The sequence below is a fragment of the Acartia tonsa genome, chromosome 10 (assembly GCF_053477335.1).
Source record: "Acartia tonsa isolate MP-2025a chromosome 10, ASM5347733v1, whole genome shotgun sequence".
NCBI lineage: Eukaryota > Metazoa > Arthropoda > Copepoda > Calanoida > Acartiidae > Acartia > Acartia tonsa.
The window spans coordinates 39,062,029-39,122,976 of NC_137269.1; the positions used below are offsets into that span (position 1 = coordinate 39,062,029).

The following is a 60,948-nucleotide window of genomic DNA, read 5'->3' on the forward strand; positions in this document are numbered from 1 at the left end:
AGCAGCAGACACAGTATGGCTGCGCCATCTCCCCACTCGTGAATAGCCTGTCTGAACCCAGCCCAGACATCCAGGGTTTCCTCCCCTTCCTCCGCCAGTCGGTCAATATTGTAGGACACGATCCCATGGTCTCCGGTGGCTGAACAGCTGCCTTGCTGGGCGCATGAGCCATACGACAGGCCGGTCAGCATGGCGGCCTTATACGCCGGGAACGCTAGTAGCTGCTGCCAGTCATTCAGCTCGGCCTGAGAATACAATCCTCCCGAGCTAAAGTCATCCAAGGGCTCGGTCAGCAGCTGCTTGGGTGTATCCAGCGGGGGCGGCCTCTTCTTAGGTGCAGGAGTTAGCTCTATCCACCCTTCCTCGGCGTGTACAGTTAGGGGGTAGGTGGAGGAGCAGGGAATCTTGGTGGCGTGGCCGCTATACACCTTTGTCACGGCATCTACAAATCCTGTGGGCTTCACCGGCACCTTGTCCCAACATTCATTGCTCTCCCTTACCACGTACTTATTACGTTGGCAGGTAAGCTGGAGCAATACATCTCCCCTCAAAATAGAGAACATGCTCCCCTGGACACGCACCGGATGGGCCGGGTCTAGCTGCTGGAGCTTCCAGCATTTGGCCGCTACTTCTTCTGCTGCTGCGCTTCTCATTCGAGTTTCCAGGGTAAATCCGATGTAACCCGCGTGTATCTGGGCCTGGAGGGGGACATCCACGTCCCTGGCCATCGAGGTGGGGGTAGTCATGTTGATGAAGAATTGGGCCTGATGGTCAACCAGGAACGCATCCATCACCAGGCTGGGCTGGAGGCTGCGGATCAGCCTCAAGGGGCAATCTCTCCCCAGGTGGTCCCACACATATGTGGCCTCTCCAGTGACACAGGACAGCTCGGACTGGGGACACTCTAGGGTCAGGTGGTCAGACTGGGACTCTACCCGTCCGTTCTCAACTACGTAGGTCTCTTCCTTGACCAGCAGCCGTCGCTCCTGGAGCACTAACTCATTTCGGTACAGCTGGCCTTCAAAATGGACGTCCTCCCCTTCACAACCCACCCCCTCGGGGCTGTTGACCAATGCGCCTACCATATCGAGGGTAAAGAACAGGGGGTGGTTCAGCTGGAACGTCAATGGCTTGGTCTTGCCTGGCAGGGTGTAGACTCGGCTCCGGGCCAGGTCCCGGCACGTTTCTGGGTCAATCTTGGTTGGCCGCATGAGGGTGGGGACCGAGGTCACCTTCAGGTGGCCCCAGACTCCACACCTAAATGTCCACTGGGACACTGTGAGTTGACAGCTATATCCCGTGGTCTCCCGAATCTTGACTTGCTGCAGGACATGTACCTCATGGCCCAAGGGCACCTCCTGGTGTAGCGGCTCCTTGCTACAAATCTGCTCTTTGTTGAAGGCGGTGACATGGGTGGGGTTGGCACAGTCCCACCCTACTAAGACATAGCTAGTTGTAGGCCACACAGCTGCTAGCAATAGGCCCCACAGAACCATCCACCAATGGGAGAATCTGCCAGACAGCCACCGTCCTCGCGCACGCATCTGGGGATCCTCGGCTCTGGTCACAACTGCTTCCTGGGGCTGGACACTGCTGGACTGCTCCTGGCTAGATATAAATTTCCATTGAGTGTTATCTTTGGACGCCCGGGGCGTCCCGATGCCCTCCCCAATGACGGACTGACAGGCGACTGGCGCCTGTCTGGGCGTCGGCTCCCCTAGCCCCAAGGTGGCCCTTCCCTCGTCCATGGCATGCCCAGTGGCATGGGGCTGGAGTGCGTGTGGCACAGGCTCGCCCTGTATTACATCCCTCCCCTGCCCTAGGAACTCAGGTGCATGTGGCACAGGCAAGTCCTGATAACCCCAAATCTCAATCTCCCCAGCCTCTGGTGCGGGAGGCACAGGCAAGGCTGGAGGGTTACAATATTTTGGATACAATGCATTTGTCAATTTTAACTTATCCTGGCTCAGTTGAGGGTGGTAGACAGCTGGACACTCTCTGCTGGCAGGGGGCTCTAGATGAGGGACAGCTGGACTCTCCCTGCTGGCTGGGGGCTCTGGATGATGGATAGCTGGACTCTCCCTGCTGGCTGGTGGCGCTGGCTGACTGGGGGTGACGGATGTCACCCCTCCCTCTGGGGCTGCAGGCTCGTTCCAGGGTCCAGGTATCTCGGTGGCGGCGACGGTTGTCGCCCAAGGCACCAGTGTGGGGGCGCTGGATAGCACCCCCCAGTCTTCACAGGTGGCAGCGGCGGTTGCCGCCCCAGACATCAGCATGGGGGTGCGGGATCGCACCTCTCGTCCTTCCCAGGTGCGTCAGATGCGCTGGCTAGCGCCTCTCGCCGTCCTTCCCCAGATGGGGAGGGGGGTGCTGCAGGTTTGAGGTGACTGGGTGGTGAGGTAATTGTGCTTCTTCCTTAATCCTTGGCTTATTCTTATGTCACCTCAATTGTATTTGCTTCAATTTATGGTGGGCCCCTCCCCTTCCGTTGGGATAAGGGGGTGTATTTGTCGTGCTGTAGGTTTGGGATCAGATTGTTTACCAATGCATTGTTATCTTACATCTAGGTTCTATTTTTGGCTTTATCACAATACACAACAAATTTGTTTACCAAGCCCTGCCCATAAATCTATTGTTCAGCTTTCACACCATAAAATCTGATATAATATCTGTTTTTCTCAATGGGTGGCTGCGCTGTAGCCTCTCAGGATACTTGGAGTTGACGTAGTTTTTCTTCTGCTTGGTACACTACACTCGTATTTTCGCTCACAGCTCGCAGCTATTTTGCTTGTTTCAGCCAGTCGGCGGCAGGGAATGTCCCGTCCTGCAGCGCCGTGGGTCCGAATCCGGTTGGTGGCGGCAGGGAATGTCCCGTCCTGCAGCGCCGTGGGTTCGGATCCTGCTATCTTTTGCAGTAAATGTTGGCCTATTTTCAGCCGTTTGCAATTATTTGGCCTGTTTCAGCCCGTCCGCAGGCCTGTTTCAGCCCTTGAGCGCTCAATCCTCCGTTAGATTTCGGCGCTCTTCGCGGTTCTCCGTCAAGTTTTGCTGCTCTCCGCAGTCATCTCGTCCGATTTCGCTACTCTCCGCAGCTCAGGTTCCGCCACACTCAGTGGTCTTTTGCTAGGTTTCGCTTCCACAACTGCCGGATACAGAGTTAGACCTTGCTATCCAGGGTGGGTAATTCAGGTTGCTTGTGTCAGTTTAGCCAGTTTCACTGCTGGGAGTACCTTAGCCTCAGCTGCGCGTCTGCTCTACACTTGTGGTTTGCCGTAATCTCACACAGCTGTCACCAAAAGTTGTGGTATCCGCCTAGGTTAAATGGCAGACACCCGAGTTCAAATGACTACGGCAGTGCGAACAGACGTGGACACATATATTATAGAGAAGCTACGCTTCTCTAGCAATCACTAAATAATAAACAGAGTCTATTCAGATGTTCCTTTATTCAGGGTCTAAGGTTTACTAAAGTTATATACAACAAACAATAAATACACAGATTGGAATAAGTAATCATAAAGCAGAATCAATATAAATACATATACAATAATCAGATTGGGCAATAATGATCCCCCATCCCTGGAAAGGGTGGGGGAACCAAACAATACAGCTTAACCATAATAAGGCTGTCAAAATCTATCATTAATTTTAAAGCATAGGGAGGGGTCGGCTGACCCCTTCCCCAGTACTCGGGGGAGGGCCCTCGGCCCTTCTCCGAACCAAGGTCAGGGTTGCCATAGAACATGGCTCACGGCTGCCGAATACCACATATGCAGTTAGATACAAGTTGGGAAATGTAGCAACTCTATAATATATAATCGTTACTAGAAAGTCCATGCGTTCATTTAAAACATTCTTAAAACACTTTTTATATGATGAAATATATAATCCTATTCATAAAATTTTTAGAACATTGTTTCCTAGGACAACAAGGTACAATATTGTAAGCGAGACATTTCTACAATCAATCCTATAAATGAAAGTATGTCCTTTTACAGTATTTGTATTTACACAATTTTGAAAAAAAATTACCAATTAATGTTCTGCTTATTAAGTTGTGGCGCTCTACAAGCGTTATTGTTTATTTGTCCCTCTTTCTTATATTAAAGCTTCGTTTTTATGGATGTTGGCATCCTTGTTTGTAAGTACAAGATTAGTTAATTAAACTTTTAGACAATTAATAGCATAAAACTTTCCTAAATAAGTAATTACTTTTAAAGGGACAATATCATACAAGATAATCCACACACCTTTTTTCTCCGCAATTAAAACTATTCTTTTAATATTTTACTTATCAAGTAAAACAATTTTATATAATGTTTACTCGTTTCAGATATCTTAACTAATAAACAACAAAAAAAAAGAGATAAACAAACATTCTTTTATTACATGATGATTTTGATAAAAATAAAGTTACATAAAAGTACTCTTGGTTTCATCCAAGAAAATCTGTAGGATGGGTCATGCCATATTTGTAGGTGCGTAGCTACTCTAGAAATTAACTAATTGATGGGTAGTTTGTTAACAACGCAACGTTGGTTAAAGTCAAGAGCAAATACAGGGATCTTTAGTGATAAGCCAATGGACGATAAACTAATACACATTTATGATTACGGTACACAATAGATTAAAACTATTGGTTGAAAAGTTGAAAGTTGAAAACAACCAATTAAGATTTATGCACCCATAGTTTCAAAAACAACCAGTAAGAGATCGTGTTGATAAAAAATTATTATACAGTTTGATATTCCCTCTCTACCTGTGTATATATTTGACAATTGTCAATTGTGTTGTGATCTGTTTAGCTTCTTGTTCATGGATGTTGTTATTCGGGTTTTAATTTTAGCATTAATTCAGGAATTACAGAAATAAAACCTCCTTAAACAAACTATTAAACAACAAAAATTCAACAATTCTTTAAAATCTTCAATAAATAAAATGTTAGTGTTTTTATGTGTTTACAATCTTGTGTCGTTCAAAAATGGATGTATCATTACTTAGATCTTACAACAGATTTTCATTTACTCTAATAAAGTGAAACTTTTAGCTAGCTAAAAACGATACTACCCATCCAAACCCTTACCCCATCCACTCCTTCTTATGTGAAATAATGTCAATGTTAGCAACTGAATTTGCTTCCCTATCATAATATTAAATCCATTCTCAAAATATACCTACAAAAAGGAGCTTAGTATAAAATAGCTGTTTTGATATCAAAAAAGGAAATGAAATTTAGTAGCAAATCAATTTTGAATCAATAAAAAAAACAGTGCATTTAACTCCTGTTAACATCATTCCTCAAAAATTCCATTTATGGGCCGATACCAAAATAAACACAGAATCATACACATACAAGAAAAATCTTATACATAAGTGGCGTGGATATAACATCAGTAATTGAAAGAAAAAAACGTAACAAAATTTGCTCATATAAAAAATTCTTCTACATATAAGAAGTGCGTCAGTAAGAAGCTCTACCATGAAAGAACACTTTTTTAACTAACTACATAAACCATAATAAAACATGAATTAAAGAATTATTCCAAAGATAGCGCAGCAATAACAATCTTAAAGAAACACTGAATCATATAATCGCAAGCACAATTATCTCCATAAAAGCTCACCAATAGAAGCTAACAGAAACAAACTAACTAACAAGGAAAATACCAATTTTTATATATTAACCCAAAAATTTACCACCTTTCAGAAAAGTTTGGTTTTACAACAGAATTTGATGATATATTATTTTACTTACCACGTTCTGCTATTCTCTTACTCTATTTATCTTAATTTTTTTTAGTCCTGCTGTGAAAATAATATTACGTTTAACATCAGCAAATCAAGCTGAAGATACAAAAAAGTTATTAAAAGAAAGACAAAAAAGATATAGAATGAGAATAATTTAATCCTAATTTTAGAACATAATTCATATAAACATATTTATGCATTAAAAGAGAAGAAATAAAACAGAGACTGCATAGGAATATTATGCTTGTCATATACTGATTAACATGTTTGTTTAATTTATCGACCGAGGAAATTTGATGTAATTATTTCCTATTATTACAATCATTTCAAGATTAGGACAACTATAGCATTATTGGCAGGCAGAAAAACAGACAGATACCAACATCTAAAGAGTAGCTTTGCTACTAAAAAACCCTATTCACACACACACACACACACACACACACACACACACACACACACACACACACACACATGTTCACAAACCCATAAACACGCCCAAGAAGCCCAGAGAAGCTCAGTAATTTGTTATTTTTATGACAGCGGCTGTAATTTTTAAATTTCTCACATTTTCCTGAACCATCCCACGCAATATAGATTAGAGTTGACGCAAGGGGGCAGCACCCTCACCTTTTATCCTATTATAAAAAGTAATTTTTTTTGTTTAAAACTTAAGATTTCAATAACTACAGAACTGGTTGAGTTCTTCCATTTAGAAAAGCTTCGCATAGGTCCCGGGATGGTTATAAACTATTTAATTTTATATGTAAGCCATAGGATGGTTTTAGGCTAATTTTCTACCCTCATCTTAACCCCTTAGATGCCAGGGGTGCTAGTCGTTTTTATTTTTGTAGCGTAGTATCTAAAATTAGAATATCAGATTGCCCGTATGTACTTCATTTTACAATAAACAATTAATTATTATAAATTTCTTGTTTGTTAATAGAATTTTAAATTGGTTAGAATAATTTTATTAGAATCATAGTTGACAAAGTTGCCATTTTTTCTGTTTCAATAAAAGATCACCAATATTAATACAGTAAGAGGGATAAACTTTCCTTTAAGTAAAAGGCCTCTGCAGTTGTAGGTAGATGAAGGTGGCGAAAAAAATGCCTAAAACCAAACCAAGACTTAAATATAAAACTCAATCGGTTTTTTGGTTTAAAAGACCTAAACGCAAAACAAAAACGCAATTTTCTTTTTATAGGTTCAATAAGGAACCATTAAAACAATAACCCTCCATTCAAAAAGTTCATGACACACCCTTACAAATAACCAGTGGTTCCTCCGGTCTGCCCTAATAGTGTTCATACCTAACTGTTAATGAAATTTAATTACAGAAAAATTTGTGACCCCGTGTAAAACCATGTTTGAATATGTCATTTACTAATATCGTACTCAAAATACAGCCATGGTACTTTATAGATTTCTAACTGCTATGCACCTAGAGGCATTTAGGAGGGTGAAGCAAATTGGTTGGGGGTGGGGAGGTATTTTTTTGCGATTTCTCTTATGAATGTGGTGGTACCCTTTCCAAAAATATTTATGAACCTTTCCATGATCTATTAGAAGCTTCACTGTAAAGTAGAATATGTTCATCGGTTTGCAAGATAGTACACCCACACTGACATCCTGCTACTTTCATATAAAGGTGCAAAAATGTGTGTAAAAAGATTTTTTTGTAGCTAAAAAACGTTATTACATTTTAAAATGTAATTAAGAAAAGTGAATAATCTGTTCATAATAATGATATAAAAATGATGCTGTTTATTTCTTTTGTGGGAACACTTCCCTAACCATTCTTCTTTTTTTTTAGTTGCATCTGGACACAATATTTTTTAGGTGTCCTTTCAATTCTGCACAGATAATAAAAAACGTGGATAGGATATCCGTCCGTTGTTATATTGACAGGGGAAAATTTGTCTTTAATTTAGCATACTAACATGAACCTCATATATTGGTTAGTTCGTTCTTGTAGGAAGAAAGGGATTGGGGTAGAGGGGTGGATAGGGAGTATCGTCATTTTAGCCAGCTGCGAGCATCTCTTTATCGGAGTACATAAAAATCTGGTGCAACATTAAAGAAGTAATAAATTGATTAAAACAGAATACCATTCCCTCACACAATTTTGCTATTTTTGAGGAAAAAAGCAGATATGTTAAATTTTTCTGATTTTTGATAAATTGCGGAAAAGAAGGCACATCTTATTTTTTATCTGTCTGTTGAAAAGGCCCCAACAAATATTTTTACATGGTTACAAAATTAGGGGCTTTACTTGAAATTGGGGGGAGAGGTAAATGTGAATGGTACCCAAAGTTTTATGAACACAATCATATGTTTTCTCGTATTCATTCGAATCCGGTGGATAGGAACCGGTTCTCATCCATACGAAAAAACTATGTCTAGCATCGTATTATATCCAGCTTTCTACGAATATGAAAATGTACAATCATAAGATTAAAACCAGTTTTTTAGCCGATGCCTTCGGCACCTCGGGGCTAAAAAAAACTAGTTTTAATCTTATAATTGTACATTCTATATCCGCGGAAAGCCGTTTATAATACGATGCGAGAAATAACTATTATTAAATCTTGATTGGGTTGTACAAGCCTTCGTACGTTTCCAACAATAATCTTAATCTACAGATGGTGCATTATATTTTTTGTATTTATTGGTATTCTTATCTCTTAAGATCGCCTTGGAAAAACAGTTTTGCCCTTTCCTTTAATATGTGTTTTATTTCTAAACCTTTATTATATAAATCCTTGGAAAAAGGGGCCCAAAAATTAGGCTCTAAAACTATTGCGTGGGAGAACATGGTCCGTAGTTCTCTCTCTTTTTTTTGTAGCGCACCTTCTCTATGATATATATATGATGTTTGTATGTCCTAATATGGTCCGTACTCAAGGTTCCACGCCAAACGTAGGAGTCCCAAACGTAGAAGTGGAAAAACTCAGGAGAGGGACAAACGTCGGAGTAGACAAACGTCGGAGTGGACAAACGCAAGATTTTTGGGACAAACGTCGGAGTGGACAAACACAGGAGTCCCAAACGTTTTCAATAGTTTTTTATTTCTCATGTCGCGGAGCTTTTCTGTAATTTATATAATGTTGTGCGTCAGAATATGTTTCATAGTTCCCCCTTTTTTCCCCCTTCATTCTACTTTCATATACTCTAGGGGGACCCTGTCTTTAAAGGAGTAAGGAGGGATCAAAAAAAATCCTAATACTATCCTATAGCTTCAATCTAAAAATAAAATAGCCTGATGCCATCCCAGGAGCGATGTGAAATTTCTCTATAAAGAGAACTCAATCAGTTCTCTAGTTTTTAGTTTCTTAAGCTTCAGACAAAAATAACCTTACTACTTTGCATAATAGGAAATAAATGATTGGAAGTAGCCATCCTTGTCTATCTCTCTCTCTCTCTCTCTCTCTCTCTCTCTCTCTCTCTCTCTCTCTCTCTCTCTCTCTCTCTTCTACCTTTAAAAGTTATGTTCCAAAGATATTACGATAATTATTGATTGAAGATGGAGTTTTGTAAAAAAAATTAAAACATGCTTGTTGATGTTTTTTAAAGTTGCAACTACTCTACCTGTGTGTGATTCAGAGATTTATTGACAAAGAAATTTCTGAGAAAGGTCTAACATCTAATGTCATTTTTAAACAGTATAAAAAAAATAATTGTAATATTATTTTGAGGATGAACAAAATTATTGGTTGAAAAGTTTGAAAATTACTTGTTTGAAGCAACCAATAAAGATTACATAAAAGTACCTAAAGTTTCTTAGCCAACGAATAAGAAAGTTGTTTATATACATAGACGTCCAAGGGGGAAGGGGGGAAAAGGGTGTTAACCCCCCCCCCCTCAAACTATCATACCCTCATTTAACCTCACTCAAAATTTTAGAAATACATTTCATTATCCCCTGATACCTTTGAAACCCCCGCATTTACCCCTCTAAAAAAAGCTTGGACATCCTTGTTTATGTAACTTTTAGTATCAGTATAATTTACAGCTTTTTGTCCCTTTTCTTCCTGGTAGAGGAGGTGAAAAGGAAGGGCAGCCGAGAATGGGGAATTTAACATTTCCACCAGAACAGAAAAAGTTAAAATAAAAAGGAATAAATCATATTGCTTACAAATACCTTTCAGATTATTTAATTGTCTTTTGATTTTACTTATATGTGCATAACTTTTAATAGAAATCTCTATGTATTTAACTAAAGGAAAACATGCAAATAAAATTTTTTTTATTTTAAAGCCTAAAACTTGGGCAGATTAATGATCACATAAAGTGTTAGCTATAGTCTACGTTGGCGTAACTTAAGCTTCAAAAAAGATAATTTAATTAACAAAATTACTATAAAATATTCAGACATATTTTTCTCAGTAGCAAAGCAACTTTTATTTATTAAAAAGTTGGTGTGTCTTGTATTAAATGTTAAAAAAATCATAAACATACTTACCAAAGAACAAAACTCATTTTGTCCGTTAATTAGAGTAAAACACTAAAGTGAAAAAGGGTTAAAAACTGTATCTCCCCATAGCATTAACATTGTGCAAACTTAGTATTGGGTCATTGAAAATCAACCAATAGTGTTTCTTTTATTAACCCTTAATGGTCGGGGGGGGGGGGGGGGGGACGGGTGCGTTGAACGCTCCCCTTCCGGTTTTTTCTATCTCATTTTCTGTGTGTGAAAGATAAAGAGCCCAAATTGCTTGACTTTTTAAGTATAGGTATAACACAAACTGAGAGTTGGAATTATTTGAATATCTCTATCCTGGCGGCCACAGGATGCCAGCAAACCTGGCAGGGTGATCCAGGTAAAGAGCAAAATTTTTTTGACTTAAACAAAGCATTTATCTTACTAAAATACTAAATTATCCTCTAGTAGTACATCCTTATATAAAATACAGGTGTTCAAGTCAATTTCAGGTTCCAGGTATGATCCTGCAGGTCCTGATCCTCCTTTAAATCTTTAAAAGGCTCCTGTGACCGCAATTTTTCACTTAGAGACTTCAAATTTTAAACTTAAGCTTTTCTCACATGTCTACATAACGTATTAAAATTTCATAAAGATCCGCCGCCGTTTTCCCGTCGACCGCCGACTGCGGCGGCTGGCAGCTGCCAAGTACAGCTGCGGCCGCTGAAATTTATGTTTTGATATTTATAATATAAAATTTACATAAAGATAAACATTTTCTGTGAAAAAAATTGTTCTTCTAGCTTAAAAAATAAGAAAATTACAGCCGTTTGAAATTTTTAAGTGAAAAAGTACCTAAAAACAAAGGTTGTTAAATAAAAGGGTGAAGGAAGCGAAAATTGACTTTGACTCACTTAAGGTCGGAAATTCATTACCAAACGGGGGACTTGCACAAATTTTTAGCCCTCTAGCTCTAATAGGACCGTAAGGGGTTAACATAGCTAAGTAGCATAAAATAATTTAGAAGCAGACGAAAAAGGTCATTGAAAAATAAAGGTAGGTAGTTGTCTGTATAAACATCTATAGTATAGATCTATCATTTACCCTATTCTATTAATCCTAAAAAAGCATTAAGGATAAAAACGTTGTCCGTTGTCTATTTTGCTGAGGGAGACTTTTTATTGATTCACTTTTTTACAATGGGCCTATGCTTTCAATTAGATAAGCAGTGTAAAGCAGTGGCGTGCACATAGATTCACCAATTGGTGGGGAAAGGGAAAGGCAGGCATTACCAATTTTAATTTACACTCCCCTACCACAAGCAACTTACTACATAGAGTATCTACGCAACTAAAAATGTCAACCATAAGGTCAAAATGAACTACAATTATATCTAGTCCTTTTGACGGCACAACTTATAGATATAACATATAGAAATGTGACTTTTTATCTCATCAAATTTTTTTGAAGGGAGGGTAATTTTTTCAAGGGGTAATTTCTCTTATTTGGTGGTCCCTTCCCTTAAATAGCAATAAACCATCCCAATACCTATATTTCATATGAAGCTATATTCCAAAGGAGAACCATATCGGTTCAGTAGTAGCGAGATCTCTTGGTACAGACACACAAAACACAACAAATCCTTTTACTTTTATAGAAGGATAATTCATCAACATTGTGTATTTAAAAATATAATATTTAAATTGTTAATCTATTATATCAACTCTATTGTGTGTTAGTCTATTATGAATTTGGTTGTCAACTATCTAAAGAGATGTTTATACAGGCCCGTAATTGTTTTATTCTTGGTAATTTTTTAATATTCTCAAGTCTTTTAAAACAAATAAAATAGAAGAGGGGAGAGATGTACGGGTGAGTTTTAAGTTAATTGCAAGGGAGGTTATAGTCCTTTTCACGACATCCCTCCATAAGGAGCGATTCTTCGTATTTTCCAGAGTAGCTTTTCTCCTATTTCTAGCCCCTGCGGGGGGCTCTAACCCTGCGGGGCCAATTACCTAACCCTGTGGGGCAATCACCTAACACAATATAACCTAACCCAACCTAAAATAACCTATAAAAAGCCATTTTAAAAATACGACTAATAGCTCCTTATGGAGGGATGTCGTGGAAAGGACTATACCCAAGAAATGGAATAAGAAAACGTTATTACAAAACTGTGGGGACTATGTAATAAACAGCCTAATGTCTCCTTCCTTCCTATAAGCTCAAGGGGCAATTGATGGTTAGGGTAAGAGGGAAAAGTCAACCTTCTCTTCAATTTAACTTTTAAATAAAAAAAGTTGAAATTTTTTTATAATGTAGTTACGCTTCTAATCATAAAGAGAGTTTATTTATTTGAATGGCGAACGTGGAAGGCTATCTTTTTAATCTTAGCATTCTTTTTATAATTTTTCTTAAAATTTTCTTTGTGTACAAATTGTATCATTATTATCATAAGAAAAATCTTTGTAAAATCCCTCTAACTGAATATTGCACCTTACTTAACCCCCCCCCCCCCCTCCCCATCTTACGTATTTATTCTGTTAATTAAAACATCATATCGGTACAATCGTTTAACCGAAATTCCCCCTTATAACTTTTATTTAACCTAACCTATCCTTGAATAAACATCAAATAGTTTGTTTTATGGTCCTTTTGGCTACTAGTAATATTTTTAAAAGCGAAGCTTTTCTATAATTAGGGTCGGTCGGTCCGTCCGTCCGAGATAGTTAGCTTTTATTCGTTAATTTAGGCATGTTAGAATTGTCCTATCGATTTCAAACTTTGCATGGTGATTCCTGTAGTAGTTAGGCACGATTTAGAAAGCGTAGCAACTCTATAATCATTACCAGAATGTCCGTACGTCCATTTTAAACATGTTGATTTTTTTACTTTTTTAATAACAGTTTTTTGTGATAACAAGGATGACAACATCCATAAAAGCGAAGCACTGAAATGGTAGGACAAACGGACATTAACACTTGTATAGTATCTGAACTGAAAAATCGGAACATAAATGTATAAATGTCGAATCAAAATTGTAGGTAAATTTGTTGAAAAACTGCTTAAAAACAGGATAATGTTTATGGACATACTTACATTTTTGGACTTGATTATAGAGTTGCTTCGCTTATAATATTGTTCTTTGTTGTCCCAGGAATCAATATACCAAAAATCAGATCAAACGGATAATTAAAACACTTGAAAATTTGTTGTTAAAAAAGTAGAAAAATCAACATGTTTAAAATGGACGTACGGACATTCTGGTAATGATTATAGAGTTGCTACGCTTTCTAAATCGTACCCAACTACTACAGGAATCATCATGCAAAGTTTGAAATCGATAGGACAATTCTAACATGCCTAAATTAACGAATAAAAGCTATCTATCTCGGACGGACGGACGGACGGACGTACGGACGGACGGACGGACGGACGGACCGACCCTAATTATAGAAAAGCTTCGCTTTTAAAAACATCCGATTGATCTGATTTTTTGATTACTGTTTCCTATTTCAATAAGGTACAATATTATGAGCGAAGCAACTCTATAATCAAGTATTAAAAATGTCAGTATGTCCTTAAACAGAATTCTGTATTTAAGAAGTTTTGCAACAAATTTACGTTGGTATAATTTTGTCAAATCATATATTTTCATATTTTGTATATTCAGTTCTGACACTCAACAAAAGTTAATGTTCGTCTGTCATATCGTTTCAGAGCTTCGCTTTTATGGATGTTGTCATCCTTGTTTAAAAACAATTAGTTTTCCAAAAATTGAAACATCAGGGGTGGGGGTTATTTGGTGACAACGGATGATAGTGGGATAATTTACATCCTAATAAAATAAGGAAAATCTTTTGAAAAGACAAAATCATAAATCAAACGAAAACCCAAACATTAATAATTCCTCACTTTAGGTTTATAATTTTTTTTATCATTTTAGCATTTCTATTAAATATTACTAAGTCAACAAAAACCATGATTTGCTTGCTAGGGTACTTTATAAAAAGAGATGGATATGGTACAGCTCAGGTTCTAGCAGCAAAGCTATTCTATAACTCTTTATGTCAGTTAACCTGTCTGCACTTAGGTGTAACTGCAATTACTCTTCTGTTTTGTTAGTAATAGACATCGAGTTTATGTGATAAAATAAGATTTTCTCGACTTCTATAAAAGATAGATGTCTGAGGCTTCTTAAAGAATGTTAATAATTGGGATGTACTTTAATTTGTTGCTCTTAAAGATAGATGTCAGATATTTTGTGTGAAGATTCCCATGATAAATTAAATTTTACTCTATAACTAATATTTTTTGTTTAACTGCTTTGCTTCACTAACTATTTAGCATATTATTATTTATGAGCTTCGCTAATTATGCATATTTCAACTTGTCATTCTTGTTTTTTTTTGTCTTCTTTGTTAAGTTTTTTGGTTATCTTTTTACTTTATCTGCCACCTATAACTGTTTGGGTTCTTTCACCATCACTCATACAATTATTATAGATAGCGCAGCTACAACTACAATATAAGGAGGGTACTAGCAACTTAAATCCTAGTGTCCTCTAGAAGCATTTGGAACCCAGTAATAGTGTCGGACTGATTATGACGTAAAAAATATTAGCCAATGAAAGGCCATTATTGACCAATGGTAAAATTTATAGTGGCCTCTCATTGGCTAATTATTCATTTTATGTCATAATCATTCCGACACTTTTACTAGGTTCAGCTTTTGCTTGGAATTTTCACTTTAACAATTAAGAAAAAAGAAAAAAAATATGTTTCTTAATGTTTCATATGTTTCAAAGGGTACATGGCAGATTTACCACTAGCAAAAATACAGTGATATTACTGTCATAAACACAGTGATTTGCTGTCATAAACACAGTTTTACTGTCAAATTCACACCTGCGTTTTTAGGGGGTATGACAAAAATACAGTTATTGCACTAGCATATTCACAGTTTTGCTGACATTTATACACCTACATATTGACAAATATACATCTAATAAATTTATACCTACTTTTTTATCCATAATATTTAACTTATTATCCCAAAATAAAAAAAATTTGTTTACTTACACCATAAGTGATATCGACAGCTAACTGCCTAAACATGTTGGTGTTAAATCTGATACAAAGCCAAAATATGTGAAAAAGAATTAAATAGAATCTAAATTTAAAGATCATTCTCTGATATAAAAACTAATATATGTTTAAACTAACGTCACCACTCTACACTTTATCTCTATTGTATGTTAATAATCTTTTACTATATGCTAAACAAGTTTACTATTTTTGAGTTAAAAAGTATAACTTATAAAATTAATTTTCCAAATTGGCACTTTTTAACAGTAAAATTTAAACTTATCTAATATTATAGGGCTTTGATGATGATATAGAATTAATTTCAAGAGAGTGCGTTTGAAAACTTTTCTAATGTTATCAATAAAAACTTTGAAAAATTTTGAAAAAAAAGAAATTTAAGGATAAAACCGTTGATAGTAATAGAAAATTTGTCATTGCAAATAATATTTATAAATCTGCAGTTAGGAAAGCCAAAAAGAGTACTATTTTTCTAAATTTAATGAATTTTCGTCTATCATGAAAAAAACTTGGTCTACAATTAATCAACTTATTAACAAGAATCAAAAAAACGCATTCTATCCCAAATCTTTTTACTGGTGATAACAGATCTTATGAAAACTTTCAAGATATTTTTTTCTACTTTCAATAAACTAAAACCTAAACTAAGTTGTGGACCTGACAATATTTCTACTAAACTTTTAAAAGAAAGTATGCCTAGTATTATAGATCCTGTTGTTCACTTATTTAATCTTTCATTTAAACATGGCTTTGTTCTAAAAAAATAGTAGATTGATTTAACTATTATTAATAGTTATAAGTTTTAACAACTTGGTAAAAATATTTATAATTAATATTGATTTAAAGTAGGTGTATTTTTGTCATCAAAACTGTGAATTTGACAGCATACTTGAATTTCAACTTTTTTTCGAATCTCTCTCCCCCCCCCCCCCCCTACCGTACCCTGAGGGGGGAAACCTCCCTCGGACCCAATCCTGACAATCCAATCCAATTGAAACAGGAAGCTTCACCTAAAATATGACAATTTGAATGATGATATGTTGGTGATAAAATCTATCAAATCTATTTGTCATTCTAAAAATTTTTTTTCTTCACAATTATAGGAATATCATGCATATCAAAAAACTTTGGTTAAAATAAATCTATGTCACTATAGTACCATCATGCAAAGTTTGAAATTGATAGGACAATTTTTACTGTCTTAATAAGCTAATAAAACAAACTGTTAAGGACAGACATACATATAGACAGACAAACAGGAGTACAAACAGACAGAAGTACGGACCCACAGACGGACCCTAATTATAGAAAATCTTCTATAAAAAAAACTAACCAAAACCATGCCAACACTTACAGCATAAATTATATATTAAAAAAAAAACTTTAGTAATCGGCCTGAAATATAACAAAACATTTTATTTCTTATTCAAATTGAGGATCATTATCTAAATTACTGTTTGAAAATATTAAAAAACAAGGATGACTACATCCTATAAGTAACGAGATTAAAAAGTATGAATTAAAGTGGATAAAAAAAACACGAAACCCTTTAAAAATCTATAATTGTCTTTGGAAGTGAAACATAAGAATAACTAATTAATTTAATATCTAAAATTAAAAAACAGCTTTCCATCAAAAGAATTAATTGGAAAAAAATATATGTATTGTGATTTTAATGGGCATCACATCGTATAAAAGACCTTATTATATGCCAATCGAATAATATTTTAGATTTACTTCGCTTTTTGTCTAATATGAAATATTGGGTTTATTAATTATTCAGGCATTTTGATAAACTTAAGAAAAATATGATAATTCATAGTATATTTACATTTAAAAATGTACTATATACAATATTACATTTAAAAAGTTGTAGAAAAACCAACGGCGAATGAGAAGGAATATTTTTTTTTTCTCAATATTTTTAAAACCACCAAACCTTTCATGTATAGACACACAATTCTTTTTGAACGACGAAAAACGAAAATTAAATTTTAATGCTGCTATTCGTAAATTTTTTTTAAGATTGCACCAAAAACACCAAAGATCAAGGGAAATATATGAAATTATTAAAGCTGCCGAAAACTGCTTATACGCTGTCCGCCCGCTATTCTCCCAAAACTGACGGACATCTTGAATTATAGAGTAACATTGCTACCAAAAAAACAGGGGTTACTGTGCATATAACACTTTTCATTGATATCTATATACTTTTGAGTACAATTGGAAAATCATGTTTTTCTTTGCGTACTATACTGACTAGGAGTTGGGGGTGTTCCACCCCCCAAGAAAATAGTTATAAACCTTCCCGGGACCTATGAGTAGCTATCCTGTAAAGGAGAACCCGATCGGTTCAGCGGTTAGCGAGATCATTCGGTACAGACAAACAAACTAACAAAGAGACAGCTTTCTACTTTGTATTTTGGATTGCATTGTACCTATTAAAAACGATTTGAACTGCATGTCGGCCTGTTAGAATAGTTGAAGGTTGTTATGATTCACTATGTTAGTGCATCATTGTTAACAGCTTTCACCGAAGATTAAAATGAAGAAATACAAGATTAAAACCAGTTTTGTAATTTTTATATTAATATTTGTGGAAAATTGTCTGTAATCATTTCTGTAATTCTGTAATCATTACCAGAATGTCCGTACGTCCATTTTAAACATGTCGATTTTTTTTACTTTTTTAACAACAAATTTTCATGTGATCTAATCATCCGATTGATCTGATTTTTGGTATATTAATTCCTGGGATAACAAAGTATAATGTTATAAGCGAAGCAACTCTATAATCAAGTCCTAAAAATGTAAGTATGTTCATAAACATTATCCTGTATCCAGCAGTTTTTCAACAAATTTACTTACAATTTTGGTTCGACTCTTATACATTTATATTTTGATTATTCAGTTCTGACACTATGCAAATATTAATGTCCGTTTGTCCTACCGTTTCAGTGCTTCGCTTTTATGGATGTTGTCATCGTTGTTTGTAGATAATTGACTATCGTACAATGCGATACATGTTTTTTTCTGTATGGCTTAGATATTACATATTAACAGAAATTATTCAGATTCTGAGATCTTGGTGGGATTTTTTTGTAAAGTTTACTTTTGTTTATGTTAAAATTACCATCATTGTTCATTTTTAATCAAATTACCCTCAACAGAGAATAGTTATTTATCGCATCGTATTATAAACAGCTTTTCGCAGAAAAAATGTACAATTAAACTGGAATAATACTGGCAGATAATGGAATAATCTTTTTAGGTTAAGTTAAATTATGGTCATAAATTAATTGATACATATTTCCCTAAGCTCTTATAGGTCGGGGGGGGGGGGGGGTAATTTCTCCCCCTCCGTTTTTTTCTACCTCATTTATTGTGTGTGATGAAGATAGAGGTTAATATTATGTAATTTACACATAACTGAGAGTTGAAATTTATTGAATATCTCAATTCTGTCTGGAACAGGATGCTACCCTGGTAGTTTAGAAAATTAAAATATAACCTTTTCCAGATTAAAAAAAAGGTTGTTAGCAAACAAGGACATCCAGGTAAAGAGAAAAACATTTTTTTTTACTTGAACAAAGGATTTTAGGTGGCCAAAAAAGTAAAATATTCTATACATTATAATATGAAATACAGGTGTTCAAGTTTTCTGCCGACTACCGACTTTGGTGGGCTGCAGCTGCCATGGACCGCCGCCACACATGAAATTTATATTTTGCAACTATATGTAAAACAATATTCTTTAACATATAGTTCTTCTAGCAAAAAATTCTAGAAAATTACAGCCATTTTAATTTTTTAAACTTAAAGGTATAAAAGACTTGTTACAGGTTAGGTTTAGAAAGTACACTGTATATGTAAAAAAACAAGGATGACAACATCCATAAAAGCGAAGCTCTGAAACGGTAGGACAAACGGACATTAACACTTGTGTAATGTCAGAACTGAATAATCAGAATGCGAATGTATAAGAGTTAAAGCAAAATTGTAAGTAAATTTGTTGAAAAACTGCTTGATACAGGATAATGATTATGGACATACTTACATTTTTAGGACTTGATTATAGAGTTGCTTCGCTTATAATATTGTACTTTGTTGTCCCAGGAATCAGTATACCAAAAATCAGACCAATCGGATAATTAGGTCACATACAAATTTGTTGTTAAAAATGTAAAAAAAATCAACATGTTTAAAATGGACGTACGGACATTCTGGTAATGATTATAGAGTTGCTACGCTTTCTAACTCGTACCTAACTGTTACAGGAATCACCATGCAAAATTTGAAATCGATAGGACAATTCTAACATGCATAAATTAACGAAAAAAAACTATTTAAAAAAGTAAAAAAATCAACATGTTTAAAATGGACGTACGGACATTTTGGTAATGATTATAGAGTTGCTACGCTTTCTAAATCGTACCTAACTACTAAAGGAATCACAATGCAAAATTTGAAATCGATAGGACAATTCTAACATGTCTAAATTAACGAAAAAAGCTATCCGTTACGGACGGACGGACGGACGGACGTACGGACGGACGGACGTACGGACGGACCGACCCTAATTATAGAAAAGCTTCGCTTTTAAAAATTCTTAGAAACAGTTTCTAAAAATTTATAAACATTCAAGATTGGAAAACAAACAGAATACTGTACATTGAAGTGATCTACAGGGAAAAGACTATAACCGATAAATTGATGTAGAACATTAATGTTGATTCACAAGATTACACCTTTTGTAGATTACAATCAGCTTAATGAAGCAAATTATCAAACTAAATAAAAGTCCTCAAAGTTGTTAAACAACGAATAAGAAAACGTTACTTTAAACTTTAGGCATTAGCGCAGTAGACAGCCCAATGTCCCCTCCCTTATAGACGTCCAAGGGGGGGGGGGGGGTAAAGGGGTGATTACCACCCCCCCCCCCTCCAAATGAATTAAATTTTTGGATTTTCAATTTCCCCCCCCCCCCCAAATAAAAAAAATGCCTCTAAGAAATAAAGATTACCCCCCCCCCCCCCCCAAATAAAAAAGCTTGGACGCCCCTGCCCTCCCTCCTTGTCTATATTGCCTTGAGTCTAATAAGCTTGAGAGATAAGGAGGGTACTCTAAATGAATACTAGAGGCTGCGTTCCTACCATCTAGGGGCTTTATATAATGAAGTGCAGAAAAAATAGCCTAAAACAATACCTAGACTTATTTGTAAAAACAAGATAGCCTAAAACCATCCAAGGACCTATAAGAAGCCTCATTGTAAATTAGAACTATATCGGTTAAACGGTTAGCGAGATCTTTCGATACAGACAAAAAAGCTTACTACTTTATACAATAGGACTATTAAATAGCGGTAACGCCCCATAGAGGCCTCTAGAGGCACATGAGGAAAAGGGGGTGTTGATTTCGACTACCCCATTTTTTTATTTAATTAAGATTTCAAAAGAAAAAGTAAAAAAAAAATTATAGGAAATTTTTTTTTGGGTGGGGGGGGGGAGTTGAACACATATCCCCCCCCCCCCAAATTTTTATTCCAGTTTTAAAAGTAAAATTTCAGTTTGGGGATGGTGGTAACCTCCCCAGAAATAGTTGTAAACCCTCTATGAGAAGCTACCCATATCGGTTCAGCAGTTAGCTAGATCATTCGATACAAACAGAAAGACATCCTGTTACTTTATTATCAGGATTAATTGGTAGCAATTTAATTTTAATCTACACAAGGTCGATAATTTCGTTTACAATATTTGGGGATTTAAATAAATTTATCTTTTATTGTTTTATCCCTTAAGTTTCACGCATAAAGAATTTAAGCGTAAGAGAAAAACTCCATTATACGCAGTAACCTTTGCGTACAAAATGCCCAGGGATGAACGAGGATAGGACAATTGACATCAAAATAATTATATATATTTTTATTTTACTTTGACACCTTTTTGCATTGGGTTTAAAGAAGGAGTAAGTATTTTAATTGATCACCATTGTTACCATGTCCCTGAAATTTACCAGTCAGTGTACTTCATTAACCTGTGCGTTCGTTGGGTTCTAGAGATATAATATCATGGGTTTAACATCAGAGTTTCTAGCCTGAGTTAGGCTTATATAACTGTTACCACCAAGTGGCCTTTCTATTAGTCAAACATTCTAAAACATAGAATTTAAAACAGTGCGCCTAGGGTATTCAACTTCGAAAGTTGGGAACTCAACCGAAATATTGTGAAAAAATTAAAATTTCTCAAGAGTGAAAGCTGATATTTTCAATTGTTTATTATATATTATAAAATTTTTATGATATCATAAAGCTTTTAATATTAACTAATAAATCAAACATTTGTTTTATTAGATATTTCCTTTATCATTCTAAATAATATTTTATTATCTTTACTTTTTGATATACATTATTTTACTTTATATATTGTAAAATAGGTTTAAAGTGAACATTCTAAATAATATTTTATTATCTTTACTTTTTGATATACATTATTTTACTTTACATAATGTAAAATAGTTTTAAAGTGAACGCTCTTTTAGGAATCAATTCAAGAATTCAACAAAATAAAGTATCAAGTTGAAGTTTTAAAAATATAAAACTTTTTCAAAACTAGTGGCGTTGCCCCTATCCTTTATAAGCTTTGTCTTTTAGGGACTGGAGGGTAATTCAGCCTATCGACCTCCACTTTAGCTGAACGATTTATACAGCTGTTTTCTAGTTCTTACTTAGATCATATACAGACATACACCTTACTAGCTCTCATAAGAACATGTTGATAATAATGGATTTATTGTTACTTGGATCTTACATCAGATTATCATGTACTCTAATAAAGTGAAAATGGTAGCTTGCTGAAATAACGATCTCCTTCATGCACCCCTTTACCCCATCCCCTCCCTCCTACTGGATGAACGAATTGACCATTAAATGATGACAATGTTAGCAACATAATTTAATACAATAAACATTCTCCAAGTTTGATAAGAATTTGATTTTGATTTTTAACAAGGATGACAACAATCATAAGTAGCGAACACAAAGAAACCTTTGGTAGTCAACATACCAAGAGAAATTTATAGTAAATATTTTCGTGTCATAAAAAAGAGAGAAGAGGATATAAGAATTAGAAATTCACAAACCTTCATATAAACAAATACATATGTCTTTTCAATGGATTCTTAATTTAACATTAAAAAAACTATTTTTTTTTAACTAAAATATCTTTCAAAATTATATTATACTTTTGTTGATTAATTTGTTATAATTAAGTTCAGCACATCATATCTTATCTTGCTTTAGAATAAAATCAGTATTTAATTTGTATTCAATCAATAAACATTATTTTTAGAATAAGGTAAAAGAATAGAGGAGACCCTGTCCCGATTTTGTATTGGGTCTTCAAAGTTAGTTTATTTTTGTTGGGAATAGAAACACAGGCGAGTCCCTAAAAAAACAGAAACCATTTTTCTAGCACACGAAATGGGTCTCTACCACTTGAGCCAGATAGTTGTACAGATTATACATCTATATACTTATACATTTTTTATTTTTTAGAAAGAAAGGATGTTGATGGAAATATCATTATTATGCCTGGCCTTATTTCTGTGGTTCTATCGGTACGTGACTAAAGGATTTGGTAAATGGGAAGCACTTGGTATACCCTGTATCAGTGGCACCTTCCCTCATGGATCACATTTAGGTAAACAAACACGAAAAACGATCATAAAAGGTGTAATAAAAGCAATTAACTTGTAAGTTATCACTGGTGAAAGTGAAGGTCAGGAAAATAGGCTGAAACCACTCCAAGACATGTATAATGCTTCACTAATTATTGTCTTACAGCATGATCTGTGTCTGTCTGTACCAAAGGGTCTCGCTAACTGCTTAACCGATATGGTTCTCCTTTACACTGTAGCTTTCATATGTCTTGGGAATATTTTTAGTTATTTTGGGGGAGGATACCAATGTCCTATAAAGAAAAATCGACCCAGAAAAATGTTATTTTACCTTTTCATTTTAAAATTGAGAGTTAAAGGAGAGGTTTCACTTCCCCCCTCTAATAGTGACCATTCCGAGACCTGTGCAAAGCTTTCCTAAAAAGTAAACTCAGCCAGTTCAATAGTGAAATCGAAAGCTTCAGACAAAAAACATAATGCTTTATAAAATGGAATATAAAAATGATTTGTAAATTGTATACTTATTTAGAACTATTAACACAAAAGAAACATATGAATCAAATGTTCTTGGAAGATTATCAAAAATTTAAGGTAGATATAAAACTGAAGAGTTTGTCAGTCCGTGCGTTCAGGTGAGTTATGGATCTATAGACGTACATACAAATATTTTAAATTTATTTTCAAGTATGGCCTCGAAACCGATTATTATCAACCGGATTAGTTCTGAGCCATTCTGAAAAATCGTATTTGTATTATATGCAAAATAAATTTTTAAAGCGAAGCTTTTTTATAGTTAGGGTCATTCCGTACGTCTGTAACAGATAGCTTTTTTCGTTAATTTAGGCATATTATAATTGTCCTATCGATTTCAAAATTTTATGATGACTCCTGTAATAGTTGAGAACGATTTAGAAAGCAGAGCAACTATATAATCGTTTCCAGAATTGCATGTAAACATGTTGATATTTATCTTTTTAACAACAATTTCTTATGTCATATAATCATCCCATTGATCTGATTTTTTTGTACTGATTCTTATTACAATAAGGTATCTCTATAATCAGGTCCTAAAATAGTCAGTATGTCCTTAAACAGTATCATGTATTTAATCAATTTTGCAACAAATTTACTTACAATTTTGTTAGGTCGCGTCGTAAGCATTTGTATTCTGCTTATTTAGTTCTGACACTCTACAAGAGTTAATGTTCGTCTGTCATATCGTTTCAGAACTTCGCTTGCTTTTATGGGTGTTGTCATCCTTGTATTTTTTGTAGAACGAGGATTACTATGGAACTTATGTGTTTGGAAAAGCTGTTCTGAATATAAACAACTTGGACATGGCAAGAGATATTCTTGTCAAGAATTTCAACAGCTTTGTCAATAGGTAAGTTGTGGATATTTTTAAAGACATTTGACATGTGAAGTTATAAGTAACAGCTTAGAAGTATAGTTGTTTTATTTGTTTGGAATTCATATCTATTTTCAAAATACTCCTCTTTTGCATAACAATGAAATTCAGCACAGCTATAGTAAAGGGGCCTTAAGGCACACTGGCATTATCAGCTCTCTAGTTTCTTTGATTCCTTCTACTTTATATTTTTTTCTCTATGCTTCTTGAGTTAATGTCAATGTAGATATAAAGTTTAACTTATTATTTTGAATTTTTCAGGGAAGATAGTAATATGTTGGGAGTATTGGATGGTGGAGATATGGACCAGCTATGGACCAAACAACTCACAAGTCTGGTGGATGATGAATGGAAGGATGTCAGGTAAAATTCTTTGGACATTACAACACACGTCCGTGATCAACACCTAGTACATCCCGTCGTCGTTGGGGAGATGATAGGTTCGAATATGATGATGGTTTCTACTTCTGCTATGTCAGGTGCGCAACATAAATAGTTAGAGGTAGGTGAATGATTTTGCCCAAAAAAAAAGGCGCAACTCATTACCAGACTCCCAGCTAAATATAGTTGAATTTAAAAAGTTGGTTACTTAACCTAATACCCCGTGCGTTTGGACAGAAAAGTTGAGAATTGGCTTGCTTTAGTTATCCTGGGTTGTTGGACCTGACGTTTGAGTGTGATGGACAGCAGCCTCAACAAGTATTAAATATATTATTTTGTCCACTTCCAGCAATTTAAGTTACGAAATGAAGAAATTAAACTTCATGTGATAATGTGATAAGTAATGAGTATGTTATTTTGTCTACTTCCAGCAATTTAAGTTACGAAATGCAGAAATTAAACTTCATGTTCAAGGATAAGACCAAAGATGTCCAAAGGGGGAAGTACTGGGGGTAATACTCCATTTAAAAATATTTGAGTGTGTCGTAGGCTACTCCAAAATTAGACACAAGGTTTTAAAAGTTCCCAATTTTTTAAGCCAAACAATAAAATTATGTTGAGTACCATTATAATTTACAATGTCCCCCCCCCCCTTTCCTGCTTTTTATTAATTAATTGTAAAAAATGAAACATAATTATTACTTGATTTGGCGCTTTTACAAAAAGTTTCTTGTTGAGTATTGATACCCCCTCCCTCCATCTTTTGGAAACAAATTTAAAATGAGGGTTTGTGGAGTAGTTTTTTAATTACTTTAGGTCGGGTACCCATTAGTTATAATGGGTACTAGGTATTAGAGCTCTATAGGTACTTTGAGTGAAAGCACCCTTGATTTATAGTTAATATTCTAAATGTTCAGGTCTACTTTTTCCCCCATCTTTACAAGTGGTAAGATGAAGGGTATGTACAGGTTTATGCAGGAGATTGGATCCAGGCTCACTGATGACCTCCAGATAAAGGCGGAGGCTGCCACAGACTTTGAACTAAAGGTAACTAAAATGGATTTATTACTACTTGGATCTTACACATAAGGAAAAAGGATAAGAGGATGAATACTCACCCCTTTTCATGGTAAAATACTACTTCCCCATCCCTAAATTTAGAAGCAGACGAAAATCAAAAGCCGCCCAGGGCTTTTTGTAAGTCAATCATAAATAATAATGTGAATAAAAAGAAAAGCGATATTTAGCAAACAGCCGTGGGCGGTCAGAATCAGCTGAATGTTCATTATGAAAAAAATTTCCCCCTTTTTAGAAATAGAAGGATTCAACTTTCATGAACAACTTTTTTTAAATAAAAATAAAATTCTATGTAATTTTTAATTAAAACATTAAAACGAAAATATCTAATCTAATATTCTTGCCCTAAATATGGAAATAGTAAACAGTAAAAAATATTTTTTTTAAATAATTTTTAATCCTCCCATTTGAAAAGTAGTAGAATAGCAATAAATTTTAGCGCGGCAACAGCGCTGAGTAGGCCTCTAGGCCCACTGCCTATTTTCGTCTTCTAGTTGCTTCGATTCCTCTCTTTTATTTTTTTCTCTATGATCTTACATCAGATTACCAGATACTTTTAAAAAGTGAAACTTGTAGCTGGCTAAAATAACGATTCCCCAATCCATCCCTTTACCCCCCCCCCTTTCTACTGGACGATCGAACGAACCAATAAATGATGTCCATGTTAGCAATTTTTTCCCTGTCAATATATCCACGTATTCTATATCCATTGTAATTAAGTAATCAAACTGTCTCATATTTGACTTTGTTTGCTTAAATTTCAGGAAAATTGACTTGATATACAAAGCATGTAAATATATTATCAGATGTATGAATAACTCAAACTGCTTTAGGATGTATTTGGAAAGTTCAGTTTGGACACTCTGGCAACCTGTGCCTTTGGCATTGATCCTGACAGCTTCAAGGAAGGGTTTACATCTTATTATCGCCAAAATTACAAATTTTATTGAATCTAGAAATGAAGCAGCGATTAATCGATTTATTGCTGAGGACTGTAAATAAATGTAACTTTTCTGTTATATAACTTTAAACTTTCTAATTTTCTTAATATTAAATAAGGTAATGTACAGAAGAATCTGTCAATAATTTGCTGCAATCTTCTTTTATTTAAGCATTTAACTATAAACTTTCAGTTAAAAATTGCAAAATTTTGCTTCAAAATTGCTCAAATTAAACATGTATTGATTTGTGAAAATAAGTAACCCCCCATAAACCCAAATCAAGTGGGCTGCAGGGAGGTTGTAAAACCAACAACACGCATGCTTATTAAAGTCATATATTTTAGTTAGATAATTGGAGAATTACACTTTCTCGTATTCATTCGAATCCGGTGGATAAGAACCGGTTCTCATCCATACAAAAAAAATATGTCTAGCATCGTATTATAGCCAGCTTTCTACGAATATAAAAATGTACACTCATAAGATTAATCCAGTTTTTTTAGCCCCTGCCTTCGGCACCCTGGGACCAAAAAAACTTGTTTTTATCTTATAATTGTACATTCTATATCCGCGGAAAGCTGTTTATAATACGATGCGAAAAATAACTATTAATAAGACGTTTTTCTATAATAAGTGGGATAGTCCGTCCGGAACGATTAGCTTTTTACGGTTATTTAGGCATGTTTATCGATTTCTTGTAGAAGTTAGGTACGATTTTGAAATCGTAGCAACTCTATAATCGTTACCAGAATGTCCGTGCGTTCATTTTAAACATGTTAATTTTTAACTGTTTTAACAACAAATTTTATATGATATAATTATCTGATTTATCTGATTTATGGAATACTGATTTCTATAACAACAACGTACAATATTATAAGTGAATCATCTTTATGACCAAGTCCTAAAAATGTAAGTGTGTCCTTAAACATTATCCTGTATTTAAGCAGTTTTTCAAAAAATTTATTTCCAATTTTGTTCCGACTTTAACACATTTATGTTCTGATTATTCAGTTAAGACACTCTACAAGTGTTAATGTTAGATTGTCCTATCGTTTCAGGGCTTCGCTTTTGTGGATGTTGTCATCCTTGTTTTAAAATAATTATTTCTGTGCTAGTTTTGTCATTTTTTAAATTGTTAAAATCAATGATGTGTCTACTAGATATTTAAAATATTAACTATTCTAAACCCTAAACGTATCGTATTTCGAGAAAATTTGGAAGGGAATTTAGAGATATGAAAATATTGAAATTGGGGAATATTTATATACGTGTGCAAGAATTCTATTTCAAAAATAGGATATTTATTCCCCTCTCCCTTCGTTCAAAAATACATCCCTATTTCTATTTTTCTAAATATTCAAATTTCTTAATATTTATATACGAAGTACTTGGTAAATAAATAGAAGATTTTGAAAAATAATAAATTTTTACGTTTTATATTTCTATTTCGAAATAAATCACGCAATCTTAAATTAAGTATGTTCGTTAAACAATTCCGAAATAAAATTTACTAGATATATTAGACTTTTAGGTTCTTTCTATGAAATTAATGTGATGACATAATTTCCTTACTCCAAAAAGTCTACCTGTTAAGAATACGACATTTTAGACGTCTTACTTTTTTCATTGCTTTTTTTACAGGGTAAAATAAAAATTCTTCCTAATATTAAAAAAGGATAATTTTGCATTACGTAAAAAAAGTATATAACGATAATGAAATATATTAAAGTTAACTTATAATAGTTTGTAATTGTATTTGTAACAATATATTTATAGATTCCCTGTTATTTGATATCATCCGTTTCTGGTGTATGCTGTTATATCAGGGATAAATATATACACAAAAATTCCTCCAACAAATTTTTATTATTTACCGTGGTCAAAACATATTAAAAAATCTTATTTTAAAAAATGTAAATATAACGAAATAAATTATATTGAAGTTTCTAATTACCCATGTACATTTCTACCTCGTGCACCTCGTGCACACACACATAGTTCTTCAGTCCTTATTTGAATTTCAGAGTGTATTGACACGTCATACTATGCATTAGTTAGATACAAAGAAAAGTGAAAAATAATAAAAAATTTAATATTCAATGTGAAAACTTCAAATGGAATTATATTAATACAATAAAATAAAGTGATAAATATTATTTGCATAGTTATAAAAAAAAGAAGAAAGAAACAAAGTCAAGTGTCAACACAAGAAGATCTAATTCTGTACTGTCGTCCGAAAAAAATTATTGTAGTCTATTGTTTTGTGTGAATGTCATAAGAGTACATACACGTCAAAATAATAGGCTATGTTTTCTATTTCGGAAGGCAGTACACATAATCATTTACTGTATATTAAGGTAAGGATTTTGTAATAATTTGTAAATATAAAGTGATAAGTCTGTTCGTTATAACTTAATTATTCTTATTTTGCCTTTTGGTAATTTCAATTTTAAACGCACAGATTTTATACTGTGAATAATTCGGCAAGCTCCATACTTTGTTTTTAATTATGTTTATTTTTTATTTTTTTATATCGTTCCAAAATTACAAAGTATCGGGTGTGTTTTATCGATAAGTCTTACCTAAAAATATTGAATCCCTGTGTTCGAAAAGAATTTCCGTGCATTTTTTTACGTCGTTCAGAACGGCTCGGCTCCACATTAGTTAAAAGTGAGTTTTTACAGTAATAATATGATTTAACGGTCTATTTCCTTAAATTAAACTTAAAAACCATATGTTACCAAATATACACACATCCGCAGCCGTATTTCTAGATTCGGCTCCGCGTTTTTTTGCGTTGAAACTCGGTTTTAAATGTACGCTCATATTAAACCTGATTATCAAGCTGTTTTTAAACAAATTTACTTACAATTTTGCTTAGACTCTTATATATTCGCATTCTGATAATTCAGTTCTGACATTAATGTCCGTATTTTTTTTACATTTTAACAACAAATTTTTATGTGACCTAATTATCCGATTGGTCTGATTTTTGGTTTACTGATGTTTGAATGTACAATAATATAAGCGAAGCGGCAAGTACGCATTTTTATTTTTTTCCATCACCCTTTAATTGAAATTCAAATTTATTTTTGGATATTTAGTATTTACTTTCATTTGATGTCCAACTTATTTACTCTAGAACCTCGAGCAAGAGACCATCCACGCATAAAGACACAAGACAAGTATGATTTGAGTAATGTTTTTGGCTTCGCTACTTATTGATTATTCATCCTTGTTAAATTGAATAACAATACTGCAAAAAAAATAAATATATCAATAAACAGTTTTTTGGGTTTTATTACAACATTTATTTTATAATGGTAATGATACAGATATTTAAAAAACACAAAATTATTTCATTAAATTATTTGTTTTACTTTTACTTCTACTTTATTTCTTTCCAACATAATTAATATGATAAACATATTTACAAAAATTATTTCACTTTTCCAGTTCCTTGGTTGCTGTCTTCTTGGTAACTTTTACCTGCCTATCCCAAAATGCTTGGGACTTCTTGGGGACTAGCTTGTTCATCTTCAAGAACATGATGGCGTGGATGGTTTCTTTCTCTAGGTTATAGCGCCTCGATGAGTAAACTAATTTGAGGTGTGAGAAAATTCTCTCACACCTCGCATTAGAAACAGGTAAGTTGTTGAAGTTGGTCATCAAACTGACAAGTCCAGGTGGATAACATATCTTCTCTGCAACATGTTCATACCTGGCAGTAAGCATCCTGTGGCTTGCGGTCATTGCTCCTTGTTTGTACAGTTTCTGGCGTTCTTCAACATCGAAATCCTTGGACTTAGATTTTTTGACTTTCGCAATTTCCTCCTTTATCTTAGCGACTTCACGTTGGTAACCGTATGTCAAGGCATGCAACTTGGATTCTTCTATGTTATTCCAATCCTTCAGCCCAGCTTTCAGGTGTTTCTTCATGACGTCCAGGGGATCCTTCTGTTTGTCACGTTGTTCTTTCTTTTTCTTCTTGGCTGCTGCTTGAGCCTGAATTTCTTTGAACTCTTGTTGTTTGTTCCATAACATCTTTTGGATGGGTGTCATCATGCCTGTAATACATAAATATAATTAATAAAAATGATAATTGAATTATTTAACTAATGTTATTATTATTATCTATTTTAATTAATATTGTATATCTTTACCTGTGGGAGGTGCAGTTTCTGGAGATTCGTACTCGTCAGCTTCGGAATCCTCATTGTCGGCATCCGCATTAGCTCTACGCAGGTCGGCCTCTTCATCTGCCTTTTCTTCAGGACTTAGGTTGGCTCTCAGTGAGATTCGGTGTAGCCGTTCACCCAACAACCTACAATTTTTGGGTGCTTGTTGTAAAATTGTTTTTGCTTCATCCTGTGTCACCGTAAAGCTTTGTGTGCCACTCGCAATCATTTCCAAATGACTGCGTGACAGGGGGTGTAGGTAGAGACAGACTTGCCAGCCTGCATTAGTACGGACAATCTTGTTAACTCTCAGGTGAAGGAACTTGAATACACGTCTAGCGAATAAGTTGCCAGGCATACTTGTCCGTAGGGTAAAGAACACCGTATCCAGCATGGTGAACATCTGGACGATTGTGGCCTCATGGGCTTGTGCGGGAATTGTCAGCATGGTATCCACACACTCCAACACTTGCAGGACTTCTCTGAGGGCAAGAACCTGGTCAGGTGTTGGCCACAGATTGTCAAACTTCTTGTTGACTAAAATAAAAATTAAAAATTAAAAATTAATTCTATTGATATATACAGTTCTAATTTTTAATTAAGGGAACGAGAGAAGAAATAATTTATTTAGTTTAAATTTTAATAAACTTCTATTTGTTACCTTTCTCTTTTGTTTAATTAAGGGACAGAGAGAAATTTAAGTTGGTAATTTTGTTAGTTTTAAATTGTTGTTTAAATTATAATTAACTTTTTTGGGTTTACCTTTCTGATCCTGCACGGATTTTTTCACCTTCTGAAGTAGTTGTTTGTTGTCAAACAACTCTAAGAACCGCTTTATCATGTTCATTCTGGAGCTCCATCTCGTCTCCACGTATCTGGTAAGCATACGTTGTCCACTCTCTACCAAAATGCGACGCAGCTTCTTGTTATTCATAATTTTACTGACCAGCTTTGCCAGGTTAATTATGGTTCTGTTGTACCCCTTCCCTTTCTAAAAAAATATAATATTTGTTAATTTTCACGTTTTTGTATAATTTATTATTTAACTTTTTAAGTTACTGTATAAGTTATTTAGTTGGTTCTATTAATCATTTAATTAATTTACTTACAACTTTGGCAGCCTGCTTCAACGCCAACTCCACTTGGTGGTTGAGGCAAACACCTCCCACTATAAGTCCACATTTCTGCTCATCACATATCATTGTTTTCTGGATGTTCTCTTCTATTAGTTTCCCGAAATTTGTGATTGCTGAAAAGAAATAATTTAATAAATTAATATAATTTAGTTAAATGCATTTCGTGAAACTACCCCTGTAAATCATTAAATGTAATTCATTGAATTTTTTGGGAATGAATTTAATTTAACTTTACTTACCCTCTCTTTGTTGTGGATCTTTGATGGCGATGGACCTGTAGAAAATCGCACTTGATATGCCGCCATCGCCTTGTCTTGTTCCTGCCAGGGTTTCTTCACCTCCATCCTGACCCTCACCTTCGGCTTCTACAACACCATCCTCAACCTTATCTAAATCTTCTATAACCATATCCAACGGGATTTCATCTTCACTATCAGCCTCAGGTGTGTCTTCCTTATCACTATCATCATCATCATCACTGACTCCCTCATCTTCATCCTCATGGTTCATGAAACTTGTATACTCTGTGGGGGTTTTCCCGTGCTCTTCATTGAGTATCTTGACGGACTAAAGAATGAAAAATAAATTAATGATTTACTTTCTAATGGTATTGTTTTAGAATATTAATTCTCGTATTCATTCAAATATTCATCTAAAAAAACTGGTTTTATCTTACAATTGTACATTTTACATCCGCGGAAAGCCATTTAAAATACGATGCGAGAAAAAACTATTAAATAGTTATGATTTTATAATTATAATTTATAATTTTTCATTACCTTTACACAGTTGGCAGCCGAGTCGGATGTGGAGCTGAGAAGTTGATAATGCTCAAGCCCAAACCTTTTCAACAGTTCTTCGAAATATTCGTAGATGCTGCGGCCGGAAGCATCGGGTTTAGGCATCTAAACATAAGTAATTAATCAAATTATCATTTAGGTATTTGTGGTCATTCTAAATTTCTAAGAATTAATTTTAAACTTATACCTGTTCACAGGCGAGCAACAATTCTTTGGGACCGTCTGCATCGGTATAGTTTGCAGTTACTGAAAAATTAGTAATTCTTTTATATTATTCATTCATAATAGTTTACTTTACTTTATTTAATTCAGGTTATGTAGCTGCTGCAGTTGTAATTGCATTAATAAATAATAATAGTTTATTTATTTTATTTAGGTTACCTGCAATGAAGTCGGTGTGGTGAACATTGCCGAAGTCGAAGGAAAGGTGCAAACCTGCGGAAACAAAGATAATATTGATTATAATTATTTGTTATTTAAAATAATTAAATATTAACATTTTTTCCGCAGGTGTGCACCTTTCCTTCGATTTCGGCAATGTACACACCCGCGGAAGTGAAGATAATTTAAATTAATTATTTGTTATTTCTTTCAGATTTTGAAATTATTTAGTAATGTTTTAGTTTATAAATTATAATACTTAATAGTTAATAGTTATTAATACCTTTATTTTCTAAAATCTTCTTGAAGGATTCCATGTAATACTTGTGCTGCCCCTGCAGCCAGTTATGAAGCTGTTTGCTGGTGGGTGCATCCTGCTTCTTGCCTTTCTCAAGTAAACCGACCTGCTTGGCGATGAGATGGTCAAAGGCATTGGCATCCTTATCCTTAAAGCGAATTTTTTAAAGTTAGTATGTTTTTCAACCTATTTTTAAAAAATACACTATTCTAACTGACATGAAGATATATTTCGATTTTAGCAATCATTTTCAATTAATTTTGTTTAAAAAAATATAGGTATGAGACATTAGATAACAGCAAATATGATCAAAAATATTAAACATACATTTACCTTAAAGCGAAGGAAACTTTCATTATTAACCAGTTTTCCTGTTATGTGGCGCAGCGCTTCTAGGGCAGTGACGTATATTTTGACTTCATGGATAACTTCAGCATCTGCCTGGGCCTGTTGAAACTTCCTCTGAAAGCTGGCCAGGTTCACTCCCTTCCTATACTCTCGGTAAACATCTCTGTGGTCAATGATCCAGTGACGGGTAAACCTCCTAAACAGGTAAGCAATTAATATTATTTTTTTTAGCAAAGCTACTCTATAATTCACCTTGTCCGTCAGTATATATTTTTAATCAATGTTTATGAATACTTAATACCAGTGTTCTGGAGCCGGGAGCAGCAACATTTTTTGTGGAGCCGGATCCGGAGCCGTATTTTTTGTTAAAAACGGCTCCGGCTCCGGACTAGGTAAAAATGATTTTTTAAAGTAATATTATAATTTGGCAACGGTCTATTTCCATATAATAAACTGAAAAACTATTGTTACTTAACAAATAGACACACATCCTTCTACTTTTATATAGCTTTAATCAAATAAAAGCAAAATATTTTATATTATTTATCTTATTTTATCAAATTCAATAATGGAAAAAAATTGATATATTAATTTTAAGGTAGGAGCCGGAGCTGGAGCCGGAGCCGGGAGCCGTATTTCCAAATACGGCTCCCCGGAGCCGGAGCCGCATCAAAATTATACGGCTCCGGCACGTTGCGTTAATACATCATGTTATTTTATGTCAACTTAATATTATTACCTAAGAAGGTTAGTTTCTTGCAGTATAAATTTCTCTCTTGCTTTTCCATCTGTGGGGTATTCTTTCACGTGGTATGTGCCATCCCAGGTATTGAAGTTACAGTATTTGCACCCCCGCCCCCACGGGGTCTTATGCTTACCCTTTCCAGGGTAGTTGGGGATCATGTAAGCATGATCTTCAAGCACTTTAACCAAGTAGACATAAACCTGAAGTAATTTTAATTTTATTAAACATTTTATTTAATAATCTCACACCTGTAACTCTTTTTTTAGTTGTGTTCCTTTCTTGACTTTTAGTTTTGCTTTCAAAAAGTGTCACTTTTGCCCCCCCCCCCCCCTCTACATTTTATTATTATTTTTAGTAATTATGTTTGTACCTTATCACCATTACTATATGTTATCCTCTTCCCATCAAGAATTGCCCCCCCCCCCCCCTCTACATTTTATTATTATTTTTAGTATTTATGTTTGTACCTTATCACCATTACTATATGTTATCCTCTTCCCATCAAGGCGGTCATAGAGCGAGTGTGTGTCCCCTTGTACTGTACCCACGCAGTCTAGGTAATCAATAGAACAGTTAATTTAATATATAGGTAAAGTAAAACAAACTAGTATTCTAGAAATTTATGTATTTACGGTTGAGATTGTATGGTTATTAATTATAAATATAATATAATGTATTTTATTTAAGTACAGACAAATAGACATCCTGTCAATTAAATTTTTAATGTTACTACCTATGTTATTGATATTAATTATACTAATTTAAGCTTACCTTTGATGAACATATGTTCCGTACTGTCACTGTTCATCTTGGGTTTATTCTTGGATCCTGCTTTACGGCCACCTCTCCCTTTTGGCTTTTCTCCAGCTGGGGATGACTGTGCTGAAGAAGGTGTGTCTCCAGCTGGTGTTGTAGGTGTGGCTGCGGCTTTAGGTGTGGCTGCGGCTTTAGGTGTGGCTGTTGTACTTGTAGGTGATGGAGACGGCGGCGGCGTTACGTTGAGTGGGCGCATTGGTGATGTATCTGGTGTTGTTTGTGAAGCTGGTTGTGGGCTTGCTGGTTTTGACCTTAAAATAATTAATTAATTAATTAATATTATTTTTCCCTTGCCCTCTGGACAAAATATAAAAATTATTTGGCTACTTGTTTTTTTTACCTCGATTGGGGAGAAGGTTTGGGGGGTGAAGTTGGATTTTCAGGTTCTGGGCTGTCAGGTTTTGACCTTAAAAAAATAGCCTATTATTTTAATTATTAATTAATATTATTTTTCCCTTGCCCTCTGGACAAAATATAAAAATTATTTGGCTACTTGTTTTTTTTACCTCGATTGGGGAGAAGGTTTGGGGGGTGAAGTTGGATTTTCAGGTTCTGGGCTGTCAGGTTTTGACCTTAAAAAAATAGCCTATTATTTTAATTATTAATTAATATTATTTTTCCCTTGCCCTCTGGACAAAATATAAAAATTATTTGGCTACTTGTTTTTTTTACCTCGATTGGGGAGAAGGTTTGGGGGGTGAAGTTGGATTTTCAGGTTCTGGGCTGTCAGGTTTTGACCTTAAAAAAATAGCCTATTATTTTAATTATTAATTAATATTATTTTTCCCTTGCCCTCTGGACAAAATATAAAAATTATTTGGCTACTTGTTTTTTTTACCTCGATTGGGGAGAAGGTTTGGGGGGTGAAGTTGGATTTTCAGGTTCTGGGCTGTCAGGTTTTGACCTTAAAAAATAGCCTATTATTTTAATTATTAATTAATATTATTTTTCCCTTGCCCTCTGGACAAAATAAAAAAAAAAATTATTTGGCTACTTGTTTTTTTTACCTCGATTGGGGAGAAGACTCTTTTCTTCTTTTCTTGACCCTTGGAGGTGAACACAACTTTGTTATTATGCGCTTCCGTTGTGGATCAGCTATTTTTGAAGTGACTGGAGTGCAACTGAAATTAAATAAATAAATAAATTTTCAATTTCTCTGGTTCTTTTTAGAACCCACCAAATTTACCAAATTTGGGATTATATTCTAAAAAAAAATGGCCTCTCTTGGTGTGTAGAGCACCGAGAGTTGCTGAACATGGAAGGAATTCGCCCCGGAGGATGGATTACTCAATGCGACCCAACCTAACCTGACCAAAAGTAAGTAAGGATATTTTTTTAACATTTACCTACCCTAAGATAAAAAGTTACTGTAAAAATACAAAGGAACCCACTACTTTTCATAATCCCATTTATTATAATTTTATTAGGGGTATGCATTTGAGCTTAATAGTAAATAAAAAGTAAAAATACGACGAAACCCACTAATTTTATAAGGGGTAGTTTCACGAAATGCATTTGAGCTTAATAAATAAAAAGTTACTGTAAAAATCCCATTTCTATACTTTTTTTAGCATGGGTAGATGCACTTCGTGAAACTATCCCTTTTAGTTTTTTTATAACATTATTAAATATAAAATGAAAATATTATTATTACCTAATGTTATCACTGGGGGTTATTTTTTTTTGTGGGGGTCCCCAACCCCTCCTTTTCCTCCAACATTACCGACCCTGGAGTGCAACTGAAAATTAAATAAATAAATAACATTTACCTACCCTAAGATAAAAAGTTACTGTAAAAATACAAAGGAACCCACTACTTTTCATAATCCCATTTATTATAATTTTATTAGGGGTATGCATTTGAGCTTAATAGTAAATAAAAAGTAAAAATACGACGAAACCCACTAATTTTATAAGGGGTAGTTTCACGAAATGCATTTGAGCTTAATAAATAAACTTCGTGAAACTACCCCTTTTAGTTTTTTTATAACATTATTAAATATAAAATGAAAATATTATTATTACCTAATGTTATCACTGGGGGTTATTTTTTTTGGGGGGGACCCCAAACCCTCCTTTTCCTCCAACATATCAAGGTCAACCTCATCCAAAATATCGGGTATGCTTGCATCGTCGATCGTCTTACGTTCACGCAAACTACGAGTACGCGTAACTGAAGAGTCAGGCATAGCTTGGACAACCTCACTGTCAATATTAATAACATCCGAAACATCGGACATGTTGTCATCATCGTCACCTATAACTTTATTAGAGTCAGGCTCAGCCATTCTCTAACGATGTTGTAACTGAACTAAAACTAAAATAAAAAGATTAATATTAATTATGACTTTATGACTTTAAGCCTAAGGTGGTGAAAATGGCCAGGTTACCGCTTACATTGGATGATTGGGGGAAGAAAAGGGTTAACAACTTAACAGTAACTCCACCCATAATTTTATTTTTTGGAATAGTAAGGGATAAAATAAACACACATAAAAGAAAGTGTGGGGGGGGGGGTATAACTATAATCCGTATCCAATTACTACGAAGTACGAGGGAAATCATGGGATGTGTTGGAAAATATTTATATGACATGTAAGACTAAGAATTCTCCTAATTTCCCCTTGAGGAGGGGGGAGGATTTGATGCTTAATCTGCAGAAGGGGTAATTTAACACTTAATTTACCCTCCGTAAAAGATTAAAGATTAAAAGATTAAAGATTATTTGAAACCTGCCCCACCCCCCTTTTTCAACACTTCTTATTTGAATATAATTATATGTAATCTTTTTTTCTCCACCCATCATAACGTAATGGTTAGGAGGAGGGGGGGGGGGGGGAACCAACAAGATTTAATTTGGATTTAATACGATGAAATTTTAGTAAATAAATTAGCCGTTAGAGGCTGGATATTTCAAATTGTTTTTCAATTTATACTTAAGTTTCATCATTCATTGGTAAGAAAAGTTAAAAATTATATTTCAAGTTTTAGAAACCTATTTTTAAGAAAAGTTACATTTGAGATGAATAGAATTAAAAAAGTATTCGGTAATGTAGACAAACAAAATTGCTTCATAGTTACATATTGGAAGTTACATAACATTCAAGGATTACCATTTTTATTGTCAGCTTTGATGTCACTTTATGAAGGCTTTTTGGCCAATTATAGAATAGATTGATGATAATGATATGATGAATATCTGTATCATTTCATATCTTTTAAAAACAAAGTTTTATACCAACGTTTTCTTTTTGGTTTGCTCAACAATTTTGGGGAATTTTGGGACTTGGTTGCTTCATTAAGTTGAGTGTAAAAACGTTTCAACTATTAATTGTTATTTACAAAAGGGGTAATTTTGTGCATCATCATTGGGAGTGTACATCAATTTATCGGCCATTATAATATAAGGTTATAATTTATAAAGGTGTCATATATATAAACCTTTCTTAAAAGTTAAAAAAAAAACTCTCTCCCGTCACCCAGCATTAGTGGAAAATTTTTATAAAGGAAAATTTAAATAAATAAAGGGATTATTCATTATTCTTTGTATTTTTTTTTGGGGGGGGGGTTATAATAAAGGTGTCATATATATATTATGGAAAATTTTTATAAAGGAAAATTTAAATAAATAAAGGGATTATTCTTTGTATTTTTTTTGGGGGGGGGGGGGTTATATTCAAAATCAAGTTCAACCCTTTCTTTTCATATAGCAACCCTTCTTAAATAGGGGAGGGGGGGGAGACTAGTGTAAAATAAACATCCCATTGCCCTTCCCTTTATTTTGGGGGGGGGGGGACTATAAAGGTGTTAACTGTTACTTACATGTAAAACCCTTTTCCCCCACCCATATATGTTTGATGATATTGACCTCTAGGCTCTAAATGCGGATGCCACTTATTTTAAAGGGTATGTAAAGATAAAATTTTTTCATGCTATTAGACTATTAGTATTAACAAATTAAAAATCTTAACATTTTCTAAATAATAAATATCGAAGATTGATTTTACGGCATTAGGTTGGTTTATTCGAAGATTGATTTTACGGCATTAGGTTGGTTTATAAAGATAATTTACATTTTACAAATTTGTAATTTAAAGTTAAATTGTAGGTTGGCGACGAACGAGAGATGGGCCAGCCAACTTCAAGTTACTTGGATACTAAGGGGAGAAGAAACGGCGGCGCAACCGCCGAAAACTGCCGAGAAAAGGCAAAATAAATTTCAGCGGCTTATCGGAAGGTAATGAGGAAATTACATTTTTGCATACAACCCCTTTATTTTAATGGCTTTCTCTACCTTTTGACCGCCTTTCTCTTTCTTTTAATGCGTAATTAGTTTTTATATACGCATAAAATAAACTTATAAAGTTAATTATTTTTTAATATTTGATTTTGCAGTGTTTTTATACGTATATTGTGAACGTTTTGAAATTGAATTGAAATTGAAATTAATTATATCTGCATTTGCATTATGAAAAATACTAATTATTAAATTATTATTTATTACCTTAATAATTTATTTCAGTATAAATATCCGAACGAATAATGAAATCTAGACCCAGCAGCACGAAACGAAGGAGCCAGCGAATACTTGAACGACGTCAACGACTTGACCCAGGTATAATATATATTGAATTCTATTTATTTTTAGTTATTCCAAGTGTAATATAATGAATAAATAATCTTTATACAAAGGATCTCGCTAACCGATGAACCGATCGGGTTCTCCTTTTTACCTTTTAATTTACCTTTTTAAAAGCGAAGCTTTTCTATAATTATGGTCGGTCCGTCCGATTTAGAAAGCGTAGCAACTCTATAATCATTACCAGAATGTCCGTACGTCCATTTTAAACATGTTGATTTTTCGTCCGAGATAGTTAGCTTTTATTCGTTAATTTTAGGCATGTTAGAATTGTCCTATCACTTTCAAACTTTGCATGATGTAGTTACGTACGATTTAGAAAGCGAAGCAACTCTATAATCATTACCAGAATGTCCGTAAATCCCTTTTAAACATGTTGATTTTTCTACTTTTATAACAACAAAATTTTATGTGATCTAATTATCCGTTTGATCTGGTTTTTGGTATATTGATTCCTTGGACAACAAAGAATAATATTATAAGCGAAGCAAGCAACTCTATAATTAAGTCCTAGAAATGTAAGTATAACCATAAACATTATCGGTTATCCTGTATGAAGCAGTTTTCCAATAAATTTACTTACAATTTTGCTTCGACTCTTATACTTTATATTTAAATTATTCACTTCAGACACTATACAAGTGTTAATGTCCGTTTGTCCTACCGTTTCAGTGCTTCGCTTTTATGGATGTTGTCATCGTTGTTTTAAGTATAGCTACTCTTTAGTTTAATTATATTACTGTAGTAAAGTTTAAACTTTTTTAAAGTTAAACTGTCCGTTTGTATAAACTATAGGACTAAGTTAATAAATTTATTTAGTGTATAAGATTTAATTCATTAAGGTGTGGCTGTTGTAATACTTTAACACTCCTGCGTTTGTCCACTCCGACGTTTGGGACTCCTGCGTTTGTCCACTCTGACGTTTGGGACTCCTGCGTTTGTCCACTCCGACGTTTGGGACTTTGAAATAATAAATAAGATTTAATTTATTAAGGTGTGGCAGCTGTTCCTCCTGTTGCTGTTGATGATGGCCATGGACGGGTTGTTCAACCAAGAGGACAAGGTATTATATATAATCATATTTTTATTATTACCTATTCCAAGTCTTATATATCTTGTACATATTAACCTAACCTAACCTGTACAGAAATACTTAAAATTAATATTTTAATTTAACACTCCTGCGTTTGTCCACTCCGACGTTTGGGACTCCTGCGTTTGTCCAGTCCCCTTACTTTGAAATAATAAATAAGATTTAATTCATTAAGGTGTGGCTGCCGTTCCTGTTGAACCCCAGCCTGATGGGAATCGTCGAGGACGCCGTAATGCTCCAAGAGGACAAGGTATTATATATAATTGGGACTCCTGCGTTGAGATATTTTATGATTTTGAAAAATTAACCATTTAAATTAATAGTAAATATCATACAGAATTGCTTACATGATTATTATAAAACAAGGATGAAAACATGCATAAAAGAGAAGCTCCAAAAAAATGCGTCAAAAAATCTAAGCTGGATCTTTAATTAAAATGTATTTTTTTTGGCTCTTTAATTAAAATGTATTTTTTTTGGCTTTTATGGAACTAATTGTAATCTACAGAAGGGAAAATCACTGGGGATGTACATCGATCTATCGACCACCCTCCTGAGAGATTTTAATTTTAATTTTGATTTAATTTATTAAGGTCATGCTCAACAGGTTTACCAGATGGGGAACCATAATAATGTTGGTGTTGCTCCGGGCCCGGCTCCCCATCAAGCACCACAGCCCCCGCAACAACAGCCGGACCCCCCACAACAACCAGACGCCATTCCAAACCCCCCCCAAGAGCCCCCCCAACAGCCCCCCCAACAGCCCCCCCCACAGCAAGAACCTCGTGAGCGTCGTGAGCGTGTCGTACCGGCTATTTTTAATTTAACTATGGGTGCGCACGCAACAGTCAATATCAACAATAATCAATTTGAATTCTATTTAAATTAATATTTATAATTTTGTAATATTATTTCATAATAGAATTCAAATTGATTATTGTTAATTTTGCAATATTATTTCAATTTGTATATACTATTTAACTATTTTTCTATTTTGTGGTGTTATCCCCCCCCCCCCCCCCCCGACTAAATGACTGGATTAGGTTAGGCTTTTCTCAAATTTATACCCCCCTCCCCCCCCCCCCCCCCCGACTAAATGACTGGATTAGGTTAGGCTAGGTTAGGTTATATGGCTAGGGGGCCGAGCGCCCGCGGTTATTTTTATTGGTGGGGGGGGGGATAAAAATTGTAAAAATCTATTTTGTATTTTCAAATTTTGTATATACTATTTTTGATATATTTATACTTTATTTACTAAATTTGCAGATTTTTTAAAGGGGTAGTTTCACGAAATGCATTTAAACTTAATTTAGTGAACCGCATATTTTATCCTGGTTAAATGGTTAAACTACATTTATATGGCATATATTTGAAAAAATTTCAATTTTCTACCACATAGTTTTTAAAATGTCAAGACTTGAAAATCGTCTTTTTAAATTGCATATATCACAAAAAAGACAATTTTAAGGTCTTGATATTTTAAAAACTACGTGGTAGAAAATTGAATTCATTTCAAATATATGCCATATAAATGTAGTTTACCCATTTAACCAGGATAAAATATGCGGTTCACTAAATTAAGTTCAAATGCATTTCGTGAAACTACCCCTTTTCTTTAGTTTTAATATTTTCATTTAATTTTTTTTTCAATTTCATTGTTTCATTTTCATTTTTTAGTAGCAAATCTACTTTATATTTCTAAATGTAAATATGTCTGTCTGTCTGTCTGTCTGTCTGTTTTTTTTTCGTTTTTCAATTTCATTGTTTCATTTTCATTTTGTATTTCATTCATTTCATTTCATATTCATATTCGTGATAAAAATAAATGTGATAAGAAACTCGAAATAATACACTTTTTTATTCATTCTTATGGACGGTCCGTCCGATTTAGAAAGCGTAGCAACTCTATAATCATTACCAGAATGTCCGTACGTCCATTTTAAACATGTTGATTTTTCGTCCGAGATAGTTAGCTTTTATTCGTTAACGATGCAAGAAATAGCTATTGATAATTTTAAATACGTGGAACGCTTACCTAACCTACCTAAGTTTTATCAAATAACTATATCAAACGTCTCTCTTCCTTGGATACAAACGGCTGCGCCCCTAGCATTTAGAGGCTCTATATTCGAACCTACCTACCTACCTACCTAAGTATATCAAATAACTATATCAAACGTCTCTCTTCCTTGGATACAAACGGCTGCGCCCCTAGCATTTAGAGGCTCTATATTCGAAGGGATATGAAAGGGCAGAAAAATAGCCTAAAACCATCTAAGGACCTATACGAAGCTGTACTGTAAAGGAGAACCATATAGGTTCAGTGGTTAGCGAGATCCTTAGCTACAGACAAACAGAGCTTACTTCTTTATAAGTTTACTAGCGGCTACGCCCCTAGAGGCCTCTAGTGGCACTTTAAATGTTTTTGTTTGTTAAAGTTAATACTATAGCTATTGATAATTTTAAATTTATGTCTTCAATTCAAAGTTAAAATAAGTACACAAATAATCACGGCAGAAACATAAGTATTTCGTAAACATATATTAATTAACGACCTAACTAAACTTTAACTATATCAAACGTCTCTCTAGCCTAAAACCATCTAAGGACCTATACGAAGCTCTACTGTAAAGGAGAACCATATAGGTTCAGTGGTTAGCGAGATCCTTAGCTACAGACAAACAGAGCTTACTTCTTTATAAGTTTACTAGCGGCTACGCCCCTAGAGGCCTCTAGTGGCACTTTAAATGTTTTTGTTTGTTAAAGTTAATACTATAGCTATTGATAATTTTAAATTTATGTCTTCAATTCAAAGTTAAAATAAGTACACAAATAATCACGGCAGAAACATAAGTATTTCGTAAACATATATTAATTAACGACCTAACTAAACTTTAACTATATCAAACGTCTCTCTAGCCTAAAACCATCTAAGGACCTATACGAAGCTGTACTGTAAAGGAGAACCATATAGGTTCAGTGGTTAGCGAGATCCTTAGCTACAGACAAACAGAGCTTACTTCTTCAATTATAATTCAAATTATAGAGCAGCATCGCAATTACAAATTAAATTAAATAAAAATAAGAAAATTATTTTTCATAGTTTTATTATTATAGCATATATATGTCAAGTTATTTATGTGGAATCTAACTAAATATTCACAGGAATGCGATCTCAACTCAACGCAACATCAATGATCAATCCATAATGATCACAGACTCATCAGAGTCATCACCTTCACCTTCGCTCGCGCCACCTTCGTGTTCCAGAACTTCCAGGATGGCGTCAATATCGTCATCATCGGAAGATGGATTTACATCGCCGGAGATATCGGGATATTCGTCTTCATCTGATGATAGATCTACTGTGCCATCTAAATTAATCGCACGGTCATAGACAGCTAACGCCTGGATAACGTCGTCACGGTAACCGTTGCATTTGGCTTCCATTTGCTGCAGAACAAGTTCATTTTCTTCGCGTGTACACTGAGAAGATGGAAGGGCTTGGTGAAGGAATTGGTATATACCAATTCCTTCACTAAATAGTCTGATCGCCTGCATATTACGAACACTCTGAAACCCCGACCTGTAAAGCAGGTTAGATATATCTTTAAAAGATCTGTGTAGGACCTGATAATGGGCGTACCATCCAGGCATCAGGTCGGGGTATAAACTTGGTTCTGGATCTGTGCAGGTAAGAGTACGGGGGAAGTAAGGAACCAAGTCATCCATCGCTACCGGCTTGCGCCTGCGCCCAACTCTGACTCTCTGTCCTTGTTCCGCCATAATAACGATAGCAAAAATAAAACAAATGTTCAAATGTTGTCACTTCAAAGGTCTGTAAGCAAATGAAATTTCAAGGAATCATTAATTACCCCCTACAAATTTTTCTTTGTTGTTGGTTTCCAAGAAATTATTAAGATTTATAATATTCTAGATATCTTCAAATATGAAGGGAATGGGATGTGTGAAATATTTTTAACAAGGATGACAATATCCATTAAAGCAAAACATTAACATAAATGCATTAGTATAATCAAAATTATAAGTAAGTATTCTGTCTATAAATTATATAAATACTAACATACTGACGTCTATAACCAACACAAATTATAGAAAAGCTTCGCTAATTCCTAGTATTTTGAATTTTCCATATGTTTTGTTTTGTTTTGTTTCTTGGGGGGGGGGGGGGGGGGAACATTAACATAAATGCATAAGTATAATTATAAAGTAAGTATTCTGTCTATAAATTATATAAAATAGTAATACTAACTGACGTTTATAACCAACACAAATTATAGAAAAGCTTCGCTAATTCCTATTTTCCATATGTTTTGAATTGTTAACTTATTTCTTGGGGGGGGGGGGGGAGGGGTCAATATTTGTATCGTAAGTTGTAACGGTCAACCTTCAAATAGGGGAGGGGTGAGACTACACTAGTATAATAAATTATAATCTTACCCACTCCCCAAGTTAAAAATTAATCGTGACCCCCCCCCCCTCTCATATATATAAACATAGTGAAAATGAAATTATAAGAATCCTTGTTACTCTATAATTAAGGTATGTCCATACGTCCCTCCGTCCGAGTCTTTTTACGGAAATACACTATATTGTTATATATAGAAAAAGATTGTTATAAATGTTTTATCACGTATTTTACAATTTTTTTGTCCATTTTCACCGCTCATTATGAATATGGGCGGAGTGGTAATGCGCGCCCCCCCCCCAAAAAAAAAGGGGGAAAAACATAAATATTAGGAGGGGATAGGACAGTGGACAATAATAATAATCTATATTCTATCTTTATATATTTAGAGGTGTAATTTGTAAAAATCTCATAATTTTTAACATTTTCTCCATGTAACCCCCTAAAATTGGGGTTGGTGTTGTATGTAATAAATATTAGGAGGTAATAGGATATCTGTTTAGCTCCCCCCCCCCCCCAAAAAAAAAGGGGGAAAAACATAAATATTAGGAGGGGATAGGACAGTTGACAATAATAAATAATAATCAAAATGCTGAACTGATAAGAAATAATTAATAAACAATTTTAAGTTTAGGCAAATTTAGGATTATGTAATTGTAAATTCAATTGTTTAAGTTTTAACGTTTTTCTATTAGCTTAATGCTTCAAAAGACAACCATACATTGTTCCAAATGGTCTATTTATTATTCATAATTTTAGAGCTTCGCTACTTATGTATGTTTTATTAGGTAGACATGTAAGAATTCTGCTAATTTCCCCTTTGAGGAGGGGGGGAGGATTTGATGCTTAATCTTTCATGTCACACGGTCCACGGATAAAAAACAAATATATAATATCGTAACCAACCTGGTAATGGTATGGTAATAATTGGGATGGGGGGGGGGGGAGAAACAAGATTAAATTTGGATTTAATACGATGAAATTATAGTAAATAAATTAGCCGTTAGAGGGTAAATATTTCAAATTGTTCTTAAATTTATACTTTCATCATTCATTGGTAAGAAAAGTTAAAAATTATATTTCAAGTTTTAGAAACCTATTTTTAAGAAAAGTTACATTTGAGACGAATTGATTTCACAAAGTATTCGGTAATGTAGAAAACAAACAAAATTGCTTCAAAGTTACATATTGAAAGTTGGAATATAGATATCTTCAGTGATACTATATTCTCTTTATAACACTTTATGAAGGCTTTTTGGCCAATTATATTATAGATTGATGATAATATCTGATAATATCATTTCATATGTTTTAAGTTTTAAAAACATTCTTTCGCAAGGAAGGGAAATTTAAATTTTTTAAAAAGGGTCAACTAAATAACATGACACGGATATGAAGCAAAATTGTAAGTGAATTAGTTGGAAGACTCTAATTGCAATAAAACCTACTCTTTTTGAATAAAACAAATATACAAAGTTTTTACTTTTTAATTCGTTCGTTCTTTAAGACAGATAGCTATTTCTTTCATAGTTAAACGGCTCCTCGGGGCTAAAAAAACTGGTTTTAATAATCAAACGATTGTACATTTCTGTTCTGTCTATATATCATAGTTATCATTGAAAACCAAAGAATAAAATAATAGGATGTCTGTTAATCTCCACGGATAAAAAACAAATGAAAAAAATTATATTTGATTTGCAATAAAAACTACTCTTTTTCTGTTCTGTCTACTCTATATATGTCATAGTTATCATTGAAAACCAAAAAATAAAATAATAGGATGTCTGTTAATATCTCTCTACCAAGGATCTCAAATTGAAATCTGAATCTCGTTTTTATGGTAAATAAAATTAACATATCTTCGCTTAATCGCTGTACAATATTTTTTTTTGGGGGGGGGGGGCGGGGAGGAAAAATTTATGTCACCTGATTAAGGAAGGGAAACTGGAAGGGTCAACTTAACTGAACTCACATGAGAAATATGAGATCTTCATACAGAACAATAATTTTCTATAATTAGGGTCAGTTTGTCCGTCGACTATTTGTCGACTATTCTGAACTATTTAAGTGTTATTATCCGTTTGTTATACAGTTTCAGAAATCGTTTTAATCTTACAGAACAATAGCTTTTTTATAATTAGGGCTGGTCAATCTCCGTAAGAAAGCGGATAGCTTTTTTCATTTCTGGTAATGTAGGCATTTGCTTCCTGTATCCGTTTGTCATAAAGTTTCAGTACTAGTTTTTATGGATGTTTTAATCCTTGTTAATATTCCCCAATATACAAGGTATATTGATAAAAGCGTTTTTTTTTTGGGGGGGGGGGGAACATTTATGACCGCATAAAGCTAAGGGTCAACTCATGATACAGGAAATATGAGACCTTAGAGAACAAGGACAAATCGTTACAATTTACAAAACTAACTCCAATCCAAATAAAATAAAAATATTTATTTTCATTTTATTTAAGTCAACATAGTTTATTTATTTATTTAGATTATTTATTTCATTAAAGTAAAAAAAGTTATGATTATTAGTACATATTACTTGAGTTAGAATGATTAATACATTATTTAATGGTTATTGGTGGTTTATTTTTTAACTTTTCTTTCACTTTATGATATTAGCAAGTTTGATATATGGTTGAGTTGAAATGTAGAAGACAGTAAGCAGGGTGGAGGGTTGGATAATGTAGGGTGTTGGATCTTTGGAAGGTGGATTATTATAGAGTAGATACGCTGAAAGCCTGAAACAAAAAATCTTAAGTCTTAACAGCTATGTGAGGGAGAGGGGGGGGGGGTGGTAATTTATCTATCCTTTACAACCCTCTCACATACTCACACGACAATACAAATACACATAATAAATACTAGGATATGACAATGAAAGAAAAATCGAGATTTTTGGAATAAAGAAAGGGGAGAATAAATTATTTAAAAGTCTTATCTATTATACAAATTTTATATCTAAGTTTTCATATTTATTGAATTGTTTACAAGTAAAACTGATATGGTTCTGATATCGCAAAAACCAATCAACCAATATTATTTTTTTATAATTCATTCTAAAAAAATAAAAAAAACTCATCAATATTTAATTTTTAAAGTTTTCATATTTATTGAATTGTTTAAAAGTAAAACTGATATGGTTCTGAGTTCTGATATCGCAAAAACCAATCAACCAATATTATTTTTTTTATAATTCATTCTATAAAAATAAAAAACTCATCAATATTTAATTTTTAAAAAAAATTGTATAAAAAGTAAAAAAAAACACTGAGAAAATATTAGGTGTAGAGGTTTCGTGTTTTTTCTAGACAGCCATATTGGCTATTTTTCCAAATTTTGACGAAACGAAAAAATTTATTGGAAAATATCAGTAAATATTAACTTTCAGGATCGTAAAAATTTAGAAAAGATTTTAATATTTAGGTTTCCTGTCCAAATTCAACCCTTTCCCTAATTATTATAAACGTCTTTGGACAGTTAGAAAATAGGGGGAATATTAAAGAAATATTGACCCGAGAGTTTCAAATTTCCATTGTCAAAGATCTATTGAATAGATTTCAAGTAGACATATGTCTGGTTAAAATTGTAATCCATGAAAACAGGACAAGGATTCCAAGTTTGTGAAAGCAGCCGCCAGAATTTTTATCAACACATTTGGTGACACTATTGGCATGCTCTCAAGGTATCCTTCATTATCCATTGAATTTCTAAATAATGGAAGAGGTGGGGAGCACATTGAAAGATGCAAATTCTATGACTGGCTCTTTGATTTAATTCATGATAGTACTGCAAAGAGACTCTAAAGAGACTCAAAGTAAAAGGAGCTATGAGGCGTGTGGACAAAAAAACAGGATTTAAAATTCAAACCAATAAAAAGTCAATTTTCGCTGGAATCAAAGAAAATATATATAAAGTTATTTCTACTTGATGAAGGTTTTTTCTTCAGCTTTTGATACTATCAACTGTTGTTTAGGTTGCTGCCTGGTGTTAAGACACTCCACAAGGCATTGAATTACAACGCTTTCAAGCCCAAGGAGACAAAGTTCTTTGATACTGTTATCAGACAGTCTATTGAATACAGGCAGTTCAGATAATACAACATAATGGTAGAGTTTCTTCTCTACGATTTTTAATTTCTAGATTCAATACAAAATTAAGATAAGATCCTACTATTATTAATTTTTTTTATAATTGAAGCTACTCTACAATTCACTTTGTTTGTCTGGCCGTCCGTGAGTCAGTCCGTAACGCAATGAGCGAAATGGGATTTTCCTAGCTGCTTTTTGAGATAAACTACTGTATTATGTGAGATTAATTCCAATGAGCATTCAGTGTGTTATTTACTTTGTACGTCAGTCCTGCTACAAAATATAAATATTAAAAATGAAAAAATACATCAAAAGGGTTTCGTATTCCCATCCTTTTTTTTGTGCTTCGCTACTTATGAATGATGATATCATTCTTGCATTCTATTTTATTAATCAATGATTGTGTTAGACAGACTAAATTATTTTTTTTACAATACATGGTTTTGGATATTTTAACTGAATAAAAACAAAGATTCTTAATTTCTTGCTTAGTGTTAATTTCTGAACTGAACTCTTAAACAGGCGAAAGTCAGGCAAAAGAGAGAATGATCTTATTGACTTAATGATAGACTGTATCAAGGCAGAGGGAGCTGATCAAGAGAATGATGCTAACAAGGGTGATGACAATGCTAACAAAGACATAGATGATCAGTATGAAAAGGTAACTACCAAAGATTTTACTGATTTATCATGTACAAATATAATGAAAACTTAGTAGTATTTGAAAGAATATTCATCAAATAAACATGAATAATATAAAAAATGTATCATAAATAATGAATTAAAAAACAATATTTTAAACTTTACAGGATATGCAGTTTAATCATCAAGTCAAGAAAAAACAATTTGATGAAGACATAATTGTTGCTACCTCTCTTGTACTTCTAGTTGCTGGGTATGATACTACAGGTATAACAATACAAATATTAATGTTGCTTCCTTTCTTATACTTCTAGTTGTTGGGTATGATACTACAGGTATAACAATACAAATATTAATGTTGCTTCCTCTCTTATACTTCTAGTTGCTGGGTATGATACTACAGGTATAACAATACAAATATTAATGTTGCTTCCTCTCTTATACTTCTAGTTGTTGGGTATGATACTACAGGTATAACAATACAAATATTAATGTTGCTTCCTCTCTTATACTTCTAGTTGCTGGGTATGATACTACAGGTATAACAATACAAATATTAATGTTGCTTCCTCTCTTATACTTCTAGTTGTTGGGTATGATACTACAGGTATAACAATACAAATATTAATGTTGCTTCCTCTCTTATACTTCTAGTTGCTGGGTATGATACTACAGGTATAACAATACAAATATTAATGTTGCTTCCTCTCTTATACTTCTAGTTGTTGGGTATGATACTACAGGTATAACAATACAAATATTAATGTTGCTACCTCTCTTATACTTCTAGTTGTTGGGTATGATACTACAAGTATAACAATAATAATATTAATGTTGCTTCCTCTCTTATACTTCTAGTTGTTGGGTATGATACTACAGGTATAACAATAAAAATATTAATGTTGCTACCTCTCTTATACTTCTAGTTGTTGGGTATGATACTACAGGTATAACAATACAAATATTAATGTTGCTTCCTCTCTTATACTTCTAGTTGCTGGGTATGATTCTACAGGTATAACAATACAAATATTAATGTTGCTTCCTCTCTTATACTTCTAGTTGTTGGGTATGATACTACAGGTATAACAATAAAAATATTAATGTTGCTACCTCTCCTATACTTCTAGTTGTTGGGTATGATACTACAAGTATAACAATAATAATATTAATGTTGCTTCCTCTCTTATACTTCTAGTTGTTGGGTATGATACTACAGAGAACCCAATTTTTTATTTTAGATTTAAAAAGAAAAGAAAAAGTAATTAATCTACTTTTTTTGTTTCAGGGATGACCCTTTCTTTTCTTGGCTATGAACTTGGTAATAATTCTGAGATTCAGACGAGACTGCAAGCGGAAATTGATCAGGCTTTTGAAGACAATGGCGGGAAAATACCAGATTACACAACTATTCAAGGCAGGGTTGACAACTTGTTGCCATTTAAAATAATTTTTTAGAGAAAAAAATGCTAAATGTTAGAAAAATACAGCGTACATTTTTTCAAAAACTCAGTAAAAATTTGTCAACCCTAATACAAGGACTTCCTTACCTGGACAGCTGTGTACATGAGACTCTAAGGATGCATACACCTGCTGGAAATCTATTTAGGAAAGTGGATTATTATTTAACAAGGATGACAACATCCATAAGTAGCGAAGCACAAAAAATCGTGGATGGAAATACGTAAAAGTAGATTTAAAGTGTATTTATCCCAAAAAAGTTTGAAAATTGGACCAAAAACACCAAATATATGGGGAAATATTTAAAACATATAGAAATAGCCAAAAACCTGATAAAAGGCAGTCTGACCGCCATGGTTGTTTTCTTTAAACGACGGGAAATTTAATTTTGATATCTATAACTGAAAAAATTTTGAAAATCGGACCATAAACACTGAAGATATGGAGAATAATGTGATAGATACAAAAATAGCCTAAAACCTGCAAAAAGGCAGTCTGGCCGTCATGGATGTTTTCTTTAAACGACGGGAAATTTAATTCTCATATCTATAACTGAAAAAAATTTTGAAAATTGGACCATAAACACTGAAGATATGGTGGAAATGTGAAAAATACAAAAATAGCCTAAAACCTGCAAAATGGCAGTGTGGCCGTCATGGTTGTTTTCTGTAAACGACAGGAAATTTAATTTTGATATCAATAACTGAAAAAATTTTGAAAATCGGACCATAAACACTGAAGATATGGAGAAAAATGTGAAACATACAAAAATAGCCTAAAACCTGCTAAAAAGGGGTCCGACCGCCCTTGGTGTTTTATAGTTAATTGTGCTACTTAATAATGGGAATGCTGTCAAAAAATTTCAGCTGTCTATCTTTAATAGGAGCCGAGAAAATCACGTTTCCCCTATTCTGTCTTACACGGACAGACGGACGGACAGACGGACGGACAGACGGACGGACGGACGGACATTTCGAATTATAGAGTAGCTTCGCTACTAATAAAGAAGGGGGGGGGGGGAGTTCTGACACTTTTGCGTAAACAGTGATTATAGGCTTTGTCCTTGGAGTGAGAGGATGGGTTATTTCACAAAAAAAAGTTTCCTTTTGGAATGTAGTTTTCCATTTTTTTAAATATTGGATTTGGATTTTCAAGTTAGAACAAAACTTATTACTCCAAAGCCTATAATCACTGTATATGCAAAAGTGTCAGAACACCCCCCCCCCCCCCCTCTTCCCTGGCTATATCCCATGGTTCAATAGTTTCAATCATTTTCTATAAGTAATAAATAAATCGATAGATTATTACTTGTATGTTGCACCAAATTTTCATGTACTCTGATAAAGTAATGTTCGCAGCTGGCTAAAATAGCGATACCCATCATCCACCCACCTTCTTTAAATAAAAATATATTTGCTTGTCATCTTTTTTTTCATTATAAAGTTTTAGGCTATAATTCAACCTTTACTCAACCATATTTTCACCTCTTAGATTAAATCAACTTCTCATCACAATATTGTAAAATTTTGTATTAAACAATTATCTTACTTTTTACCAGATGCTGCAATACAGATTACAAGCTGCCAGGTACAGACTACTGGGTCAGAAAAGAAGACATGTTGACCATCTCAGCTATGGGCATTCACAAGGCACAGTAAATTTTCAATAATTTGATGAAATGTTTTATGTTTTATACAAATGCTTTATTTTATTCTGTGTTTTATACCAGTAAATTAACAACAATAAAGAAGCATTATATAAACAGCTATAAAATTGAAAAAAAACTTAAACATAATGTTTTAACTTTTTAACGGAGGCCTACTTTAAAAAAATTTCATATTTGGATTCTCGGTCCTATGACAAACGTAGGAGTCCCAAACGTCGGAGTGGACAAACGCAGGAGTGGACACTTAACCTAACCTAACCTATTTTAAACCATATTTTAGGTTTTTTAAATGTAACCCCTGCGGGGGGCTTATTTGTATATTCAAAGCTTAACCTACTAACCTGTATAGAAATACTTACATATTTTAACACTCCTGCGTTTGTCCACTCTGACGTTTGGGACTCCTGCGTTTGTCCTGGAACCGAATTCTCCACCATGATAAACATAGTTGAATTTTAGGCGTATTCCCATAAAATGTTAACAACTGAACCAATCCCCCCCCCCCTTATTTTGTAATAATTTGAAAAGAAGGAAGAAGTTTTATAGTGTCAGGGTTCAGGTGATATTGGGTACAGGGTTGCATCGTTGTCATCTACAGGCATTTGTTATTTTTTATTTTAATAAAAAAAAAGGGGGTAGGGATCAGTGCTCCAAAGAAACTTTTAGGGATTGCAACTAATTTTAAATTTTTACTTTATATTTACTATGTAGGATGAACGTTATTATCCCAACCCTGACCAATTCAACCCTGACAACTTCTCAAAAGAAGCTCGCCAATCACGCAGTCCTTACTCATTTCTGGCGTTTGGACAGGGGCCGAGGGCATGCATAGGAATGAGATTTGCTCTGCTGGAGGCGAAGGTTGCCATGGCTTTGGTGATGCGAAGGTTCAGCTTCTTGCCAAGTTCCAAGAATCCTGAAGTTCTAGAAATAGACCCAACAAGCCAGTTGGGGTATGTGAAAGGAGGCCTCTGGGCAAATATTGTAGCCAGATAATAAATGGTAACCTAAACTACATTCTCAATAAAAAGAGATATACATTCATGATAATGGAGAACAAAACAGAATAATATGCCAAAAATATAAATAGCACCTAAAAAATAACGATTTTCCTTTTAAGTTTTATAAACAATTGCCTTTTAAATATTTTATCAAAGTAGAGGTCATTATTTTTTTTCTCTATTTGATAGTGAGTTGAACTCCTAACCTATCTAAATAATTCTTAGGTTTAATACAAAGCTCCTTTGAATTTTTTTTATTTTAGACTAATAGTTTACAGAATCTTTTTAAAATAAACAGGTGCTTTAAAAAATATAAAATTATAGCATTACTTTGTTTTTAGTAGCGAAGCTACTCTATAATTCGAAATGTCCGTCCGTCTTTCTGAGACAAAGTGGGGGAACGTGATTTTCTCGGCCTCTATAAAAGATAGACAGCTGAAATTTTTAGTGAAGATTCCCATGACATATGCGCATCTAATCTATACATTGTTTTGTACATCTGTTTGTTAATTGGGGTGCTAGATCGATTCCTAGATTTTTTTTATTTTCGTAATTTTTTCAACTCCTTTTCAAAACAGACGACTGAAACTTTCAAGGATTAAGTAAATTTGCATCCTACATATTTTTACTAAGTTTCATTAAGATATGTATATTGATTGGGGTGCTAGATCGATTCCTAGTTTTTCAAGTTTTCATGATTTTTGACTCCTGTTAAAGATAAACAGCTGGAATTTTTAGGAATTAATGAAGTCAACATTATAAATATTTTCACCAAGATTAAGAAAGACTTGCTATTGGTTGGGGTGCTAGATCAATTCCTTTTTAAAAGGTTTCGTGATTTATTTCATTTATGTCTTTTTAAAACATACTCTAAAGATAATTTTTTCTCCTGATGTCTATCAATAAACTTTGAGCGTCGCTACTTATGGATGTTGTCATCCTTGTTTTTTTATTATTTTTTTTTTGTTTTTTTGTACTGTATGTGCTCTTTATTAGTTATGTTAATAACTATTTTTTGTTATGGTAAAATTATACCAATATCTTAGTTATCTTTAAAACTTATTTGTTAGTAGTCCTATGATCTTTTGATTATTGTTTTCATAAAATTATGATATTGTACTGATAATTTGTTTTTGTTTTACTTCAAATTAATAAAATATTTATCGGAAATATTGATACTGTTATGCATGTAAAAAGAATTTGATTTGTTTTAATCTAAAAGAATTTAGTCTAAATAAATTAATTTCTTTTTATAATAACCCTTTTTATGCACTGCATTGTGTGAAGGTAGGAAGGAGCAATTTGTAGAATTCTTAGAAAGAGGCATAAATCATAATACATTTAAGAAAGGTCAAAGAATTAAGTTATTAATAGATATACTTTTTTTATCTAATTTAACCAATCAATAAATATTGGATTAAATAGAATTTCCTATTTGAGGATAGCTTTCTTCACATTAAAACATTTGAGGGTGGTTTTCTTTACAGTAAGATTTAGAGGGCCAGTAGATTATGATACAGTTATATTAGATACAAAAATGTATAGCTTGAATTAAAATAGTTTTTTTTTTCTTTGAAACAAGAGCATTAAATACATACTACTATTTTTTAATCTTGAATTGTCTTTTGGTTCTTTCCCTCAAAGTACATAGCATATAAGGAACCCCCTCCCTTATTTATAAATATACTGAAAATAAGTTGGGGCTGGGTTTAGATCTTTTCTGTCTGTATACCTAACCCCTGCCCTAAAAGGCCCTAATCCTGCGGGGTACCCTATACCCAATATAACCTAAATCAATCTGATCTATGGTAAAACACAAACACCTAAATAAAGAGTGGGAAGATTTCTGTGCTCGTCGTAAAAAATTTGAGGGAAACCGCCGGCTTATTTTTGCATTTAGTAAAAGACACTGTCAACTTTTCTGAAGTTGACAATAAACATAAAGATTTATATGAGTTATTTTATTTAGATTATGTTGCATACTGACTGACATAAATATATCATTCATATAGAGTAGGTTTACTAAAAATTAATGAAATAAATGTTTTTAAAAAGTTTATTTAAATATAATACAGGACATTTATAAAATTTGTACAACATTTACAACATTTTTAGCAGTTCTTTCTGCAATTCCTGCAGGTCTCAGAGTTCTTGCCTCTCTGGCATTTTTTCTACAAATCATTTTTGCTCATTTTCAAATCTTTGATTGAGAGTATCAAAAAATGTCTGTCTGGCCGTTTGTTTGTCTGTCTCTTAAGGCTGAACCGTTCAGTTGTTTATTTATTGGGGAGAGTGGGGAGTTAAGAAGTCTACAAAGTAAATGTTGTTCTCTAAAGAATTTTTAGTGCGAAACTTTGGAAAATTTTGGAGGGGTACTTGACAATGAATCATTAATTTACCATACTGAAATCACAGGCAATTTAAAGCATTATTTCACACAAGTAGGGAAGGAACAATTATCGTTCATTAATATATATCTCTGTCCTCTGAAAAGAAGCAAAACGTGTCCCATTACTTTTTATCTTGATAAAGCTTTTCAGGGATTAAGGGAAAGGCCAATAAATATTTTTTCACCTATTAAAGATTGTATAACTCTTATTGATTTTTTATCTTAACAGTGGCGTGCATAGGGTTTTCCCATGGCTCATACAAAAACTTTTTATCTGCCCCCCCAAATATTATTTTAGATTTATTTCGCAAATTTTAGTAATTTGTATCCTATACCTCTTTTTATATCTATAATACAAAGTAGAACGATGTCTGTCCGTCTGTCTGTCCGTCTGTCCGTCTGTCTGTCCGTCTGAAGCTTAAGATCTCAGTAACCACTGAACCGATTGGGCTCTACTCTTCAGGGAATATACCTACTGGTCCTGTGATGGTTTTAAGCTATTTTCTTGGGGGGTGGGACACCCCCAACCCCCCCAAAAAATGAAAAATACCCCCCCCAAAAAAAAAAAAAATTTTTACTTTTTCTTTTTAAATCTAAAATACGAAAAATTAGGTTGATCAAACCTCTTGGGGCAGAGCCCCTAGAGGCTAGGGGCGAAGCCGCTAGTCTTATATATTTCAATTAGTTATGCTTATTCTTAAGCTTGGTTTTACCAAAAAAAAATCGTTGAATAATTATCCCCATTCCTACTTAGAACATAGAAGGCTACGTAATTTTCAAGCTTTTGTAACCATTAAAACTTGTTTTTAGAGATAAAAAAATTAATAGGGTATTGCTTATAAATTCACCAATTTTAAAAGATAATTTGCCTCTTATAGCGCTGCAATAAAAAGCTAAAATAATACTTTATAAAAAGAGAGATGGATATATTATAAACAATATGTATTTACAAAAGGAGTATTACGTAATAAAAAGAAAGTTAATTATGTAACAAGCAAACATTTTAGTAGCAAAGCTATTCTATAATTCACTTTGTCTGTTCGTCCGTCCAACAATCCTTAACGCTTTGGGGGAAAATATGGTTTGTAAATTGTTTTGTCCGCCTTACTGTCGGTCTTCTAAAGATGTAAACATTATATTTTTTTTAAGTTTTGTGATTTTCTGGGAGTTTTTGCATATTCTCTTTTTTTCTTATGAGAACTGAACATCTACTCTTTATCTCACTTTGCTTGCTGGTCCTACCCATGAACTTTCTGTGATTCGTTACTCAGGATGTTGTCAGTCTTTTTTTAATTTTGTTATACTTTAATAAACCCAAAATTAAAGTAAATTCACTCAGACATACTCTAGTTGTATAGAAACTGCACTGCTAAACCAAATTTTAAAGTTAACAATTAATCATAAACTCACGAAATATATCAACAGCATTGATATTATGAATTGAAAGAAAATTCTCAGATTAAAAATACTGTCCTATAACATATATCAAAGAATATCCTGCCAAGTTACTAACGTCGTCGTTTTGATGCCTTATTTTAAAAAGGATTTTAATGCTTAAAGTATCTAAAATTTATGTAAAATGTACGTTATCCAGGTACTACATGTTAAGTTGGCTTTAAATTGGCCACTATTGTGGTTTTAGGCAGCTAAGACCAAAGCTTGAACAATATGCTATCTATGTTTTACGATTTGGTTGTGAAAATATAATTTATAGAGTAGCTTAGCTACCATAAATGTTTTCTTGGTATTTTATAAAGTAACTAGCAGCTATGCCCCTAGAGCCCTATAGCGGTATTTGAAGTAAAGGGGTTTGAATTCGACTCTCCAATTTTTTTTAGTTTGAAAGAATTTTTTTGGGGGGAGGGGGCTTATATTCTTCCCCAAAAACTTCCAAGGACCTATGAGAAGCTACATTGTGAAGGAGAACCATATTAGTTCATCGGTTAGGCAGATTATTCGGTAAACACAGATATCCTGTTAATTTTATGTTTTGATTTTATGTGATAGTTATACTAAAGCTTTAAATAACATAAATTGATATTGTTTTTATATTGATATTTGAAATGAGCAATTATGCCTTGCAGTCAGAGATGGCGCTGTCGCCTGTGCCACAATGCTTGCAGTTGTCGCAGGGAGGACTAAAATATAAATATACACAAATTATTATCTATTGCTTATTATTTTTTCTCTCTATTTTTTTTGTCTTACTATATGGCCTGTATGAAAACAATGTGTGAATACATATTACTGCATACTTCCTACCTTTTATAAAACTGCCACTGGAAAGTATTGGAATTTGACTGTATATATAAATGTATATAATATTCATTTAATTCATTTATTATTGTTTTTTTTTATGTATGTACACTTCTAATCCGAGACACTGTAATGTACACCCAAGAATAATAAATCTAAAAAATCTAATTATAGTTACTATATGCCACAATACTTGTATTAAATTTGTTGGTTTAAAAGTTTGGGCTTTGCTAGTTTATAACAGTCAATCAATATCAATAATAAAAGTCTCCATAGATTTTAAGCCAATTTTTAAGAGAACTTAGGAAAATACAAATTAATAATATCAATTTTTGATTTATTGATCCGGGCTGTAGTCATGGGCCCAAATTGTGGTTAATCTTAATGTAACATACGATGGATAGCACTAAGTCGTATTGAGAGTAGTAAATAAATTACTTACTTTGTGTTACCAAAGCAGAAAGCACAGAGAGGACACATATCACAACCAGTGCAGGGGGCTGCACAATCTTTGCAGGTCTGTACAATTAAACTTTTTAGTTTAGAAAATAGGATGCATGATTTATTTAATTTTTGAAGGTTTAAGCATTATGGATTTAGTTAAAGGAAGCCTGCAAGAATTACACCGATCTAACTGCTGAAAGACTGTCACAAGTAGACCCATTACCCCAAATTTGAAGCTTTCAGCTTTGATAACAAAAAAGTTGAGGTATTTTAAAATGATATTTTAGGTATTTGAAAACTTAAAAAGTTTTCCATTGCTCATGTTAGAAATTAAAATATTAAATAACATTGCACAGAAACAAAATTATAAGCTTTGTTTAGTCAGAAACAATTAAGAAATAACCAAATCTAGAGAGACAAATTAAAGAAATAGTTTACCTTAGATCCACAGTCTGCCTGTCTCACTTGTCTGCTTAACAACGCAGAATTATCCTAGGATTAGAAATAATTGAAATCCATGTTATTACTGAAGTTTGTGTTTATTTAAATAAATCTACATTTTGTACTTGTTTGAACATTAAATGTTTTAATGGACAGGTATAAAAAGATCAAAGTTGACCTTTAGGGCAGTTACAACTTACTTAGGAGTATGACATGTACAACAGGTCCTACCCCAAACGTAGGAGTCCCAAACGTCGGAGTGGACAAACGCAAGAGTCCCAAACGCAGGAGTCCCAAACGTCGGAGTGGACAAACATAGGAGTGGGACAAACGTCGGGGTGGACATTGCTTAAGTAAAACGCAGGAGTGTCCGCTAATATGACAATTTTGAAATTTTTTATACCCCTGTCTACAAAATAATGGTTATGGCCGCAGCGCTCGGCCCCCTAGCCTGCCTAGCCGCAGCGCTCGGCCCCCTGGCCTATAACCTAACCTAACCTAACTAAGAAAAATAAGGGGACCGAATAAAGGGGGGGGGGGAAGGTTGGATAAAAAAAAATCAAAATTGAAAAAAAAATTCAAAATTGAAAAAAAAATCAAAATTGAAAAAAAATCAAAAATAAAAGAAAAATTCAAAATTGAAAAAAAAAATTTGGGACTCCTGCGTTTGTCCACTCCGACGTTTGTCCCAAAAATCCTGCGTTTGTTCACTCTGACGTTTGTCCCACTCCTGCGTTTGTCCCACTCCGACGTTTGGGACTCCTGCGTTTGTCTACTCCGATGTTTTTCCACTCCTACGTTTGGGACTCCTACGTTTGTCGTGGAACCGTACAACAATGACCTATTCAGGTAGTTACAACTTACCTGGGTGTGTGACTCAACAGGTAAAAGGATGGCCGCTAGGAAAACACAGGCAACAAAAATACTCAAA

At 33.7% G+C, this 60,948-nt stretch overlaps 4 protein-coding genes across 5 annotated transcripts; 2 read left to right on the forward strand and 2 right to left on the reverse strand.

The window, feature by feature from the left end:
• Positions 1–22,797: 22,797 nt before the first annotated feature.
• LOC145330041 (cytochrome P450 6k1-like) lies at positions 22,798–55,656 on the forward strand. Of its 2 annotated transcripts, XM_080174575.1 has the most exons (14): positions 22,798–22,973; positions 23,480–23,541; positions 24,225–24,334; positions 24,620–24,721; positions 25,657–25,786; positions 26,650–26,719; positions 49,230–49,311; positions 49,603–49,710; positions 50,240–50,378; positions 50,527–50,626; positions 51,648–51,776; positions 51,899–51,966; positions 53,377–53,469; positions 54,198–55,656. In XM_080174575.1, the coding sequence occupies exons 1-14, from the start codon at positions 22,838–22,840 to the stop codon at positions 54,480–54,482; spliced, it is 1,614 nt and encodes a 537-aa protein (XP_080030701.1). In that variant the 5' UTR covers positions 22,798–22,837; the 3' UTR covers positions 54,483–55,656. The 2 variants fall into 2 exon arrangements, with proteins under 2 accessions (XP_080030701.1, XP_080030702.1); XM_080174576.1 differs by lacking the exon at positions 23,480–23,541 and having other exon boundaries at positions 22,833–22,973.
• Positions 30,145–34,957, reverse strand: LOC145330356 (uncharacterized). The gene is made up of 11 exons (XM_080174991.1): positions 34,641–34,957; positions 33,887–34,097; positions 33,539–33,701; positions 33,256–33,309; positions 33,062–33,120; positions 32,854–32,979; positions 32,314–32,641; positions 32,048–32,187; positions 31,701–31,929; positions 30,924–31,475; positions 30,145–30,827 (listed from the first exon to the last, which is right to left on the reverse strand). Exons 1-11 carry the CDS (start codon positions 34,802–34,804, stop codon positions 30,205–30,207), a joined length of 2,649 nt encoding a protein of 882 aa, XP_080031117.1. The 5' UTR covers positions 34,805–34,957; the 3' UTR covers positions 30,145–30,204.
• On the reverse strand, positions 35,102–36,295 carry LOC145330357 (uncharacterized). The gene is made up of 2 exons (XM_080174992.1): positions 35,418–36,295; positions 35,102–35,199 (listed from the first exon to the last, which is right to left on the reverse strand). Exons 1-2 carry the CDS (start codon positions 35,656–35,658, stop codon positions 35,102–35,104), a joined length of 339 nt encoding a protein of 112 aa, XP_080031118.1. The 5' UTR covers positions 35,659–36,295.
• LOC145330358 (uncharacterized) lies at positions 41,048–42,021 on the forward strand. The gene is made up of 3 exons (XM_080174993.1): positions 41,048–41,164; positions 41,370–41,444; positions 41,788–42,021. The coding sequence occupies exons 1-3, from the start codon at positions 41,126–41,128 to the stop codon at positions 42,019–42,021; spliced, it is 348 nt and encodes a 115-aa protein (XP_080031119.1). The 5' UTR covers positions 41,048–41,125.
• Positions 55,657–60,948: the final 5,292 nt, after the last annotated feature.

Bases quoted from the DNA above. Each gene is read 5' to 3' on its own strand.
- LOC145330358 (XM_080174993.1), top strand. From the start codon at position 41,126: ATGATGGCCATGGACGGGTTGTTCAACCAAGAGGACAAG. The intron at 41,165-41,369 runs GTATTATATATA...TAATTCATTAAG, and splicing joins TGTTCAACCAAGAGGACAAG to GTGTGGCTGCCGTTCCTGTT. The intron at 41,445-41,787 runs GTATTATATATA...TAATTTATTAAG, and splicing joins TAATGCTCCAAGAGGACAAG to GTCATGCTCAACAGGTTTAC.
- LOC145330356 (XM_080174991.1), bottom strand. From the start codon at position 34,804: ATGATCCCCAACTACCCTGGAAAGGGTAAGCATAAGACCCCGTGGGGG. The intron at 33,121-33,255 runs GTAACCTAAATA...CTAATTTTTCAG, and splicing joins CCACACCGACTTCATTGCAG to TAACTGCAAACTATACCGAT. The intron at 32,188-32,313 runs GTAAGTAAAGTT...ATTTCTTTTCAG, and splicing joins AGATCCACAACAAAGAGAGG to CAATCACAAATTTCGGGAAA.
- LOC145330357 (XM_080174992.1), bottom strand. From the start codon at position 35,658: ATGCGCCCACTCAACGTAACGCCGCCGCCGTCTCCATCACCTACAAGT. The intron at 35,200-35,417 runs GTAAGCTTAAAT...TTGATTACCTAG, and splicing joins GGAACATATGTTCATCAAAG to ACTGCGTGGGTACAGTACAA.
- LOC145330041 (XM_080174575.1), top strand. From the start codon at position 22,838: ATGTTGATGGAAATATCATTATTATGCCTGGCCTTATTTCTGTGGTTC. The intron at 24,335-24,619 runs GTAAGTTGTGGA...TGAATTTTTCAG, and splicing joins TTCAACAGCTTTGTCAATAG to GGAAGATAGTAATATGTTGG. The intron at 24,722-25,656 runs GTAAAATTCTTT...CTAAATGTTCAG, and splicing joins GATGAATGGAAGGATGTCAG to GTCTACTTTTTCCCCCATCT.